Raw genomic sequence first — 72,089 nt, 5'->3', positions numbered from 1 at the left:
TCACTCAAAGAATAAAGTGAGAATGAGGAAAAAAGGTGGGGGCTTTCATCATTTGGAAAACAAAACTGCTCTGAACCAATGAAAAGTGTTATTTACAGGTCACATGAGCCGGGCTTTCATCATTTGGAAACCAAAACTGTTCTGAACCAATGAAAAGTGTTATTTTCAGGTCACATGACCCGACGCGCTTACGCTACGTGCCCCGGTGCGCGCCTGGGGGCGCGCCCGGCGGCGCTTACGTAGCGCGTTCGTCTGCGCGTGGATGCTTCTGGGTGCGCTTACACCGTGCGTATCACGTGGACGCGGCTACGCTCACCGGTACGCGCCCCGGGGTGCGCCGCTAGACTGTGCTTACTGGTGCGCTCACCGGGACACGCACCGGGAGCGCTCCAGGGCAAAAAAATAAATAAATAAAAATGAAGAATATACATGTAAAAAATTGTATTACATAAATATACAATATAGGATTCATTAAAAAAATATTATATTTCATAGCTATAGAAATTTGCTACTAAAAAAACCTATGAAATTCACTGAAAAGACCACATGTTTCACACCAGTTATAGTTAGGAATTAGCATTTAAAAAACCTATTAAATTCACACCAGTTATAGTTAGCTGGAAATTTTACTGACATAAAACCATTGAAATTCCCACATTATAGTTAGTTGGACTCACTATAACTTGCGCACCTGCAATGCACTGCTGATGACGTCACATATTACATCACTCATGACATGATCAGTGACATCACTCATATATGCTCCCAACTTCGTGTCACTGATACACAAAGAAAAGCACTCGTGGTGGCGAGTCCCAAGATTTTATTTTCGGGGCTCACGGTGTCCAGACGTGTTTCGGCTGATGCCTTTTTCGCCCATCGAAAAAGGCGTCAGCCAAAATGCGTCTGGACACCGTAAGCCCGAAAATAAAATCTTGGGACTCTCCACCACGAGTGCTTTTCTTTGTGTACCAGGGACACGAAGTTAGGAGCAGATATTTTTGCGGTAGCATCACCCGCTTGGAAGCACCCACACGTGAGTGCATGGAATTGGTGCAAATTCAGAGCAGATATATATATATATATATATTACCTACTGGCGGTCGCCAGTAGGTATATATAGTTAGGATTTTTTCTCTATGGGATTTTTGAAAATTCTATGTTTAATAACTTTGGCGTTTGTGGACGGAATTGGCTGAAATTTTCAGGAAAATGGAACATTTTGTTTCTGAGCAGCCCCTGACAATTTGGGGGGGTTTCATCAAGGGGGTGCCGAGAAAAAAGGGGGGTCCCAAAACGCGTTTTTCCCATGTTAATTTCCAAAGGGCGGTTGGCCTCACTTTTAGCTCGAACGGCTGAATGGATTTGCACGAAACTTGGCAAAATTGTAGGGACTGTTAGCCCGATGTGCCTTTGCTAGGTCTCAATATATGTGCTCCAGTGGATTTTGAGTAATTTAGGTTCAAAAAAAGATATATATCTGGGCGGAGCCTAACCACACATCTGATCTGATTGGCTGTCAGCACTTCATCCAAGAAGTGTTGGCAGCCATCTTGGGACCAATATACATGATAGCACCTCATTAAAAAGCATTGTAGTTAATAGAGGGTTTTAGGACTTTAGTTACATTATAAATCATTTGTTGATGGTACCATACTCGTTTTAGGAATTGTGGTGGGTTCTAAGGTGATTTTACCATGTGAAAAAACCTTCTGCTGTGATATCATGAATATTGTTTGAAAGAAAACTAATATCTCATGATTTTCCCACAGTGGTTTGGAAGGGGATCTATAAGCTAAACTGAAAGCATATTTTCTGTAAATTCACATTATCTTTCTCAGTCATGTGAAAATGAAGTCTGACATTCTCAGTAAAACATGTACATCCAACAAGGACAGAGACTGTCAGTTGATTCCTTTGTGTTCTACTGCAGCCTCCTAGAGTGTTCTAAAGAACAACTAGAGCGCTAACAGTCCTACTTATTACAAAGGTATGGCACACCTGAAGCCATCTTGATTGGAATAAAGTGGTAACTCTTAAAACATTTAATTTAAAAAGAAACAACATGAGGGGGTATATTTTGCCATAGAAAGTATGATTAGTGCTGCAGAATGAAAAATTAGGGCACATTTTGAGTGACTTCTCAAATCCTTTTCTATTTCATTAAAACATTCTGACATGCAGTCTCCCAAAATGGCCACCAGAGACAAAAGAGCCCAAATGTAGCCCAAATATCACCCAGATGTAGCCCAAGTATAGCCCAATGACAGAATGTCCCAGAGTGTTCTAAAGAACAACTAGAGCGCTAACAGTCCTACTTATTACAAAGGTATGGCACACCTGAAGCCATCTTGATTGGAATAAAGTGGTAACTCTTAAAACATTTAATTTAAAAAGAAACAACATGAGGGGGTATATTTTGCCATAGAAAGTATGATTAGTGCTGCAGAATGAAAAATTATGGCACATTTTGAGTGACTTCTCAAATCCTTTTCTATTTCATTAAAACATTCTGACATGCAGTCTCCCAAAATGGCCACCAGAGACAAAAGAGCCCAAATGTAGCCCAAATATCACCCAGATGTAGCCCAAGTATAGCCCAATGACAGAATGTCCCAGAGTGTTCTAAAGAACAACTAGAGCGCTAACAGTCCTACTTATTACAAAGGTATAGCACACCTGGAGCCATCGTGATGGGAATAAAGTGGTAACTCCTAAAACATTTAATTTAAAAAGGAACAAAATGAGGGGGTATATTATGCAATAGAAGGTATTATTAGTGCTGCAGAAAGAGAAATTAGGGCACATTTTGAGTGACTTTTCAAATCCTCTTCTATTTCATTAAAAAATTCTGACATGCAGTCTCCCAAAATGGCCACCAGAGACAAAAGAGCCCAAATGTAGCCCAAATATCACCCAGATGTAGCCCAAGTATAGCCCAATGACAGAATGTCCCAGAGTGTTCTAAAGAACAACTAGAGCGCCAACAGTCCTACTTATTACAAAGGTATGGCACACCTGAAGCCATCTTGATTGGAATAAAGTGGTAACTCTTAAAACATTTAATTTAAAAAGGAACAAAATGAGGGGGTATATTCTGCCATATGAATTATGATTAGTGCTGCAGAAAGAAAAATTAGGGCACATTTTGAGTGACTTCTCAAACCCACTTCAATTTCATTAAAAAAATCTGACATACAGGCTCCCAAGATGGCCACCAGAGACAAAAGAGCCTAAATGTAGCCCAAATATCACCCAGATGTACCCCAAGTATAGCCCAATGACAGAATGTCCCAGAGTGTTCTAAAGAACAACTAGAGCGCTAACAGTCTTACTTATGACAAAAGTATGGCACACCAGAAGCCATCTTGATTGGAATGAAGTGGTAAGTCTGAAAACACTCAATTTAAAAAGGAACAACATGAGGGGGTTAATTTTGCCATAGAAAGTATGATTATTGCTTCAGAAAGAAAAATTAGGGATCATTTTGAGTGACTTCTCAAATCCTCTTCTATTTCATGAAAAAAATTCTGACATGCAGACTGAAACATGCACTTTGAATACCAGCAGCAGACGTCCCTGGTGAGCAGTAGCTTTACTACAGTGATCTAATGTGCAACTAGAGTGCTAACATTCAGAATTTATGGCAAATGTGTGACACATCTGAATGCCTTCTTGATGGAACCAAAGTAAACAAGCATTGAAAATGCAATAGATCTCACCCTCGTTTAAGTTAAAGCCATTCTGTTTGTAATGAGGTGGCTTTTTAGCTTTGCTTTTATTAGTGTTTTTTCAACTTTCATGTAAATAACATGCATCTGTATGCATATAAGTATATGTATGCATGCATTTATGTTTGTATTTATATAGATATACAGATGATATATGTTTATATATGTATGTATATATATATATTCACTGAAAAAACCATAGGTTATAGACCATATATAGTTAGGAATTAGCATTTACAAAACCTTGAAAATTCACTGAAAAAACCATAGGTTATAGACCATACATAGTTAGGAATTAGCATTTACAAAACCTTGAAAATTCACTGAAAAAACCATAGGTTATAGACCATATATAGTTAGGAATTCGCATTTACAAAACCTTATTTTACTCACACAAAACCATTGAAATTCCATATATAGTTAGTTGCACTAACTATATATCGCGCACCCGCAATCCACTGCTGATGATGTCACATATTACATCATTCATGACATGGTCAGTGACATCACTGATGACATAACTGATGACATCTCAAATGACATCACTGATGACATCACTGATGACAACATCCAGTGACTGTATGTTTCTGTAAAGTTAAAATATGTCTTACATATTGAAGTATGAGTTGATGTATAAGTGTCTGGATGAAGGATTTAGTAGGTGCATGACTGACTGTATGAGTGAGTGATTAAATGTGTCTCACTGAGTGCATGGGTTAGTGACTAAACTATCTTAATTTGTGCATCATTATGTCTGTTGTTCTGTAAACTGTTGCATGTGTTGATAAGTAGCTATATGAGTAACTATATGGGTTATTGATTGGTTGCCCAAGTATTTGTATGGGAGACTGAGTGTGTGTGTGGGTGGCTGGGAGGTGTATGACTCTGTGCATAGATGTGTGAGCAGTTGATTCACTAGATGTATGGTTTCAAAAGTGCATGTGGAAACAGCTGTATGGGCGGTTGACTGTGTGCATGAGTGTATTGGTGAGTGAATGGATATCTCAGTGCTACATGTCAAAGTAAGTACATATGTAAAACGCAGTACATGCGAGAGTTGTGTTGTTTATAAAACATTCATTTTAGCGATATTGTAGGACATCTGCGGAACTGATAATCACTTGGATTTGGGGGCTGGAACGTGAAGGGGACTCGAGGGGGCACCTGGACATCACAACAACCGGGACTTGCAAATATTGGTAACTTCCCACTTGTCCTGCACAGCACTCATCCAACTTTGGAAATCAACATCTTGATTCCCCCCACGCAACACTTACCAGGCAAAGGTGAACTCTGGGAGGTGCAGTCCCTGCCGTGCTGTATCAGGTGTGCGAGCATGTGACCTGGGGTAAGGAGTTCCCCCACCAATGGGAGGTGTGCAGGAGAATTTTAAGGTGGGGCTGGGACCTCAACCTGGAAGCAGCGGCGTCTGAGGAAGGCATATTTTTTCCGAAATGCATAATGCCAAGCTGTCCAATTAAAGTGCCTCCTAACAGATTCCCCGAGTGGCCTCCTCTTCTTCCTGCATGGAGGTTTTTGGTGAATATATATATATATATATATTACCTACTGGCGGTCGCCAGTAGGTATATATAGTTAGGATTTTTTCTCTATGGGATTTTTGAAAATTCTATGTTTAATAACTTTGGCGTTTGTGGACGGAATTGGCTGAAATTTTCAGGAAAATGGAACATTTTGTTTCTGAGCAGCCCCTGACAATTTGGGGGGGTTTCATCAAGGGGGTGCCGAGAAAAAAGGGGGGTCCCAAAACGCGTTTTTCCCATGTTAATTTCCAAAGGGCGGTTGGCCTCACTTTTAGCTCGAACGGCTGAATGGATTTGCACGAAACTTGGCAAAATTGTAGGGACTGTTAGCCCGATGTGCCTTTGCTAGGTCTCAATATATGTGCTCCAGTGGATTTTGAGTAATTTAGGTTCAAAAAAAGATATATATCTGGGCGGAGCCTAACCACACATCTGATCTGATTGGCTGTCAGCACTTCATCCAAGAAGTGTTGGCAGCCATCTTGGGACCAATATACATGATAGCACCTCATTAAAAAGCATTGTAGTTAATAGAGGGTTTTAGGACTTTAGTTACATTATAAATCATTTGTTGATGGTACCATACTCGTTTTAGGAATTGTGGTGGGTTCTAAGGTGATTTTACCATGTGAAAAAACCTTCTGCTGTGATATCATGAATATTGTTTGAAAGAAAACTAATATCTCATGATTTTCCCACAGTGGTTTGGAAGGGGATCTATAAGCTAAACTGAAAGCATATTTTCTGTAAATTCACATTATCTTTCTCAGTCATGTGAAAATGAAGTCTGACATTCTCAGTAAAACATGTACATCCAACAAGGACAGAGACTGTCAGTTGATTCCTTTGTGTTCTACTGCAGCCTCCTAGAGTGTTCTAAAGAACAACTAGAGCGCTAACAGTCCTACTTATTACAAAGGTATGGCACACCTGAAGCCATCTTGATTGGAATAAAGTGGTAACTCTTAAAACATTTAATTTAAAAAGAAACAACATGAGGGGGTATATTTTGCCATAGAAAGTATGATTAGTGCTGCAGAATGAAAAATTAGGGCACATTTTGAGTGACTTCTCAAATCCTTTTCTATTTCATTAAAACATTCTGACATGCAGTCTCCCAAAATGGCCACCAGAGACAAAAGAGCCCAAATGTAGCCCAAATATCACCCAGATGTAGCCCAAGTATAGCCCAATGACAGAATGTCCCAGAGTGTTCTAAAGAACAACTAGAGCGCTAACAGTCCTACTTATTACAAAGGTATGGCACACCTGAAGCCATCTTGATTGGAATAAAGTGGTAACTCTTAAAACATTTAATTTAAAAAGAAACAACATGAGGGGGTATATTTTGCCATAGAAAGTATGATTAGTGCTGCAGAATGAAAAATTATGGCACATTTTGAGTGACTTCTCAAATCCTTTTCTATTTCATTAAAACATTCTGACATGCAGTCTCCCAAAATGGCCACCAGAGACAAAAGAGCCCAAATGTAGCCCAAATATCACCCAGATGTAGCCCAAGTATAGCCCAATGACAGAATGTCCCAGAGTGTTCTAAAGAACAACTAGAGCGCTAACAGTCCTACTTATTACAAAGGTATAGCACACCTGGAGCCATCGTGATGGGAATAAAGTGGTAACTCCTAAAACATTTAATTTAAAAAGGAACAAAATGAGGGGGTATATTATGCAATAGAAGGTATTATTAGTGCTGCAGAAAGAGAAATTAGGGCACATTTTGAGTGACTTTTCAAATCCTCTTCTATTTCATTAAAAAATTCTGACATGCAGTCTCCCAAAATGGCCACCAGAGACAAAAGAGCCCAAATGTAGCCCAAATATCACCCAGATGTAGCCCAAGTATAGCCCAATGACAGAATGTCCCAGAGTGTTCTAAAGAACAACTAGAGCGCCAACAGTCCTACTTATTACAAAGGTATGGCACACCTGAAGCCATCTTGATTGGAATAAAGTGGTAACTCTTAAAACATTTAATTTAAAAAGGAACAAAATGAGGGGGTATATTCTGCCATATGAATTATGATTAGTGCTGCAGAAAGAAAAATTAGGGCACATTTTGAGTGACTTCTCAAACCCACTTCAATTTCATTAAAAAAATCTGACATACAGGCTCCCAAGATGGCCACCAGAGACAAAAGAGCCTAAATGTAGCCCAAATATCACCCAGATGTACCCCAAGTATAGCCCAATGACAGAATGTCCCAGAGTGTTCTAAAGAACAACTAGAGTGCTAACAGTCTTACTTATGACAAAAGTATGGCACACCAGAAGCCATCTTGATTGGAATGAAGTGGTAAGTCTGAAAACACTCAATTTAAAAAGGAACAACATGAGGGGGTTAATTTTGCCATAGAAAGTATGATTATTGCTTCAGAAAGAAAAATTAGGGATCATTTTGAGTGACTTCTCAAATCCTCTTCTATTTCATGAAAAAAATTCTGACATGCAGACTGAAACATGCACTTTGAATACCAGCAGCAGACGTCCCTGGTGAGCAGTAGCTTTACTACAGTGATCTAATGTGCAACTAGAGTGCTAACATTCAGAATTTATGGCAAATGTGTGACACATCTGAATGCCTTCTTGATGGAACCAAAGTAAACAAGCATTGAAAATGCAATAGATCTCACCCTCGTTTAAGTTAAAGCCATTCTGTTTGTAATGAGGTGGCTTTTTAGCTTTGCTTTTATTAGTGTTTTTTCAACTTTCATGTAAATAACATGCATCTGTATGCATATAAGTATATGTATGCATGCATTTATGTTTGTATTTATATAGATATACAGATGATATATGTTTATATATGTATGTATATATATATATTCACTGAAAAAACCATAGGTTATAGACCATATATAGTTAGGAATTAGCATTTACAAAACCTTGAAAATTCACTGAAAAAACCATAGGTTATAGACCATACATAGTTAGGAATTAGCATTTACAAAACCTTGAAAATTCACTGAAAAAACCATAGGTTATAGACCATATATAGTTAGGAATTCGCATTTACAAAACCTTATTTTACTCACACAAAACCATTGAAATTCCATATATAGTTAGTTGCACTAACTATATATCGCGCACCCGCAATCCACTGCTGATGATGTCACATATTACATCATTCATGACATGGTCAGTGACATCACTGATGACATAACTGATGACATCTCAAATGACATCACTGATGACATCACTGATGACAACATCCAGTGACTGTATGTTTCTGTAAAGTTAAAATATGTCTTACATATTGAAGTATGAGTTGATGTATAAGTGTCTGGATGAAGGATTTAGTAGGTGCATGACTGACTGTATGAGTGAGTGATTAAATGTGTCTCACTGAGTGCATGGGTTAGTGACTAAACTATCTTAATTTGTGCATCATTATGTCTGTTGTTCTGTAAACTGTTGCATGTGTTGATAAGTAGCTATATGAGTAACTATATGGGTTATTGATTGGTTGCCCAAGTATTTGTATGGGAGACTGAGTGTGTGTGTGGGTGGCTGGGAGGTGTATGACTCTGTGCATAGATGTGTGAGCAGTTGATTCACTAGATGTATGGTTTCAAAAGTGCATGTGGAAACAGCTGTATGGGCGGTTGACTGTGTGCATGAGTGTATTGGTGAGTGAATGGATATCTCAGTGCTACATGTCAAAGTAAGTACATATGTAAAACGCAGTACATGCGAGAGTTGACATATATAAATAACTGTGCATAAGAGCCAGTGAATGTGTGAGTGGCTGTATGGATCATTGTGAACTTGTATCAGGGATTGTATAAGAGAGTAAATATGTGTTAGTATACGTTTGAATAAGTAAAGTTTGTATAACTGTATAGTTGAGGAAATGGAGGTGTGATTGATTCTTTGCATGACTGACTAGGTGTGTGAGTAACTCCATGGATGAGTGACAGTCTGTGAGTGTCTGTTTACACTGATTGTATCTAAGGTTATATTAGAGTCTGAAGAGGTTCATCGTATTATCACATGAATGATATCATCAGTGATGTGATCAGTAATGTCAAATAAGATGTCATCAGTGATGTCATCAGTGATGTCATTTGAGATGTCATCAGTGATGTCATTTGAGATGTCATCAGTGATGTCATCAGTGATGACACTGACCATGTCATGAATGATGTAATATGTGACATCATCAGCAGTGGATTGCGGGTGCGCGATATATAGTTAGTGCATCTAACTATATATGGAATTTCAATGGTTTTGTGTGAGTAAAATAAGGTTTTGTAAATGCGAATTCCTAACTATATATGGTCTATAACCTATGGTTTTTTCAGTGATATATATATATATATATATATATTCCAAACCACCTCCACTGGTCCTTGGGAAGGAAAAAACTTAACGGACCACGGTAATGTGTCTTTTGTTTCTTTATTTCATCAGGGTGCAGAGTCTCACCATTACGCGTTTCAGCCCACTACAGGCCTTGATCACATGACATAGAATACACGTAGTTGCCGTTATTTAAAGTGAAAGGTGCACATCAATTCGTGTCACATGTGCAAGAAATACCATATACATAGAAAACATATTTACCGCCATATACAAATATAGATATGAATATGACCTCATTTCTGTTGATAAGACAAAGGTATTTGTATAACTGTTTAAATACATAACCTCATGAATTCATATATTGAATTTCATGACTGTCATAGTTGAAATTCAAATTGTAAGTAATGCATTTTAAAACATCATGTGAAGCATACAATAGCAAATCTCCTCAGCCATCTAAATATTGACAAAATGTACCAAAAAGCTTCCACTGTCTTACCGATAACGTGTTTATACATTGATTTTATCGTATGGCGTTATTTGCATACTCTGTTTATCTAAAATTCCAAACATAACAAGGCCATGACATTCAACCCATGCTTATATCTTAATTCAAGAGGTATTTCAAAGTTTACATTCAGGTACAATCAATAAATTGTTATGTATTGCATGATTTTTGGCGGATATTAATTGCATGTCTATAGAAAAAGTACTAGTGCAAATCAGAAAAAGTGCAATGTGAATGTGCAAAATATTAAATTTGTGCAAAGTTCGCAGTCCACTATTCTATCTTTAAAATAAGTTTAAGATGAAATACATTGAAATTTCGGTAATATTTTGTAGCCGTTTTATTAAGGACTGATAGATTTAGTTGTCCTTAAGATCCTTGTAATGAAAATAATTATAAACTCTACATTTATATATATATATATATATCACACCAGCACTTCCTTCCTCGAGAAAGATCACCGCAGACACCTCACATGGATTGCAGAAAGTTTAATCATTCAACTGCACAGCAACGCGTTTCGACTTTACGTCTTGATCACGCTAAAGAAGCTACACAGTGACCATACTTAAATATACTGTTTGTGAATAAACATGAAAAAAGGACTTACACCATAGTGAAAAAAGTGAAAAAATCATACATAGTGGTTCCGCCATTTTAGCCTAGTCACAAATATATACAATTAACAACACAATTGAAGTTGTGCTACGCCTTCGAATGTCTGTTGGAATTGCAATTGCACAAATTATATAATATTTTCAATAGGTATTACTGCATGATGCCCCAATGGGTCAAAATTATAATAATGTCCAAGCATCGAACGGCACGGAGGGTTTTGCCCCAGTGGGCAAGTTATTGCACGTCTCAATCCTCAAAAATATCTTATTTAGGCAAAGTCCAAACCACTTTCAACAGAGAGTATGTGCCACCACCTAAAAAATGAGCAAACAAAAACATTGCTATAATCATCTAATATTATATGTACAATTAAAAATAAACATCATAACGGCAGCAGATAAAACAACAGAGTCTCAGAAACTCACATCCTAGTACATGTTAGTTACAGCACACTCAGGGGATAATTAATGTAGGTGGATAGCTAATTCTTCACTGGAATTAAGCCCCTGTGGTATCATGGTCTCAAGGTCTATGATATATTTAGATTCCAGTTTACGTAGTGCTAGCTTGCGATTGCCCCCCGGATGTTATTGGGGACATCATCAATCACGACCATCCTCAACAATTTCTCATTCTGGAAGTGCTGTTCAAAGAAATGTCTCGCAACTGGATATTGCTTGTTATTATGCCTAATTGCCCTGATATGTTCAAGGACACGTTTCTTGGCACAATGTATAGTGCTCCCTATGTACGCCTTGTCGCATGGACATAACAAGGCGTATACACAGTACATGGTGTTGCAATTTAGTTTCTTTTTGATGGTCAGTTCTTTCTTTGTGCCTGACATACGTAAGATGTTACAGTCTGTGCTGTTACTGCAAGCTTTGCATTTCCTGCATCTGGTATAACCACCTTTAGCTGATGTTTTCGATTTCCCCTTAGCTGTGATGAAGCTAGGACTGAGTTCATCCCTAAGAGAGTTACTTTCTGGAAAGTTATCTGAGGTGTCTGATTCAGATGTTTTTCAAGGATCGCATCAGTAAGCAAAACATGCCAGTGTTTTTGGAGTACCTTGCGAACTTGTGTGGCCTGTCCAGAAAATTTCGTAATAAAACGAAGGGTGTTTTTATCTTCTGGAGCCTCGATGCTAGGGTAGAGAAGTTTGTTCCTATCCACAGCATCTACTTTGGCACAGGCTTCACTGATGGTTTTGCTATTGTACCCTCTCTCTTTGAAGCGTTCAATCATGGTTTGCTTTTCCATTTGGTAATTCTCATTAGAGCTACAGTTGCGCCTGGCGCGAAGGAGCTCGCCATAGGGGATACTATATATCAGTTGTCTCGGATGGGAACTGGCTGCATTCAGAATACTGTTACCCGCAGTACTTTTGCGAAACAGTTTCGTTTTCATGGTGTTATCAACAATTTCCACCAAGACGTCCAAAAACTCGATCTTAGTTTGACTCATATGTTCAGTGAAACCTAGGTTATACTCATTGTTGTTGAGGAGTTTGACGAAATCTTTAGCAGGGTTAAGGTCCCCATCCCAAATCAAAAAGATGTCGTCTATGTACCTAAGCCACAGGACACAGCGATCATGATGTTCCAGCTGGGCGGCCACCTGCTCCTCCCACCAGCCCATTACCAAATTGGCATAGCTGGGGGCAAAGCAGGTGCCCATCGCTGTGCCCTGTAGCTGGTGGTAGACAACATCATCAAACAGAAAAAAATTATTTTCCAAACAAAATTTTATCATACTCAAAATCATATTGGAATGGGACAAAAAGGAAATGGAACGCCTCTTGAGGAAATGTTCTACTGCTCTGAGTCCCAGATCATGTTTTATAGACGTGTATAAGCTACACACGTCTAATGTAATCATGATGTAACTGGGTTCCCAGTGGATACCGTCTATGATGGTGAGAAAGTGTGTAGTATCCTTGAGGTAAGCAGGTAAGCTCATGACAAATGGTCTCAAGTAATGGTCAATAAAATTCGATGTTGTTTCTAGCAAGGACCCGATGGATGACACAATCGGTCTCCCTGGTGGATTAGTAGGAGATTTGTGTACTTTTGGTAGCAAGTACAGAACAGGGATACGTGGGTATGGGCACCTCAAATAGTTATACTCTTCCCACTCCAACAGTCCCTGTGCTTGCCATTCACTCAACATTTCACCATACTTTTTTTGTGATGCTAGAAAACATGATTTATCCGATTTAGCATAACAGTTCTCGTCCGACAACTGCCTTAACCCTTCTTTAAGGTATGCCTCTTTGTCAAGAACTACTACGTTCCCTCCCTTATCGGAGGGACGTATGACAATGGATGTGTCTGATTTTAAGTTCTCTAATGCTTCCCATTGTTCTCGTGTGAGATTTCTATTGCCTTTCAGTATCTGACAGTACCTCATCTTTTTTAGATCTTTCAATACACCCCTTTCGAAAACATCGATAGCATCACATTCCACCAATGGCAAAAATACTGATTTCGGTTTAAAACCACTCTGCGGGTTACTATTACCACTCAGATCGTACTGTGATAAATCAACATCATTATCAGGGTGCTCTTGTGATGTCAGAATATTAAGTAACTCTACATCATTCAAATTCAAATTACTTTGTGTCCTAGTGTCTTTGACCACATTCGATTGTTGTTTGGTATCAAACCACTTTTTAAGTTTCAATTTGCGGGAGAAATAAAACAAGTCAATACGAGTTTGGGCAAAATTAAAATTAGAGGTAGGGCAAAACGACAAACCTAGTCCCAGTAGTCCAACTTCTTCCTCCGATAGTATCCGTTTAGACAGGTTCATAACAGTCATGTTTGGGCTTTCTTGCCCCTTGTTACCATTCCCACTGGGGTTGCGTCTTTTCTTGCATCGTTTTTTGGCTTGCTTGTTCCTCTGTTTCTGCCTCTGCCTCCGCGTCCGCCCCCTCTCTGGGAGCTCTGGCCCTGTTGTTGGGAATATTGCTCTGTCCTTCCCTGATAGATCATTTGAAATTGATCTAAAAAATTAGGCATCTTCTTTTGTTTCGGATTTACAGGTGTTGATTTGACAGATCCATCCGACATGTTCCCATCCGATATATCACTTTCAGAGATAGTGATGCTGTTGTCCTTACAGATTAGTTTTTTCAGACCCCCTCCGTCTTTATCAAACAGGTGGTCGTACTTCTTGTGAAATGTTAATGTACGCCCCGACTCGTAGTCTCTGTAATCCCTCATGAACTTTCTTTGTTTTTTGGCCGTTATTTCCGCCTCAAGGATCTCCAATCGTTTGGTGAGTGTCGTCATAAAGCTTTCAATCGCTTCCTTGGTTGTGATTTTTTCTAATTCACTCATCACTTCATCAATTGTCGAGAGAAGTTTTTTACGGTCTTTCAGGGCGTATTTCACTAGTATCTTCATCATTGTCATGGAGCATGCATTAGAGTTTTTAGACCAATTATCCAACATTTCAGGATCAGGGTCCTCATAAGTGGGGATGGTAAATATTCTTAATCCCCGCGGTACCCGTGATGCCTCAATGTAACGTTGCAAAGATTCCGCTTCCCACCATTTAGCAAGTTCCTTACGGTGGAGCTTCTCTAGTTTCACGAATAGTTCTTGGATCTTAATTTCATCCGAGATATTTTTGTTAGTACTCTCTGCCGTGATGTTCTCAGCAGAAGTGCCTCCCTGCGCAAAAAACAGTTTATCTGCTGCCGTTTTTCTTTTAGCTTCCAAAGTTGCAGCCATGATTAGATTTGATCTCTGCAATCAACCATGTGATGCCACTGAAAGGACTACGTAGCCCAGAATGCACCAATGGCTCCCTTCGCGTTAGTAACAAGCCGGCACTGCAGTTCCGAAGGAAAAGTCTGAGAGCAACAATGGCACACCACGTACCTCCGACTCCCCAATGGCAGGCGTTAGCTCCGTTTCAGTCCAAAGTACTCACACAGACACCTCCCCACGGCTGCACACCGGCAACAGATATCAGTGTATGCCTGGTATTTCCGCCGACTTGCCGATAAGCAGACAGCGGTCCTGTCGCGGAGTCACGAACACTTCCCCTCCTGCGGATACCGGCGACCCAGGCACAACGCGGTCAGCTTCAATTCCAATTATTCCAAATAAGCAACCCAGCTCCGGTATGGAAGAAGCCGTCTGTCGGGCGGTCCGTGGTCAGGGCACCGGAAGCCCTGTAAACTATCACACCAGCACTTCCTTCCTCGAGAAAGATCACCGCGGACACCTCACATGGATTGCAGAAAGTTTAATCATTCAACTGCACAGCAACGCGTTTCGACTTTACGTCTTGATCACGCTAAAGAAGCTACACAGTGACCATACTTAAATATACTGTTTGTGAATAAAACAGAAACAAATTATTTTCCAAACAAAATTTTATCATACTCAAAATCATATTGGAATGGGACAAAAAGGAAATGGAACGCCTCTTGAGGAAATGTTCTACTGCTCTGAGTCCCAGATCATGTTTTATAGACGTGTATAAGCTACACACGTCTAATGTAATCATGATGTAACTGGGTTCCCAGTGGATACCGTCTATGATGGTGAGAAAGTGTGTAGTATCCTTGAGGTAAGCAGGTAAGCTCATGACAAATGGTCTCAAGTAATGGTCAATAAATTTCGATGTTGTTTCTAGCAAGGACCCGATGGATGACACAATCGGTCTCCCTGGTGGATTAGTGGCCGTTCGATGCTTGGACATTATTATAATTTTGACCCATTGGGGCATCATGCAGTAATACCTATTGAAAATATTATATAATTTGTGCAATTGCAATTCCAACAGACATTCGAAGGCGTAGCACAACTTCAATTGTGTTGTTAATTGTATATATTTGTGACTAGGCTAAAATGGCGGAACCACTATGTATGATTTTTTTACTTTTTTCACTATGGTGTAAGTCCTTTTTTCATTTTTATTCACAAACAGTATATTTAAGTATGGTCACTGTGTAGCTTCTTTTGCGTGATCAAGACGTAAAGTCGAAACGCGTTGCTGTGCAGTTGAATGATTAAACTTTCTGCAATCCATGTGAGGTGTCCGCGGTGATCTTTCTCGAGGAAGGAAGTGCTGGTGTGATAGTTTACAGGGCTTCCGGTGCCCTGACCACGGACCGCCCGAAAGACGGCTTCTTCCATACCGGAGCTGGGTTGCTTATATATATATAGCGTGATCAAGGGCTTTCCGCCCGAAACGCGTCGCTGGTTCTGTTTTAATCAATAAATCACCATCTTGCTGACTTGCTGGTCCGGTCCTCATTCTTTGCTGGCGTGGAGGCTGTCTGCGAGCGCAGAGCGAGCTGAGGAGGAACCTGTTTTTCATATATATATATATATATATATATATATATATATATATATATATATATATATATATATATATATTCACTGAAAAAACCATGGGTTATAGACCATATATAGTTAGGAATTAGCATTTACAAAACCTTATTTTACTCACACAAAACCATTGAAATTCCATATATAGTTAGTTGCACTAACTATATATCGCGCACCCGCAATCCACTGCTGATGATGTCACATATTACATCATTCATGACATGGTCAGTGACATCACTGATGACATCACGGATGACATCTCATTTGACATCACTGATGACATCACTGATGACATCATCCAGTGACTGTGTGTTTCTGTAAAGTTTAAATATGTTTTACATATTGAAGAATGAGTGGATGTATAAGTGTCTGGATTAAGGATTTAATAGGTGCATAACTAACTCTATGAGAGAGTGATTAAATGTGTCTCACTGAGTGCATAGGTTAGTGACTAAACTGTCTTAATTTGTGCATCATTATATCTGTTGTTCTGTAAACTGCTGCATGTGTTGATCAGTAGCTATATGAGTAACTATATGGGTTATTGATTGGTTGCCCAAGTATTTGTATGGGAGAGTGAGTGTGTGTGGGTGGCTGGGAGGTGTGTGACTCTGTGCATAGATGTGTGAACAGTTGATTCACTAGATGTATGGGTTCAAAAGTGCATGTGGAAACAGCTGCATGGGCGGTTGACTGTGTGCATGAGTGTATTGGTGAGTGAATGGATATCTCAGTGCAACATGTCAAAGTAAGTACATATGTAAAACAGAGTACATGTGCGAGTTGACATATATAACCGTGCATAAGAGCCAATGAATGTGTGAGTGGCTGTATGGATCATTGTGAACTTGTATCAGGGATCGTATAGGAGAGTAAATGTGTGTTAGAATATGTTTGAATTAGTAAGGTGTGTATAACTGTATAGTTGAGGAAATGGAGGTGTGATTGATTCTTTGCATGACTGACTAGATGTATGAGAAACTCCATGGATGAGTGACAATCTGTGAGTGTCTGTTTACACTGAATGTACCTAAGTTTATATTAGAGTCTGAAGAGGTTCATCGTATTATCACATGAATGATATTATCAGTGATGTTGTCAGTGATGTCATTTGAGTTGTCATCAGTGATGCCATCCGTGATGTCACTGACCATGTCATGAATGATGTAATATGTGACATCATCAGCAGTGGATTGCGGGTGCGCGATATATAGTTAGTGCAACTAACTATATATGGAATTTCAATGGTTTTGTGTGAGTAAAATAAGGTTTTGTAAATGCTAATTCCTAACTATATATGGTCTATAACCCATGGTTTTTTCAGTGAATATATATATATATATATATATATATATATATATATATATATATATATATTACCTACTGGCGGTCGCCAGTAGGTATATATAGTTAGGATTTTTTCCCTATGGGATTTCTGAAAATTCTATGCCTAATAACGTTTGCGTTTGTGGACGGAATTGGCTGAAATTTTCAGGAAAATGGCACATTTTGTTTCTGAGCAGCCCTTGAAAATTTGGGGGGGGTTTGTGGAGGGGGGGCCGAGAAAAAAGGGGGGTCCCAAAACGCCTTTTTCCCATGTTAATTTCCATAGGGCGGTTGGACTCACTTTTAGCCCGAACGGCTGAATGGATTTTCACGAAACTTGGCAAAATTGTAGGGACTGTTAGCCCGATGTGCCTTTGCTAGGTCTCAATATATGTGCTTCAGTGGATTTTGAGAAATTAACGTTTAAATCAAGATATATATCTGTAACAGCGCTCCGGGCAGCGATCCGGTTAGCGAACCTTTCGCGTATCGGAATTTTGCGATGCGAAGCTGATTGGCCCTCCGGTGTCTGTCAACATTCTAAACAGTCCGGAGCGGCCGCCATCTTGTCTCTCGGTAGGATCGAGAGACAAGAGGAGGCCAAAACAAAGGGGGAAATTACCATAAGGGGGCATAGTAGATCCTCGTTGACCCCCTAGGTTTTATGTGGAGGTTTTAAAAGGGCCTAGGAGGGTCCAAAAAAAAAAAATTAAAAATTTTTTTTTGCCGTGGTAAGCGCCAAGTTCGCGAACCGGAAAGCGTTCTGGGCAGCGAACTTTATGGATAAAAGAATGAAAGACTTTTCTAATACTGTATGTTAGTTATTTGTTGGTTTTGTTGATTTTTTTTTAATATTTTTATTTTTTCAGCAATTTTTTATTGTGATTGTGTTTCAAAATTTAATAACATTTCTTTCATTTAACTACTTTATGAATTACATATAAAAATGATTAAAGACTCAAACAATTTTTTAATATTACATATAATTTTATTTTTCGGATTGTTTTTCGAAATTTAATAGAACGTCTAGCATTTCACTGTCTGATATGTGTTCTTGTTCAGTGAACATAAGTTCAAACATTTGACCGTCATCATAATGAAGTAAATGATCCACTGATTCCACACATTGAACTAATTCATGGTCCCGTGATTGATCCATGAAATCAGAGTCTTCATTGTCCTCAATTTCTTTTTCTGTGTTGGTCTCCAGAACAATTTCGAAGGAAACATTCTGCTCACCTTCCATTTTATTGCTGTAATTTGCATAAAAAATAAATATATAAGTAGAGATAGGGCACTGTTGGGTTTAAGTTCAGACAGGCACTTGTGAGTTTATACCAGAGAAGTAATCTATGGGCACTGTATGGTTTCAGGCGTGAATTAGTACTATTAAAAAGTGCCTGTGAAGAAGCCTAAGTAAATTTATAATTATACCACAGAAACCTAAATCAGTCCATAATTATAATAAAGAAGCCTTTCTCAATGTCTAACTCTTACAGAGGGATAGTATATAACTATCTGAAAAAGTTTACCATATTTACTTATAGTGCACAATATACTTCAGTTTTAAAAATAACAACTTACCTTTAGAAACAAGTTGATGTTATTATTGATATTCTAAATGATATATACAACAACAAGTAGTAGTCAAAATGGCTGTGTTTCCTTCTCTCCCTTTATATATATACAGGTATATAACCAATCAAATGTCAGGTAATAAAAGTAGAAAATGAAAGTAACATTTTCATTGGTTGTCAATTCCAACACTTCAGATGTGTTTTGTGAAGTAATTTACCTCACGGTACTTGGAGAGGTCTACAGGCTAAATGGCTAAATGAAATTTCAATGAAATTTGTGAGAATGGAAGGGATTGTTATGTAGTATGAGCTAATGTATATTTGGTGAGAGTGTCTCTAGTCGTTTTTCTGTAAATTACTTTCCCACCTTTTTTTTGGACCGCTTTCCGGGAAGCGGCCCGGTTAGCGAACCTTAAGCGTCACGGGAGTCCACCATTTTGTGTTTCGGTCGCATTAAGATACAAGATGGAGGGCAAATAATGTTTAGAATGGGTAGAAGGGGTCATGGTAGACTTATCTTGACCCCCTAGGTTTTCTGAGCGTGGCTGAGGAGGCTTATAAGTGCGGAAAAAAAAACTTTTTTTTAAAAAATTCCGCGAGGTTAGCTTTCGGTTAGCGAACCGGGTAGCGCTCCGGGGAGCGAATTTTGTGGAAAATTAGTGAAAAAAGTTAGAGAAAAATAATAATTGTGAGTGATCAGATGTAGGGTAGCTCTGAGAAGAGCTTTTGGGTTTATGGTACATTTAGGTACTTATAAGTAGGTACCAATGCACAGTCTTAAATTCAGAATGAAAATTCTGTTGCCCTCATCTGAGAAGTGAACTCCATCTCCTCTGTAGATATCTTGCATGTAGTAACGCAAGTTATTGTTGTAAAGAGAGCCCATTCCATGGTCTCTCATGTAAGCTGAAACAGATTTGTTTACATGCTTCCTCGCTTTTTCAATTTGTGGACAAAATTGGTTGGACCACCTCCATTTCTGTCTTTGGCATATATTGGAATATACCAAGGCAGTTTGAGGAAAAAGTGCCATTAATTGCTCCAAGGTGTCCTTTAAAAGCATTTCCAGACCTACCCCTGTCAAAGTGCCCAAATCATTACCTCCACAGTGCACTATTAACAGGTCAGGTTTTGGCAAATGCATAAAGGTTTTCACCAATGGTATCAATTGGTGACATTTTAATCCTCTTTGGCCCAACCACTTAATTTCCACATCTTGTAAATTGAGGTTAGGTACATTTCTGCTCTCAGCATACCTTTGAGCCCAGTGGATGTAACTATGTCCAACAATCCAGACCTTAAACATGGTGGGAGAATGTTGTTCTGCAGTCAGATGAAATGTGGTAATGAAAGGGCAGTTGAAACAGTAGGAGTTTCAATAGAAAAAAAACTGTGGATTTACAATGCTAATGATTCATTAGCAGTGATTGGTGCATTTCCATTTCTGAAAACAGAAAGTTAGGGTGCATGGATGTGATCCTTGAAAGATGTAATTTGAATGGTCAAGGAAGAAACATTTAATGAAAGATTGCACTGGATACGCAGGTGCACTGAGAGTTCAGAGTTCAATTGAAACATTGTTGTGTGAATTTGCAAACATGAGAGGTCTTCCAGGAGGTGGTTGCTATGGAAACAAGGCAGACAGGGCAGAGGGGGGAAGGGTTTTGATTTGAAAAAAGTGAGGGAAGAGGAATGATTGGCTAATATGAGAGATATGTGAAATGAATATCTGTATTTCTGTGCTTTCAATAGCTGCAGCCTTTGGAGTGCATCCTTTTTCTTCTGCTGAAGACAATTTGGTGTATTTCTGAGACTGTTTTCAAAACTCAAAAAATATTTGCTAAGGTGAGAAAAGATTTATTTAATTTAGATAGAGAATAGTATGATTTAAGGAGAAAATGATGAAAAAAACTGTGTTTACAAAATGTGGTTTTGTCTCTAGTGATATACTAATAGAATTAGTTTCATAGAGGAATTGTAATTGCATATTTGGTGTAACATTCTGGCATGCAGTAACACAAGATATTGTGATACATGGAGCCCATTTCATGGTCTGTTATGTAAGCTGAAACAGATATGTTGCTTTTAAAAACGATTTAAGAAATCAATTACATTTCTGTATATGTACTGCTAGAGCTTCATAGGTTGTTTTGGGCCATATTTATAAGGTATTTGAGTGTCTAAGATGTTATGTTCGCCTTTTAAAATGTAAAGTGTTCCTCATGGGGCAAGTGTCTTGTAAATACGCTCCCACTTGTGCTTGGCAAATTTAGATTTTGATTATGGGAGTTACCTAGCCATATTAATAGTGTCCCAAAAATGGTGCTAGGGAATTGCAGAAAACACTTTCATGTGTCTCAAGGACATTTTTAGTCATTTCTTCATGAATGCAGGTATACAATTGATTTATATGCTGTGTTTAAAAACGAATTTTGAAATGAATTAAATTTCAGGATATGTACTGTTAGAGCTTCATAGGTTGTTTGGGGTCATATTTAGAAGGCATTTTAGTGTCTTTGATGTTATTTTTCCCTTTTTAAATGGAAAGCGTTCCTCATGGGGCCCTGAGCAGTTTTTAGCCATGTTATTTAATAGGAAGTGGATAACATGGCTAAGAGCATTTGCTGGAAAATGCATGAATATCGCTGACTTTTCTGCGATGTTATGTTTACCTTTCAAAATGTAAAGTGTTCCTCATGGGGCAAGTGTCTTGTAAATACGCTCCCACTTGTGCTTGGCAAATTTAGATTTTCATTATGGGAGTTACCTAGCCATGTTAATAGTGTCCCAAAAATGGTGCTTGGGCATTCCAGAAAACACTTTCATGTGTCTCAAGGACATTTTTAGTCATTTCTTCATGAATGCAGGTATACAATTGATTTATATGTTGTGTTTAAAAACGAATTTTGAAATCAATTAAATTTCAGGATATGTACTGTTAGAGCTTCATAGGTTGTTTGGGGTCATATTTAGAAGGCATTTTAGTGTCTTTGATGTTATTTTTCCCTTTTTAAATGGAAAGCGTTCCTCATGGGGCCCTGAGCAGTTCTTAGCCATGTTATTTAATAGGAAGTGGATAACATGGCTAAGAGCATTTGCTGGAAAATGCATGAATATCGCTGATTTTTCTGCTATATTCATGCATTGTGGCCGTTTTTTTTCACATTGCTTCATAGGTTGTTTGGGTTCATATTTAGAAGGCATTTTAGTGTCTTTGATGTTATTTTTCCCTTTTTAAATGGAAAGCGTTCCTCATGGGGCCCTGAGCAGTTCTTAGCCATGTTATTTAATAGGAAGTGGATAACATGGCTAAGAGCATTTGCTGGAAAATGCATGAATATCGCTGACTTTTCTGCTATATTCATGCATTGCGGCAGTTTTTTTTCACATTGCTTCATAGGTTGTTTGGGTTCATATTTAGAAGGCATTTTAGTGTCTTTGATGTTATTTTTCCCTTTTTAAATGGAAAGCGTTCCTCATGGGGCCCTGAGCAGTTCTTAGCCATGTTATTTAATAGGAAGTGGATAACATGGCTAAGAGCATTTGCTGGAAAATGCATGAATATCGCTGACTTTTCTGCTATATTCATGCATTGCGGCAGTTTTTTTTCACATTGCTTCATAGGTTGTTTGGGTTCATATTTAGAAGGCATTTTAGTGTCTTTGATGTTATTTTTCCCTTTTTAAATGGAAAGCGTTCCTCATGGGGCCCTGAGCAGTTCTTAGCCATGTTATTTAATAGGAAGTGGATAACATGGCTAAGAGCATTTGCTGGAAAATGCATGAATATCGCTGATTTTTCTGCGATATTCATGCATTGCGGCCTTTTTTTATCACATTTGCAAGCACTTCTTAGCCATGTTATCCAATGGGAGGTGGATAACATGGCTAAGAGCATTTGCTTCAAAGGTTGTTTGGGGTTATACACCATTTTTGGGAAATTATTAACATGCCTATCTAACTCCCATAATCAAAATCTAAATTTGCCAACCGCAGGTGGGAGCGTATTTACAATAAATTTGCACCATGAAGAACGTAAAATAGCATACTAGATACTCAAATAACTTATAAATATGACCCAAAACATCTTATGAAGCACTAGTAGTGCATATTTCCAGAAATGTATTGGTTTTCATTTAATGATTTACTTCATTGGTAGGCCTTCACATGTTTTTTTACCTTGGTTTTTTTCAGTGAAAATCTTATCTGCAACCATGTGTTGGCCTCACCTCAAATAAACAAAACAGGTGATGGACTGAATGTGGATCAATGACACACATTCACCCCAGTCTAAAGATCAGGGCCTAAACAAATCTTTAGATAGGCTACATCTTATCGTCATCCTGAATTAATGATTAAAAATATTAGGGAGTGATTTATGAGTGTTGTATGCCTGTTTTGTACCATTGAGTGTCATTTTTGTGATGCAGTGCTGGTGGAAAATATTTGCTATGTTAAATAATTAGTACGGCATTAAGTTTTAGATGACTGTTATTTATTTACTGTTTGGTAATAGTGGTTAATAACATTTTATATTATATTTTTCCACAGATTCAACTGCAGATTCTTTCATAGTTTGGAAAATGCCTTCCAGAAGTCGAATACGAAAGGCTAGAAAACGTCAAAGACAGCAGGATGATGTTTTATTGCAGCAGTCCTCTTCCCCAAATACTTGTCAAAACACCAAGAAAGGTCCGGGTAAGAGCACGAAATCATTCTTAAGAAATATTTGTAGTAAAAAAAGTTTTGCTCAAAAAAATGTTTCAGTTCACAAAAAGAAAAATAATTTAAATGGAAAGGAGAGACCCATCACAAATGTTACTGGTAGAGGAAGAGATAACTCTGTGCATGATAGTAGAAGGAAACAACAGTTTAGGGACATTCGAAATCGAATGTTCCGTAATAGGATATTAGTTAATTTATTGAAAAATATTAAAAAGAAAGGCCAACAGAAAGCGGCATTTTATAAGAAGAAGAAAAATGTAGAGAAAATTATTGATCATGCTTTTGAAATTAAGCGAAAGTTGTTTATTTTGGTAATCAATAGAATTAGGAAACTAAGCAAGGTAATTTCTGATTTCAAAACAAAAAGTAGATGGAAGAGAGTAGTAAATCGTACTAACTTTTGTGAAGTTTTTTCCGGAGAATGGATGCATAGTTCAAGTTCTGAGGCATTTTTTAATGAGGAGACTTATTTTCAGGATAATGATTTGGTGCATGCAGTTGACATCAGTGGTCGAGCTTATGAAGTGAAGGATGGTTGTCCAGTTGAAAAAGAACAACTTGTGACAACAGAGACAGAAGAGGCGCTAAGTGATGAGGTTTTAGGAAGACGTCCTAAGGGTCCTGTGTACATTTGGAAGTGTAGTTCTATTTGCAGTGTGCGACAGGTTTCCATCAATTTGCTTTGTGATTTTATACGGACATTTAATAAGAAAAGTTTGAAGCAGAAAATGAAGTTGTTGCAAGATTTAGATCCTTGCAGAGTGAGACAAATGACAGGTTTGCGTGGTCATTCACTGGCTTGTCTTTCCAGGAGAGTATGCCAGAGTGTTTTTCATCATTTCAGGATGCTAGCAGTGCATCATAATAAAGTGAGAAAATTAGTGAGAATGTTGTATTATGCTAAGAGTCCAGCAATTATGCTTAAACAATTATGTGCTGCTCTTTTGCATGGTTCTGAAATAGATGTGAAGAATATTTGTGAAGAAATTGAGTTTTGTTACTTTGGTAGTAAAGATGAGAATGTTCAAATTGACCCTGAAGTAGAGGGTAATGTGGAAGATAATGTACAGGTTTCCAGTACAGATAATTTTCAGAAGGAAATTGCCACGTTTCAGATGAAATCAAGTGAGAGGCCTAATTTCACTTGTGTATGTTGTCGACGCACTTATTATAAGAATCAGACTAAGGTAGTGGATTTATATGCAAAAAGTGAAAGGGAAAATAATAGTGAATGGAAGGATTTTGCCACATACTTGATGGTAGAAAATTATTTTGATTTGGGATCGGATCAACGTGTGTGTACTTATTGTTGTAATAAATTAAACCAAAACCAGATGCCTGCTAGGGCAGTTCATAATAATCTGGAATTGGTTGAGATTCCTTCTGAATTGAAGGATTTAAATACTTATGAATCTATTTTGATTCAAAGTATCCATCCCTTTCAGGCTATTGTAAGAATGGAGCCAAAGACAGGGAAGTTGCCTCCAGCAGATTTACAGAGAGGATTAAAGGGAAGAGTTGTTTATTTGCCTCTAGATTTGAAGAAAAACATTAACACAATTGGAATAGAAAAAGTGGAAGAGGAACCTCTGGTTATCTTGGTTAATGGGGTTCCGACAAAGAATAAGAAAATATGGCAAGATTTAGTGGATGTTAGGAAAGTCAAAAAGGCAACAGTGTATTTGAAGAAAAATAATAAGTACTATAAGAATGTATATGTTGCAGAAGAGGAAGTAAGTGATGAAGAGGATAGCGATTTGTGTGCAGGCCAAATTGAGAAAGTAGAGGCCTCTAAAAGTGAAGAAATATATGAACATTATAGTGTTCATCCTTTGCATTCCAAGGAAGTCATGGGGAATGCTATTGAGTTGTTTCAAATGAAACAAGCCAAAGGGAGTCCCATTAGTGTTTGGGAGGAAAGTTTGGAAGCTCGGTGTTTCCCACAGCTATTTCCCACAGGTCAAGGAGGAAGATATGATGAGCGACCTCATCAAATTCCTGCATCTGAATACCGGACTTTACGATTGTATGCAGAAGATCCTAGGTTTCGGCAATGCATTCCCTATTTGTTTCATCTCCTGTTTGAAAGCGATCTGTCTGGACTGTCATATGCAGTGAACCACATCTTAAAAAGTGGTATACAGATGCGAAACATCTCGGCAAGTGACTTTATGCATAAAGTCAATGTCCAAGACAGTATTTTGGATTCTCACTTAATTAATCTCATGGCGTGTCAGCGTGGTACTAATGAGTACTGGTACCGTCGTCATGGTGATTTAAAATGTATGCTGAGGAACTTAGGAACTCCAACATGGTTCCTCACTCTGAGCTGTGCCGAGTATGGCTGGGAAGACTTACTTGAATTTCTACGAGAGGCAAATGGAAATATTGAAAACATTGAATTCAAGACACCTGGAGAACTGTGTTCTTTGGATCCTGTGAATGTATGCAGGTACTTCAATCATAGATTTGAAGCTATGATGTCTTTCATCACAAATAAAAAGAATCCACCTCTTGGAGAGGTGTTGGATTTCTTCTGGAGAAAGGAGTACCAAGCAAGAGGTGCCCCTCATATACATATGTTGCTGTGGATCAAGGATGCACCTAAATTTGGAACAGATCCGGATGACTTAGTGATGAATTTCATCGAACAGTATTCTACGTGTGCTGTTCCAAACGCAACGGAGAAGAAAAGTCTAAGAGAACAAGTTCTACGTTTCCAAAGCCATCGTTGTGGAAAGTACTGTCGTCGTAAATTCAGAAACAAGGACAAGTTCTACACCAAATGTCGTTTCAACTTTCCACGACCGGTGATTTCTAAAGGAAGAGTGAACAGTTTGATGTCTTCGCTGCGACATAATGTGACGAGGAAATCACCCAAGAATACATACAATTTGAAAAGGAATGAAGAGTCCAAGTACATCAATGACTACAACCCAGTGATTTTGCCCATGTGGAATGCCAACATGGATATACAGTTTGTGGCTGACAACTGTATGGCTGTGGCTCGGTATGTGACATCTTACATCACCAAAAAAGAAAAGACCGAACTGAAGGATATGTGGGAGGACATTTCCCATGAAAAGAGCCTCAGCAAGAAGTTGTACAGTTTCAGTCTGAAGATGTTGTCGCATCGAGAAATCGGAGCTTACGAATGTTCTGATCGATTGTCTTCAGCAAGTCTCTATGCCAAATCCAGGAGTCTCGTTTGGGCGAGTCTTGGTCTTGCTGCAACGCGAAATCGAGTTCTAAAACCTGTTCGGGAAATTGAGTATTTGGCAGAAAAGGAACCAAACAGTACCGACATTTTGAAGACCAACATGTTGGATACATATTATCCAAATCGAAGCAGTCACCTTGAGAATGTTTGTCTATATGAGGTTCTCCAAAATTATATATTCAAGAGGAACATCAAAGAAGATATTGAGAAAGGAGTGTATGCTGTAATTGGAAGTGAGGGATGCCTGGTCAAGCAAAGAAAATGCCAATTAGTAAACCATCGAAAATTGAGTGGCGAATCTCCAGAAAAAAAGGAGTTTTTCTATTTAGCACTTTTGCAACTTTTCAAGCCTTGGCGTGCAGAAGAGGAACTGCTTGGAGATTTCCTCTGTTACGAAGACTCTTTCAATGCAGCCAAGGAGTCCATAGAATGTCCTGCTTTTTCTAAATATCAAGAAATGCTAACTTTGGAAATTGAGCAGGAAGCAACGATTGCAGCCGAGATTGCCAGAGACAGTTCTCAGGACAGTCAGAGTTCTGTTTCATTGAGTCAAGATCCACTTGGAGGACCTATTATCGAAAATGAAGCTGCCACTGCTATGAATGAAGTAGAAAGAGCCATGGCACATGCTCAGGAGGATTCAGTTAACTTACAAGACTTGGAAAAACAACTCAACGTTGAGCAGAGGAAAATATATGATGAAGTTACCAAGGAAATTGAGCACGGATTAAGTCATGAGAAGAAAGAGTGCTCATGTACGTCGTTGAAGCCTGTCCGACTGTACGTGAGTGGAGAAGCGGGAACTGGAAAAAGTTTCCTCATTAAAGCAATCTCTTGTTATTTGCAGGAAAGGACTGAGTCATCGCTGTCTTGTGTTGTCACCGCTCCTACTGGACTGGCAGCACATAATATTAAAGGTATTACTTTGCATCGTCTACTGATGCTGCCGGTGGAGCATGACAACAAATTACAATACAACAAGTTATCTGGAGATGCTTGCTGTGAAGTTTCAAGAGTTTTGAGGAAAATGAAACTACTTATCATTGACGAAGTAAGCATGGTTTCCAATGTCATGCTTGCCTTTGTGCATTTGAGAATGCAAGAAGTACTTAAAACTGAATATGATGTCTTATTTGGTGGGAAACACATCATTGTTTTCGGAGATCTTCTACAGCTGACACCAGTAAAAGGTCAACCTGTGTTCAAAATACTCACGCATGAAGATACCAGGAAGTGCCTAGGGAGCATTGGCAACGTCAATATATGGTTAAACTTCAATTATGCAGAACTGCATCAAAATATGCGTCAGGCAAAGGATGAAGATTACAAGAATATTCTACAAGATATTAGAATTGGAAAAGTGACCGAGCATGGGAAAGAAGCTTTAAATGCACGATTACTGTCAAATTTATATCTCAAACAAGAGATTGTGCCTGAGAATATTTTTCAGAAAATTACTGAGAAGAAATCCGGGATATGTCTCATGCCAACTCTTGCAGAATGTGCCATCTTCAACAACAAAATGTTGAATTTAGAAAAGCAAGAGATTGTGAAACTTGAAGCTATTGACAAATTAGAGCATATGGGATCAACAATTATTTTGTCAGACAATTTGAAATCAAAATTGGATTCATTAGAGAAGACTATATCTAAGACAGCGGGTTTTGAAAAGACTCTGAATGTGTGTTTAAATTGCCGAATCATTTTGAGACGGAATTTGCATGTAGAAAGAGGTCTGGTAAATGGATCAATGGGTAATGTTGTTGATTTTGAGAAATACAGAAATAGAGATGGAATAGAATTTTTAAGAATTAAATTTGATGGCATTGAGGAAGTACAGATAATTGCTCGTTGTTCTGCTAGGTTTTTGCTTGTTAAAGACTTATATGTTCGCCGTAAACAGTTTCCTGTTTGCTTGGCATATGCGGTGACAATCCATAAATCGCAAGGTTTAAGTGTAGACTGTGCATTGGTGAATATTGGCAGTTCAGTGTTCAAGGAGGGTATGGCATATGTGGCATTGTCACGAGTTAGAACTTTATCGGGATTGTACTTGATTGACTGTGATGTCACAAACATTTGTGCGGATCTAGATTGTGTTAAGGAATACAATAGGTTAAGAAGAGAGTATGCGCCACATTTGCCTCAATATCCTTTGTTTGAGAAACGTGTGGTAGGCCGGAAACGTAGAAATAGCAGTAATAGTAGGGAGGTTGTTGCAAAAAGACTAAAAGTCAATGAACCGAAAGTTGTTAGCAGAAAGAAAGTGGATACTGTTGAAGAGATTGTTGGTTTTCAATTTGAAAACAGTTCTGGTGTCAACTGCTATGCAAATGTCGTTGTTAATGTTCTCTTTTCACTAGAGAGTTTAAAAGAACAGATTGTGTTCAATTCAGAACAAAGTTTATGCTGCTTGTTGAATTCTGTGTTAGAGAAATGTAGCACTGATCGAACAAAAGTAGAAAGTGTGTCTGAAGTTCGTTATCTGTTAGATGAATGTTCAGGTCAAACAGACTTCTCTGAAAATAATCAGCAAGATTGTCAGGAGTTTTTAATGTATATGCTTGATATATTGCAAGATGAGGGTGTAGATGTAGATCACCTGTTTGGGCTTTCTTATCAATGGCAGCATGACTGCGAGAACTGTATGGTATCAAGTACTACTAGTGTAGACTCAGAAAGATTTATATATTTAACTTTGCCAGACAGTAAATCAGTGTCCTTTAATAAGCTAGTAAATGCAGCGGATCACAACATGGAGTGTAGCCAATGTAAATGTGATATGATGTCAACATTATTTATACGTAGATATGGCCAGTATGTCATTTTAATGATGCAACGATGTAGGCCTGATGGATCAAAATTGTCAACTTTAATAAAAAAAATTGTGGCTTCTCAGCTGTCAATATCAGGGAGGACTTTTGTTACTGTAGCAATTATCTATCACGATGGTCCATCAACAACATCAGGACATTATACAGCTTACTTAAAGTCTGGAAACGGCTGGTCATTCTGTAATGATTCTGTTGTAACTTTCAAAAAAAAATTGCCGTTTGACCTTAAAAATTCTTACCTGGTGTTTTTAAAACCAAAATTTTAAGTAGAGGGAATGTAAGTCTGCAATGCTGTCTTGATTAAAAATCCAACTATATAAACCTGATGCAAGTAAGTCTGCTTCATAGTAAGCAGTATCAGTGTCATAGGAAAAGGAGAACATGAGTGACAAAGAAGAGTAAGATATTAGTAGTCCAGGATTGTGAAAATAATCTCAAATATTTTATTTTTGAAAGTTGCGAAAATAGAAAATGTCGGGATTTGATTGGAAGAATTACAAGACTTGCGAATCGCGGCAACATGATTTGGCCTAGTGGAAACATGTGATATAATGAGAGAAGTTTTTTTTCTATGTAACATATTTCACGTATCGATGGAGGTTTTCTTTCAGAAAGTGGCGGGCAGAAAATATTTAAAGCACAACAGAGTGGATGCTGTTTATAGGAGATCGTTTGACGTCATTGAAAGTAAGTTAATTTTAAGAAGTTTTGAAATCAGATTTCTTAGGTTGTATGGGTTTTTTAAACACAGTCATTTTGATTGTGTTTTTTTTTCCCCGCTGTTACATGATGAATACCTTCAAGTCACTGATTTAAGTGAAATTTGATACATTCTGAGAACAGCAAAAATAAACCATTTAACATGTATAATTAATGTTATGCTTTTTGTCCTTATGATATACATTTAGAAATGTGTGGTACATATGGGTAAGCTGAGTTCTGTAAATATCAATTTTAATGCTTACAGTGCTGTACTTCTGGGTAGTGTTTTTTTTTTTAAAAAAAAGAGGCCTCACCTCAAAGAAAGCTCTTGAAAGCACACATCTTATTTGCATCCTAAAACAATCATTTACAATGTTAGACACAATTTTATGATGGCTTTACATCTTTTTTGCGCTGCTATTGCATCACTATTGTGAGACATTAGCAGTGCAAGAAAAACATCATGTTTCAAAATAGGCCTCAGTTCAGCAACATCAAGATACAGTTTCTTTCGAATATATATCTTTAGGATTGTGTAGGGGACGTAGAGAAGCAGAGACTTCTGTAAATGTCAAAGTTGTTGAAAAACTGTTTGTTTTTGAACCTTTTCCCTTGTCTTTTCTAATTTTTAAATACATGTTTTAATATTTTTTGAAATGTTTGTTCTTTGTTTTACAGATTGAAAGTATGAAAAAATATTTAAAAAAGGTAACAAGAATTATAAGGTAAATGTTTTCCTCTCTTTTTACCCGCAATGCACTGCTGATGATGTCATTGACACTATCTCTCATTTACTCTCTCTAGCTGTCTTTCTTTTTACATTATTCTCTGTTTACTTCCCTTATACTAACTCTTCTTTTTTTTAAAAAAATATTATTTTAGTTCGCTTAAAGTTCGCGAACCGGTCAGCGAACTTGAAGCGAACCAAAAGAAATAGAGCTTGCCAGAGTGATAAACATTCTAGCAATTTTGTTTGAAAGGGGAGGTAGTTCTGAAAAGAACTGTTTTTTTTTGTTTTTGTTGTTTTATATATTTTTTTTTATTTTTTGAACATTTTTTGATTTTTTTGTATTTTTAGAACTGTTTTATGTTTTTTTTGTGTTTTTTATGGAGGGGAGACAACAAAAAACAGGCTTTCAAAACGGCTCAACTTGAGCAAAAAAAAAAAATTACTTTTTGGGTGCATTAGGGCATTTATGATTTTCAAATGCAATGTTCATCAGGTTCACACTCATGTTGCCATATGACAACATAGCACCACAGTAAATACAAGATAACTTCATATGCTGGAAGTTGGGTTGGATGTTTGGCACAGTCTCTTGTGCCTCTCTTCCCGTCAAAGACAATGTGGATGTAGATCTTGCCACAGGAGTTGCCGTCGGATTGTCTTCAAGATCCCTTAACTCAGCCCGGCTGTAGTTCAAGGGATGCCACCTGCTCATGTGACGATGCATTGTATAGTTCCCCATACTGTACTTCTTTTCTGTGCCTCTCGACAATCTGTGATCACAGATGAGGCAGGTGGCATATTTTGCATTCACTTTCTTTGATCCAGGAGGGATGGTGAAAAACTGCCAGATGAAACTGGTTTTTCGTTTAGAAACCCGGGGCAACTCTTCGACAAATTGTTGTTCCTCTCTGTCCTCTTCTTCTTCTTGCTCATCTTCCTCCTCTCTGTTAGTCATAATTTGACTAGGTGGTCCTCTCTTCTTATGAGGAGGTGGAGGTGGTGGTGGGGGTGCACCAGCTGCAGCAAGAATGGAAGCCATTGTGGAACTTCAGATAAATGGTCTTTCTCTCACCAAGATGAAAGTCAGAGTGAGGAAATAAGGAGGGGTTTACATGATTTGGGGAAAACAAAAGTTCTGAGCCAATGAAAAGTGTTATTTTTAGGTCACATGACCTAGTCATACATCATTTGGAAACCAAAAGTGAAATGAACCAATGAGAAGTTTGATAAACAAGTCACATGACCTGTTCCGCTTACGTTACGCGGCGCGCGCCGCGTCCCAGATCGCTTCCGGTTCGCGGTCCGGAGCACTTCCGGGAGCGCTAACGCGACGCGTCATTAGACGCATTACGCGATAACGTGATACGTCGCGCTTCCGCGACGCGTCACTGTTCCGCTAACGTAACGTTGACCGGTTCGCGGACTAGATCGCGGCATCAAGATGAGCTAACGGAAAACTTCCCGGTTCGCGAACTAGAAGCGAAGAAAAAAATATTAAAAAAAAAATTATCAATAAATATCTAAATATATTTTGGGATTTAAAGAATAATACATTTTACAGCTACAGATGTTAGCTTTTAAAAAACCAATGAAATTCACCGAAAAAACCATAGGTTATAGACCATATATAGTTAGAAATTTGCATTTAAAAAACCATTGAAATTCAATGAAAAAACCATAGGTTATAGACCATATATAGTTAGGGATTTGCATTTACAAAACCTTATTTTACTCACACAAAACCATTGAAATTCCATATATAGTTAGTTGCACTAACTATATATCGCGCACCCGCAATCCACTGCTGATGATGTCACATATTACATCATTCATGACATGGTCAGTGACATCACTGATGACATCACTGATGACATCTCAAATGACATCACTGATGACATCACTGATGATATCTCAAATGACATCACTGATGACATCTCAAATGACATCACTGATGACATCTCAAATGACATCACTGATGACATCATGACACACCAATACCAGTTACTACATACGCACTCACTGATTCCTACGTCTACACACACATTCACTCATTCACCCATACAATCACTCATACATACAGTCACTCATTATTACAACACTATCATATGCACTCATACACCTATGCAGACACTCACACACTGCCACTCATCCATGGAGTTACTCACACACCTAGTCAGTCCTGTAAAGAATCAATCACACTTCCATTTCCTCATCTATACAGTTAAACACAGAACACCATACTTCAGTGACATCACTGATGACATCACTGATGACATCACTGATGACATCTCAAATGACATCACTGATGACATCTCAAATGACATCACTGATGACATCATGACACACCAATACCAGTTAATACATACGCACTCACTGATTACTACGTCTACACACACATTCACTCATTCACCCATACAATCACTCATACATACAGTCACTCATTATTACAACACTATCATATGCACTCATACACCTAGTCAGTCCTGTGAAGAATCAATCACACTTCGATTTCCTCATCTATACAGTTAAACACAGAACACCATACTTTTCACACATATACTAACACATACTTACTCTCTTATACAATCACTGATACAAGTACACATTGATATGCACAGAGTCACACACCTCCCAGCCAGCCACACACACACTCAGTCTTCCATACATCCACTCATTCTTCAATATGTAAAACATATTTAAACTTTACAAAAACACACAGACACTAGATGATGTCATCAGTGATGTCATTTGAGATGTCATCAGTGATGTCATCAGTGATGTCACTGACCATGTCATGAATGATGTAATATGTGACATCATCAGCAGTGGATTGCGGGTGCGCGATATATAGTTAGTGCAACTAACTATATATGGAATTTCAATGGTTTTGTGTGAGTAAAATAAGGTTTTGTAAATGCAAATCCCTAACTATATATGGTCTATAACCTATGGTTTTTTCATTGAATATATATATATTCACTGAAAAAACCATAGGTTTCACACCAGTTATAGTTAGGAATTAGCATTTAAAAAACCTATGAAATTCACTGAAAAAACCATAGGTTTCACACCAGTTATAGTTAGGAATTAGCATTTTAAAAACCTATTAAATTCACTGAAAAAACCATAGGTTTCACACCAGTTATAGTTAGCTGGAAATTTTACTGATATAAAACCATTGAAATTTCCACGTTATAGTTAGTCGGACTCACTATAACTTGCGCGTACAATGCACTGCTGATGACATCACTCATGACATCACTGATGACACCATCCAGTGAATGTGTGTCTTTCTGAAAAATAAATTTGTTTTATATATGTATTTGTAAAGGTCGATGGAAGAATAAATGTTTAAATAAGTGTGTAAATGGATGTTTTTTTTAAAAAAATTGGTTGGGTAACTGGCATATTATGTGTATCTTAGTGAATACATATATTAGCGAGTATTGTTTAAATATTTAAATGTTTGTATCAGTGTTTCTCTTTGTGTATAAGTGGCTGCATGGGGATGGTGACTGACTCACTGTTTGTATGTGTTTTGAAGACAGCATATGTGCAGGACTGTATGGGTGGATGAGTGTATATATGTGTGTGTTAGTGAGTGAATGACTATCTCACTAGTGTCTTCATTAGTAACGACATATGTTTTAATCTAGTATATGTGAGTATTGATGTATATAAGTGAGTATAGTATATATAGTGAGAGATTGTAGGAGTTCCTGTGTAAATAAGTATGTGTTTCTATAAGTGATTGTTTAAGAGAGTAAGTATGGGTAAGTTTCCTTAGAAGTAAGTTGGCAGTGTGTGTATAAATGTATATGCAAATAAATGGATGTTCAATAGTTTATTTGCATGTGTGAGTATGTGTGTGAGTAACTTTTGGATGATTGCTGATGTGTAACAGGATGTGTAGGTGTATCACTACATATGATGAGTGAGTATATATGAGTGACTATATAGAACTGTTGGTGAATGAGTGGATGTGTATATAGATGGTGGAATTACTGAATTGGTTGTTGTTACTGATTTGGGTATCTCCATTTTTTTGAAAATGTTTGTTTCTATTTTTGAATATGTGTTTCAAGCGTTACATTACACTGAAATTAGGTCTGTCACTCTGTCACAAGGATGGTGTCATCAGTGATGTCATGAGTGATGTCATCAGCAGTGCATTGTACGCGCAAGTTATAGTGAGTCCGACTAACTATAACGTGGAAATTTCAATGGTTTTATATCAGTAAAATTTCGAGCTAACTATAACTGGTGTGAAACCTATGGTTTTTTCAGTGAATTTAATAGGTTTTTAAAATGCTAATTCCTAACTATAACTGGTGTGAAACCTATGGTTTTTTCAGTGAATTTCATAGGTTTTTTAAATGCTAATTCCTAACTATAACTGGTGTGAAACCTATGGTTTTTTCAGTGAATTTCATAGGTTTTTTTAATGCTAATTCCTAACTTTCTATACAGACTCATACCTATGTGTTTTTTAGTGAATTGCTAAAGTATGTTTTTGTAAAAATGAACACTATAATGTATATTGAGATAATATTTTTAATTTAAAATATTTTTTTTTTATATTTCACTTTGGTGCGCTTCCGGTGCGCGCACCGGTGCGCGTACCGTCAGCGCACTAACAAAAAATAAGAAAAAAAAAATGAAAGAGTGACTGTGTAATAGATAGTAAGACAGATAAAAAGTTTAAAAGGAAGTAACTGAGAAAAGAAAAATGAATAAGGGAGCAAAAGAAAGAAGAAATAGGAAGAACACTAAAGTAGAGGTTAAGGGAGAATATAAATGGATATTGAAAGTAAAAAGAAGGACAGATAAGTATGAGAATGACAGGTAGTGACGGAATCAGAGGAAAAGAATAGCAGTGATTGAGGGAAAGTAAATATCAGTGAATATAAGTAAAGAGGGATGAAACAGGGTACATATAAGTGAATAAGGGCAACACATGGGGAGTAATAGAGAGAAAGAAGAGAGAGAGTAAAAGAAAGACAAAAGGAAGAACTAACTGAACTACAGTACAATGAGTGTGAAAGAAAAAAAAATGGAGAAAGAGAAAGAGGGTTAGGAAACTAAAGCAGTGGTACTAAGAGAATATAAAAAAGATAAAAAGTGGTGGAAGGAACTGAGGAAATGCAGATAGTTCTTATTACATTAAGAAGTTGTGAATAAAGTACAGTAAAGAAACAGCAATGAAAAAAGAGTGTAAATTAGTAAAGAGAGGTAAATAAGGGTGAAGAAGAAAATGAGTGCATAATAATGTGAACACAATATAAATTACATAATGCAAACTACACAATAACTTCTACAATATGTTACATTATTTATTTTTGCTGTTCTCAGAATATATTGAATTCCACTTAAATTAGTGAGTTCAAAGTCTTCATCATATAACAGCGGGAAAAAAAAAACACAATCTAAAAGATTGTGTTTAAAAAAACCCATTCAAACATACATCTCATATATGTACACTAATCTTTGATTCACTTACTTTTCCATGAGGCCAAGTAGAAGATAGTGAAGGTCCTTTTGGTAGAAAAAAAGTCTGCTGTTCCTTATAAGTTCCATTTCATCGACTTCCTATGAAAAAAGATCTAAAAACATCATACCATACACAATCCTCACGGCCAATTTGTGTCAGATATATCGGTATTTTTTACTTTGAGATCCACTTAAAGTATCTACATGAGATTGCAGATAGTGAAGGTCCTTTTGGTGAAAAAAGTCTCCTGTGCTCTATAACTTCGATTTCATCAACTTCCTATGAAAAAAGATCTAACAACATCATATCTTACATTTTCCTCACGGCCAATTTGTGTCAGATATATCAGTATTTTTTACTTTGAGATCCACTTAAAGTATCTACATGAGATAAATAATTTCAAATATTAGATTAACTAACTAACTAACTAACTTTTATTAACTATTCCCGTCTTCAAAGGCCAATTCCCTTTACTAAAACTTTGGTTTTAAAAACACTAGATAAGAATTTGTAGAGTCATAAGGCAAACGTTGTTTATAAGTTAAATGAGAATCATTGCAGTAACTCCATCCATTTTCAGATTTTAAGTAGCATGTATAATGTCCTGAGGTGGTCGAAGGTCCATCATGATAAATAATAGCTTCAGTTGTAAAGGTCCTTCCAGAAATTGATAACTGAGAAGCCACAAAATTTTTGATAGAAGTTGTCAATTTAGTTCCATCAGGTCTACATCGTTGGAAAACTAAAATGATATACTGCCCATACCTTTGTATAAATAATGTGGACAGCATTGTACAGTTACATTGGGTACACACCATATTATGATCTGCTGCTTTAACTAGATTTTTAAAAGACACTGATTTACAGTCTGGTAAAGTCAAATATATAAATCTTTCAGTGTCTATTGTAGTAGTACTTGTTAAACTACAATTGTGGCAGTCATGCTGCCATTGATAAGAAAGACTGAAAAGATTATCTACATCTACACCTTCATCTTCCAAAACACCAAACATATACATTAAAAATTCCTGACAATCCTGCTGAATGTTCTGTGAAAATGTATCTTGACCAGAACACAAATCTAAAATATTTCGAATTTCTGTTACACTTTCTATTTGTGCTGTAACACTGCTACATTTCTGAAACACAGAATTCAATAAACCACACAATCTTTGATCCCGATTTTCAACAATCTGTTCTTGTAAACTTTTAAGAAAAAAAACAACATTAACCACTACATTAGCATAGCAGTTGACACCAGAACTGTTTTCAAACTGAAATCCAACAACATTTTCTCCACAATTCTTTTTCTTCCTGTTTTCAATTACAGTTTTCTCTACTTTTTGTCTTTTTGCAACTACCTCACTACAATTATCCTCATTTCTTCTTTTTCGGCCTACCACACGTTTTTCAAACAGAGGATATTGAGGCAAATGTGGAGCATACTCTCTTCTTAACCTATTGTATTCTTTAACACAATCTAGATCTGCAGAAATCTTTGTCTCATCACACGCAATCAAATACAATCCTGATAAAGTTCTGACTCGAGATAATGCCACATATGCCATACCCTCTTTAAACACAGATCTTCCAATGTTCACCAATGCACTATCTACACTTAAACCTTGAGATTTATGAATTGTCACTGCATACGCCAAACAAACAGGAAACTGTTTTCGGCGAACATATAAGTCTTTTACAAGTAAAAATCTAGCAGAACAACGACTTATTTGTTGTACTTGTTCAATGCCATCAAATTTTATTTTTAAAAATTCAATTCCATCTCTATTTCTGTAATTCACAAAATCAACAACATAACCCATTGCTCCATTTACCAGACCGCTTTCAACATTTAAATTCCTTCTCAAAATGATACGACAATTTAAACACACATTCAGAGTCTTTTCAAAACCAGCTGTTTTTGAAATACTTTTCTCCAATGAATGCAATTTAATTTTCAAATTTTCTGACAAAACAATTGTTGCACCCATATGCTCTATTTTATCTATTGCTTCTAGTTTCACAATCTCTTCATTTTCTAAGTCTAACATTTTTTGGTTGAAGATGGAACATTCTTGCAGAGTTGGCATCAAACATATCCCAGATTTCTTCTCAGTCATTTTTTTAAAAATATTCTCTGGAAGAATGTTGTCATTTGGATACAAATTTGAAATTAATCGACTATGCAAAGCTTTTTTCCCTTTCTCAGTCATTTTTCCAATTCTTACATCTTGTAGAATATTTTTATAATCTTCATCCTTGGCCTGTCGCATATTTTGAAGCAGTTCAGCATATTTAAAATTTAGCCATATATTAACATTTCCAATGCTTCCAAGGGACTTCCTGGTATCTTCATGCGTGAGCATTTTAAACACTGGTTGTCCTTTTACTGGAGTCAACTGCAATAGATCTCCAAAAACAATAATGTGTTTTCCTCCAAATAACACATCATAGTCTGTTTTAAGAATTTCTTGCATTCTCAAATGCACAAAAGCAAGCATTAGATTTGAGACCATGCTTACTTCATCTATGATAAGAAGTTTCATTTTCTTCAAGACTCTTGAAACTTCAGAACACGCATCTCCAGATAGCTTGTTGTAATGCAATTTATTATCATGTTCAACTGGCAGCATCAATAAACGATGTAGAGTAATCCCTTTAATGTTATGTGCTGCCAGACCAGTTGGAGCAGTTACAACACAAGACAGTGGTGAATCAGTCCTTTTCTGCAGATAACTTGCAACGGCTTTAATTAGAAAACTTTTTCCTGTCCCCGCTTCTCCACTTACATACAGTCGGACAGGGTCAAATAATATACATGAGCACTCTTTTTTCTCATGTCTGAATCCATGTTCAATCTGCTCTGTGACTTCATCATATATCTTTTTCTGCTCAATGTTTAGTTGCGTTACCAAATCTTCTAAGTTAACTCCATCCTCTTGAGCTTGTTCCATAGCTCTTTCCACCTCATCCATGGCAGTGGCAGCTTCATTTTGGATAATTGGTCCTCCTAGTGGATCCTGGCTCAATGAAGTAGAACTCTGACTATCTTGAGAACTGTTTCTAGCTATCTCTTCAGCAATTGTGGTTTCTTGCTCCATTTCTTCATTCAACATTTGCAGATAATTTAGAAAAATAGGACATTCTATGGTATCCTTAGTTGCATTAAAAGAGTCTTCATAACAGAGAAAATCTCCAAGTAGTTCCTCTTCTGTACGCCATGGCTTAAAGAGTTGCAAAAGAGCTAAGTAGTAAAATTCTCTTTTGTCTGGAACTTCACAACTCAATTTTCGATGATTAATCAAATGGCCTTTTTTCTGCTTCACTAGACATCCTTCATAGCCAATGAGTGCATATTTTCCATTATTGATATCTTCTGTGATGTTCCTCTTATAACTGTAGTTTTGAAGAACTTCATACAAACATGTGTTCTCAAGGTGAGTACTTCTATTTGGATAGTATGTATCCAACATATTTGTCTTCAAAATATCTGTACTGTTTGGTTCTTTTTCCGCCAAATATTCAATTTCTTGTACAGATTTCAAAACTCGGTTTCGTGTGGCAGCAAGACCAAGACTCACCCAAATGATTGTTCTTGATTTGGCATAGAGACTTGCTGATGATAACCGATCAGAACATTCATATGCTCCAATTTCTCGATGCGACAACATCTTCAGACTGAAACTGTATAATTTCTTGCTTAGACTCTTTTCATGTGAAATGTCCTCCCACATTTCCTTCAGTTCTGTCTTTTCTTTTTTGGTGATGTAAGATGTCACATATCGAGCCACAGCAATAGAGTTGTCAGCAACGAACTGAATATCCATGTTAGCATTCCACATGGACAAAATCACTGGGTTGTAATCGTTAATGTACTTAGATTCTTCATTTCTTTTCAAATTATATGTGTTTTTGGGAGATTTTCTCGTCACAGTATGTCGTAGAGATGACATCAAATTATTTACTCTTCCCTTAGAAATCACTGGTCGAGGAAATGCAAAACGACATTTCGTGTAGTACTTTTCCTTGTTTTTAAATTTTCGACGACAGTACTTTCCACAACGATGAGATTGAAAACGTAAAACTTGTTGCCTTAAATTGTTTTCTTCAGTAGATTTTGGAACAGCACATGTTGAATACTCTTCAATGAAACTCATCACTGTTTCATCTGAATCTGTTCCAAATTTGGGTGCATCTTTAATCCACAACAACATATGTATATGAGGAGCACCTCTCGCTTGATATTCCTTCCTCCAAAAGAAATCCAAAACCTCTCCAAGGGGAGGATTTTTTTTGTTGGTAATAAAAGACATCATAGCTTCAAATCTATGATTAAAATATCTGCAAACATTCACTGGATCTAAAGAACACAGTTCTCCTGGTGTTTTCAATTCTATATTTGGTATGTTTTCATTTGCCTCTCGTAGAAATTGAAGTAAATCGTCCCATGCATACTCAGCACAGCTAAGAGTGAGGAACCATGTAGGAGTTCCTAAGTTTCTTAGCATACATTTCAATTCTCCATGACGACGAAACCAATACTCATTGGTTCCACGTTGACATGCCATGAGATTGATTAGCTGAGATTCCAAAATACTGTCTTGCAGATTAACTTTCTCCATAAAGTCCCTTGCACATACATTTTGCAAATGAGGTCCACTTTTTAATATATGATTAACTGCATAAGAAAGCCCAGACAAATCACTTTCAAACAGTAGATGAAATAAATATGGAATGCATTGACGAAACCTTGGATCTTCTGCATATAATCTTAGAGTCCGGTATTCAGCTGCAGGAATTTGAACTGGTCGATCATCATATCGTCCACCACAACCTGTTGGAAATAATTGTGGAAAACAACGAGCTTCCAAACTTTCTTCCCATACACTAATGGGACTTCCTTTTGCTGCCTTCATTTGAAACAAGTCAATTGCATTTCCCATTACTTCTTTGGAATGCAAAGGATGAACAGTATAATGTTCATATATTTCTTCAGTTCTAGACACATCAACTTTTTCAATTTGACCAACTGAAGAATCACTATCTTCTTCTGTAGCTGTTTCCTCAACTCCAACACTTACATGTTTGTAGTACTCATTGTTTTTAACTAAATACAACGTTGCCTTCTTGACTTTTTTAACATCCACTAAATCTTGCCAAATTTTCTTACTCTTTGTTGGAACCCCATTAACTAGAATAACTAAAGGATCTTCTTCTACTCTTTCTACACCAATTGTATTAATATTTTTCTTTACATCTAGAGGCAAATAAACAACTCTTCCCTTTAATCCTCTCAGTAAATCTGATGGAGGCAATTTCCCTGTCTTAGGCTCCATGCGTACAATAGCCTGAAAAGGATGGACACATTGAATCAAAATAGATTCATAAGTATTTAGATCCATCAATTCAGAAGGAATATCTATCAACTGAAGATTATTATAAACTGCTCTTGCAGGCATTCTATTTTCATTTAATTTTTTCAAACAATAAGTGCAAATACGCTGATCCAAACTCAAATCAAAAGAATTCTCCACCAACAAATAACTTACAAAATCCTCCCATTCACTATTATTTTCCAATTCACTTTTTGCATATAAATCAACTAACCTAGTCTGAATTTTATAATGAGTCCGTCGACAACACACACAAGTTACATTAGGCCTCTCACTTGATTTCACCTTAAACTTGATAATTTCCTCATCAAACTTTTCAATACTTGAAATTTGTCCATTATCTTCTGCATTACCATCCATTACTATATCTATTTCTACACTGTCCTCTTTGTTCCCAAAATAACAAAACTCAATTTCTTCACAAATAGTCTTCACATCCACTTCAGATCCATGCAAAAGAGCACTATTTAACTGTTTAAGCTTAAGTGCAGGACTTTTTGCATAATACAACTTCCTCACTAATTTCCTTACGTTATTATGATGCACTGCTAACATCCTAAAATGATGAAAAACACTCCGACAAACTTTTCTAGAAAGACATGCTAGTGAATGCCCTTGCAAACCTGTGCTTTCTCTCACTCTGCAAGGATCTAACTCTTGCAGGATCTTCATTTTTTGTTTGAGACTTTTTTTACTATATGTACGTAAGAAATTTCGAAGCAAATCAATTGATTCCTGTCGCACACTACAAATACTACTGCATTTCCATGTGTACACTGGACCCTTAGTACGTCTCCCTAAAACTTCATCAGCTAACACCTCTTCTGCATCTCTAGGTACAAGTTTCTCTTTTTCCATCACACAACTATCTTTCACCTCATAGGCACGACCACTGGTGTCAACCGCATGCACCAAATCATTTTCCTGAAAGTAACTCTCCTCATTAAAAAAAGGCTCAGAACTTGAACTATGCATCCATTCACCAGAAAATACTTCACAAAAATTACTCCGATTAATAATTCTTTTCCATCTACTGTTCGATTTGAAAACATCCATTGCCTTATTAAGTATCCTAATTCTATTGATTATTAAAATAAATAATTTTTTCTTAACTTCAAAAGCCTGATCAACAATCTTTTCTACACTTTTCTTTTTCTTGTAAAAAGCAGCTTTTAGTTTACTTTTCTTTTCATTTTTTAGCAAATTTAAAACTACCCTATTGCGAAACATTCGCCTACGAATGTCCCTAAAAACATTTACTCTTCTATTGCTAACCATTCTCTTCTCTCCTGGTCCAATGGAAACATTTTTTGTGGGCTTCTCTTTCCTTTTTAGATTTGTTGACTTTTTCTGTATATTCACATTAGCAATTTCATTTTTTTTCCTACGACATATGTTACGAAGAAAAGACTTAATTGGCTTACCAGAAGCTTTTCTGGTGTTTTTTGAAGTAGTTGTTGAAGAGGATTCCATAAACTCTGTTGTTGATGTTCTCCTTTTCCGTATGGTATTTTTGATATTTCTTTGCCTTGAAGGCATTTTTGCTTGCTTTTCAGAAGTTGATTTGAATCTGTTGTTCTGTTAAAAAAACACATGAAAGACCACTATTAGCAAACAACAAAGTAATGTTAAAAAGCAAACAATATAAACAATAAATTGCAACATATTTAAGTTTATACAATAGCAACTCATGGCTTTATTTTTAAAGGCCTTGCGCCACCAGTGCGTCACTTATTACCCATGTTTAAAGTCAAGCATCAGCTGCACATGGCATTCATAAATAAGTGCCAAATGCAAATACCAATCAATTGCACCCAAAAATCGATTTTTCAATAACATGTAAGAAACACTGCGCAAAACCTAAGTACAACCACTCAATATCATCAAACAAAGTCAGGGTCTGATTTATAAAGGCCTTGCGCCACCAGTGCGTCACTTATTACCCATGTTTAAAGTCTTGCATCGGCTGCACATGGCAATCATAAATAAGGGCCAAATACATATACCAATCAATTGCACCCAAAAATCGATTTTTGAATAACATGTAAGAAACACTGTGCAGAACCTATGTACAACCAATCAATATCATCAAACAAAGTCAGGGCCTTATTTATGAAAGCCTTGCGCCACCAGTGTGTCACTTATTACCCATGTTTAAAGTCATGCATCAGTTGCACATGGCAATCATAAATAAGGGCCAAATACATATACCAATCAATTGCACCCCAAAATCGATTTTTCAATAACATGTAAGAAACACTGCGCAAAACCTAAGTACAACCACTCAATATCATCAAACAAAGTCAGGGCCTTATTTATGAAAGCCTTGCGCCACCAGTGCGTCACGTATTACCCATGTTGAAAGTCATGCATCGGCTGCACATGGCAATCATAAATAAGGGCCAAATACATATACCAATCAATTGCACCCAAAAATCGATTTTTGTTTAACATGTAAGAAGCACTGTGCAGAACCTATGTACAACCAATCAATATCATCAAACAAAGTCAGAGCCTTATTTATGAAAGCCTTGCACCACCAGTGCGTCACTTATTACCCATGTTTAAAGTCATGCATCAGCTGCACATGGCAATCATAAATAAGGGCCAAATACATATACCAATCAATTGCACCCAAAAATCAATTTTTGAATAACATGTAAGGAACACTGCACAGAACCTAAGTACAACCACTCAATATCATCAAACAAAGTCAGGCCTTATTTATGAAAGCCTTGCGCCACCAGTGCGTCACTTATTACCCATGTTTAAAGTCATGCATCAGTTGCACATGGCAATCATAAATTAGGGCAAAATACATATACTAATCAATTGCACCCAAAAATCGATTTCTCAATAACATGTAAGGAACACGGCGCAGAACCTATGTACAACCAATCAATATCATCAAACAAAGTCAGGGCCTTATTTATGAAAGCCTTGCGCCACCAGTGCGTCACTTATTACCCATGTTTAAAGTCATGCATCAGCTATACATGGCATTCATAAATAAGGGCCAAATACATATACCAATCAATTGCACCCAAAAATCGATTTTTGAATAACATGTAAGGAACACTGCACAGAACCTAAGTACAACCACTCAATATCATCAAACAAAGTCAGGCCTTATTTATGAAAGCCTTGCGCCACCAGTGCGTCACTTATTACCCATGTTTAAAGTCATGCATCAGCTGCACATGGCAATCATAAATAAGGGCCAAATACATATACCAATCAATTGCACCCAAAAATCGATTTTTGAATAACATGTAAGGAACACTGCACAGAACCTAAGTACAACCACTCAATATCATCAAACAAAGTCAGGCCTTATTTATGAAAGCCTTGCGCCACCAGTGCGTCACTTATTACCCATGTTTAAAGTCATGCATCAGTTGCACATGGCAATCATAAATTAGGGCAAAATACATATACTAATCAATTGCACCCAAAAATCGATTTTTCAATAACATGTAAGGAACACGGCGCAGAACCTATGTACAACCAATCAATATCATCAAACAAAGTCAGGGCCTTATTTATGAAAGCCTTGCGCCACCAGTGCGTCACTTATTACCCATGTTTAAAGTCATGCATCAGTTGCACATGGCAATCATAAATTAGGGCAAAATACATATACTAATCAATTGCACCCAAAAATCGATTTTTGAATAACATGTAAGGAACACTGCACAGAACCTAAGTACAACCACTCAATATCATCAAACAAAGTCAGGCCTTATTTATGAAAGCCTTGCGCCACCAGTGCGTCACTTATTACCCATGTTTAAAGTCATGCATCAGTTGCACATGGCAATCATAAATTAGGGCAAAATACATATACTAATCAATTGCACCCAAAAATCGATTTTTCAATAACATGTAAGAAACACGGCGCAGAACCTAAGTACAACCAATCAATATCATCAAACAAAGTCAGGGCCTTATTTATGAAAGCCTTGCGCCACCAGTGCGTCACTTATTACCCATGTTTAAAGTCATGCATCAGCTGCACATGGCATTCATAAATAAGGGCCAAATACATATACCAATCAATTGCACCCAAAAATCGATTTTTGTTTAACATGTAAGAAGCACTGTGCAGAACCTATGTACAACCAATCAATATCATCAAACAAAGTCAGAGCCTTATTTATGAAAGCCTTGCACCACCAGTGCGTCACTTATTACCCATGTTTAAAGTCATGCATCAGCTGCACATGGCAATCATAAATAAGGGCCAAATACATATACCAATCAATTGCACCCAAAAATCGATTTTTGAATAACATGTAAGGAACACTGCACAGAACCTAAGTACAACCACTCAATATCATCAAACAAAGTCAGGCCTTATTTATGAAAGCCTTGCGCCACCAGTGCGTCACTTATTACCCATGTTTAAAGTCATGCATCAGTTGCACATGGCAATCATAAATTAGGGCAAAATACATATACTAATCAATTGCACCCAAAAATCGATTTTTCAATAACATGTAAGGAACACGGCGCAGAACCTAAGTACAACCAATCAATATCATCAAACAAAGTCAGGGCCTTATTTATGAAAGCCTTGCGCCACCAGTGCGTCACTTATTACCCATGTTTAAAGTCATGCATCAGCTGCACATGGCAATCATAAATAAGGGCCAAATACATATACCAATCAATTGCACCCAAAAATCGATTTTTGAATAACATGTAAGGAACACTGCACAGAACCTAAGTACAACCACTCAATATCATCAAACAAAGTCAGGCCTTATTTATGAAAGCCTTGCGCCACCAGTGCGTCACTTATTACCCATGTTTAAAGTCATGCATCAGTTGCACATGGCAATCATAAATTAGGGCAAAATACATATACTAATCAATTGCACCCAAAAATCGATTTTTCAATAACATGTAAGGAACACGGCGCAGAACCTATGTACAACCAATCAATATCATCAAACAAAGTCAGGGCCTTATTTATGGAAGCCTTGCGCCACCAGTGCGTCACTTATTACCCATGTTTAAAGTCATGCATCAGCTGCACATGGCATTCATAAATAAGGGCCAAATACATATACCAATCAATTGCACCCAAAAATCGATTTTTGAATAACATGTAAGGAACACTGCACAGAACCTAAGTACAACCACTCAATATCATCAAACAAAGTCAGGGCCTTATTTATGAAAGCCTTGCGCCACCAGTGCGTCACTTATTACCCATGTTTAAAGTCATGCATCAGCTGCACATGGCATTCATAAATAAGGGCCAAATACATATACCAATCAATTGCAGCCAAAAATCGATTTTTCAATAACATGTAAGAAACACTGCACAGAACCTAACTACAACCACTCAATATCATCAAACAAAATCAGGGCCTCATTTATAAAAGCCTGGCGCCACCAGTGCATCACTTATTACCCATGTTTAAAGTCATGCATCAACTGCACATGGCAATCATAAAAAAGGCCAAATAAAAATACCATTCATTTGCACCCAAAATCGATTTTTAAATAACATGTAAAAAACACTGCGCAGGACTTATATACTAACATACAATTTCACTTCTAAAACATAACTATCTGCTTCCAAATATTCTCCATAGAGAAAATAAATCTCTATCTAAATTAAATGAATCATTACTTACCTTTAGAAATGCTTTTGGAGATTGAAAACAGTGTCAGACACACACACCAATTTTTCTTTAGCAGAGGAAAAGGTGTGCTCTCAATACACTGAAACCAAGACTGGCATAGAAAATCTCTATCTTTGTACACATATGCCTTAATTCAACCAATGAAAACTCTTCCCTCACTATTTTCAAACCAACACCCATCCCCCTCTCAAACCTTTCTATCTGTTACCATAGCAACTCCCTCCTAACTGAACTCTAAGGTTCAAAAGTTTATCTTACAATGTTGCAAATTAACTCAGCAAGGATGTTTGACCTGTCAATACAGCAGCCTATACAGGGTATTTTTGCTTTTGGTGACTTTTTTTAAACCATTCAAATTGCTTCTTTCACACAACATAACCATACACCCTAACTTTCAGTTTTCAACTATCAGAATCCACCAATCATTGCTAGTGATTCAAGAGCACAGAAACTCCACAATTATTTTTTTGTGAACTCCTACTGTTCCAACTGCCATTTCATTCCCACACTTCATCTGACTGGACCAGAACCTTCTCACATCATGTACTCTGTTTGGGTTATTGGACATAGCTACATCCACTGGGCTCAAAGGTATGCAGCTAGCAGAAATTTTCATAACCTTGATTTATCAAATGTGGAAATCAAGTGGATTGGCCACAGAGGATTAAAATGTCACCAATTGATACCATTGGTGAAAACCTTTTTGCATCTGCCAGAACCTGACCTTATAATTGTGCACTGTGGTGGAAACGATCTAGGCACATTAACTGGAGTAGGTCTGGAAATGCTATTAAAGGACACCTTTCATCAATTGATGATACTTTTTCCCCACACTGCCTTGGTATATTCCAATATATGCCAAAGACAGAAATGGAACTGGTCCAACCAATTTTGTCCACAATTTGAGAAAGCACGGAAACATGTAAATAAATCTGTTTCTGCTTACATGAGAGACTATGGAATGGGTTCATTATACAATAATAACTTGCGTTACAACATGCAAGACATCTACAGAGGAGATGGAGTGCACTTCTCAGATGAGGGGAATAGAATATTCCTCCTGAATTTAAGAATGTGTATTGGAACCTACTTGTAGGTACCTAAATCAACCACAGAACCCAAAAGCTCTTTTCAGAGCTACCCTAACTCTGATCATTCAAAGCGTTTATTTTTTTCTAACTTTTTTCACTATTTTTCACCAAAGTACGCGTACGAGTACGCTTAAAGGTGCGCGCACCAGGCGCTACCCCCGCGAAAAATTTAAGAATTTTTTTTTTTTTTTACGTTTATGAGCCTCCTAAGCCCCCCTCAGAAAACCTAGAGGGTCAAGAAGTCTCTACAGTTCCCCCTTCTATCCATTCGGAACATTGTTTACCCTCCATCTTGTGTCTCGATTGTTCCGAAACACAAAATGGATGACTCCCGTTACGCTGCCCGTGCGCGTACTCGAGCGCGCACTAGTAAGCGCAAAATAAAAAAAGGTGGGAAAGTAATTTACGGAAAACCCAATGGAGACACTTTCATCAAATATAGAATACGCCCTACTACATAGCAGTCCCTACCATTTGCCCAAATTTGGTGAAATTCCAATGAGACATTTAGGCTACAGGCCTGTCTAAATATCCTGAGGTAAATTACATGACAAAAACACACTTGTAATGTTAGAATTTACAACCAATTAAAAAGTATCTCTCATTTTCTACGATTTTTTCCTGTCGTTTGATTGGTTAAGTACAACAATATATATAAAAGAAGAGAGGGAAACACAGCCATTTTGACTACTGCTTCCTGAAGTACACTTGAAAACAAATTTCACTGTCAACTTCAACTAATTTCTCTAAGGTAACTTCTAATTATGGAAGTATATTGTACACGTTAAGTTTATTTCTTAAAAAATATTCTGTTAGTGATATGCTATCCCTCTTTAATAGTTAGAGATAGACATAGACTTCTCTGTAATAGTTATGGATTGAGTTAGGCTTCTCTGGTATACTAGATCTACTAATATAGTTAATTTATATGCAATTTTCAGAAAGAAAATGGAAGGAGAAAATAAGGCAAATGATACTTCTATCAAAGTAAAGGTGGAAAAACCAGAAGATGAAAAAAAAGAAGTTGATTTCATGGATGACTCTTTGGATGAACAGTTTATAGAATGTTTGGAAGAAATTGATTCATGTACATATAATTATGAGGAAATTCCGGACAATATTATGTTAGAAATTTTATTAAATTATGAAAAAGAATCAGAGGAATAAATTTATCTTTAATAATATCAATTGTATCAGACAATATTCTTTTTTATATGTAATTCATGAAGTATTACCAAAAATGTTTAAAATATAAAGTGAGACTTATAGTATACTGTTCAACTATTTTTCTGTTACATAGTAAGTTTACTCATAGTTACTACCTTTCTCCCACTATATTATCTCATATGAATATTTTACACCTCATTTTCATAAGTGAACAGGACAGACTACTCATGATCCCCTAGAAATTCTCAGGGAGTGCTTAAAAGATCTGTTTCTCCTTTCCAGACAGACTATATTATGAATTCCTTATACCACAAAAAATACAATAACAACATGCAAGATGTCTACAAAGAAGATGGTGAACATTAAATTTAAGTCTCTTCATTAGTACCTACATGTAGGTACTTACATAAAATAAACAAATAAAAAAAAAAACAATTCATAAACATACAATTTTTGAAGTGATTATTTTTCCATAGTACGCTCCCCCGTGCGCGCACCAGGCGCTTCCCCCGCGAAAATCGAAAAAAAAAAAAAAAATTTTGAGGCCCCGCGGGGCCCTTTAATGGCCCCCATATCAAACCTAGGGGGTCAGGGGGGGTCTACCCTGCCCCCTTATGGTCAATTCCACCCTTTGTTTTTGCCACCTCTTATGACTAGATTTTACCGATAGACAAGATGGCGGCCGCTCCGGACTGTTTAGAATGTTTACAGACAACTGAGAGCCAACCAGCTTTCTGCGCGCAAGTCGCGTGTCGCGCCGGGAGCGCTCACGGGTGCGCGCACGGGAGAGCGCCTATAGATATATATATTTTTTTGAACGTTAATTTCTCAAAATCCACTGAAGCACATATCTTGAGACATAGCAAAGGCACATCGGGCTACCAGTCCCTACAATTTTGCCAAGTTTGGTGGAAATCCATTCAGCCGTTCGGGCTAAAAGTGAAATCGACCGCCCTATGGAAATTAACATGGGGAAAACGCGTTTTGGGACCCCCCTTTTATCTCGGCCCCCGCTTGACGAATCCCCCCCAAACTTTCAGGGAAGGACCGGACCGCCATGAGACCATTTTCCTGAAAATTTCAGGCAGATTCGACAACCGGCGCCAAAGTTATTCAAAATAGAATGTTGAGATTTAACATTGAAAATTATCCTAACTATAACTACCTACTGGCGACCGCCAGTAGGTAATATATATATATATATATATATATATATATATATATATATATATATATATATATATATATATATATATATATATATATATATTTACTGAAAAAAACATAGGTTTCACACCAGTTATAGTTAGGAATTAGCATTTAAAAAACCTATGATGTCACTGACGATGTCATGAGTGATGTAATATGTGACGTCATCAGCAGTGCATTGCAGGCACGCAAGTTATAGTGAGTCTAACTAACTATAACGTTGGAAGTTCTATGGTTTTATGTCAGTAAAATTTCCAGCTAACTATAACTGGTGTGAAACCTATGGTTTTTTCTGTGAATTTCATAGGTTTTTTAAATGCTAATTCCTAACTATATATAGGGCCTCAAACCTATGAAATGTAATATTTTTTATAATGAATCCTATATTGTATATTTATATACTACTATTTTTTTTTTTTTTTTGCCCTGGTGCGCTCCCGGTGCGTGCCCCGGTGTGCGCACTGGAAAGCGCAGTTTTCCGGAGCGCCCCGGGTCGCGCACCAGTGAGCGTCCCGTTAGCGCTATTGCCGCGAACGAAAACATCATGACGTATCGCGTAGCCGCGTCGTCGTGATACGCACGGCGTAAGCGCACCCGGAAGTACTCGAGTGAATACGATCGCGCAACGTAAGCATCTGACGCGCTTACGCAACGTGCCCAGTGGCGCGCCCCGTGGCGCGCCCCCGGTCATGTGACCTGAAAATAACACTTTTTATTGGTGCAGAACAGTTTTGGTTTCTAAATGATGAAAGCCCGGGTCATGTGACCTGAAAATAACACTTTTCATTGGTTCAGGACAGTTTTTTTTCTAAATGATGAAAGCCCCCACGTTTTTTCCTTATTCTGACTTTGTCCTTTGACTGAGGAAGACCTGTTTGGAGATCTAAGATAAATATTTTGTACTTTAAAATGGCTACAGTAGCAGCAGCAGCTGGAGCATCTGCACCACCACCACCACCACCACCACCACCAAGAGGACCACCACAACATCACAATGGTGGTCAAGATGAAGAGGAGGAGGAGGAGGAGGATGGGAGGAGGTGGCTGCCAGAAGACAATACCCCATACAGGCCAAGGCAGCACATTGTATGGGAGTTTTTTTCTATCCCAGAGGGCAAGAAGAAAGTCAATGCGCCAAAGGTGCCTTGCCAAATCTGTGGCATTGAACTTTCAAGGGGGAACCCTAACAAAAAATATTCATTTGGCAATAACACCATGATTCTACACATGCTGCGCAAGCATCCCAACAACTATGCTGCGGCAGAGGTGAGAGAACTGGCCAGCAACCCTCCCCAATCTACACCCAGTACCTCCAAATGAAAATAACCCACTCCATCGGGACCAGAAACAAAGGAGATGGTCCCAAACATTCAATCAAAGTTTGGGCAATACAAAATCTCTTGTATTTTTTGTGGTAAGAACATCACCTATGGTGAGCAAAGCATAACGCTCATCAACTGTGCTGGTGACAACCACAAATGCCCCAAAAATCCTTAATTTTTTCCTGATTTTTTTTGCTCCAGTTGAGCCGTTTTTAATTCCCTGTTTTTTGTTTCTCCCCCATAAAAATAACAAAAAAATATAAAATAGTTCATAAAAGCCAAAAAAAGTACAAAATGTTCAAAAAACATTAAAAAAAATATAAAACAACAAAAAGAAGAAAAAAAACAGTTCTTTTTAGAACTACCTCCAAATTATAAAAAAGGCTACTTTTTTTTTTAAAACTCTATCATTCTTTTTTCCCCATGGAACGCTTCCCGGTACGCTTCGCGGTACAAATCAAAAAAAAAAAATTATCCTTTGCCCCGCGGGGCCCTTTTATAGCCCCCACATCAAACCTAGGGGGTCAAGGGGGGTCTACTCTGCCCCCTTATGGTCATTTCCCCCTTTGTTTTTTCCACCTCTTGTGTCTCGATCCTATCGAGACACAAGATGGCGGCCACGCCGGACTGTTTGGAATGTTGACAGACACCCAAGAGCCAATCAGCTTTCCGCGCGCGAACTCGCGTGTCGCATTGGTTAGCGCCCCGGTGCGCGTACCGGAGCGCGCTTATAGATATATATATCTTTTTGAACCTAAATTACTCAAAATCCACTGGAGCACTTATCTTGAGACATAGCAAAGGCACATCGGGCTACCAGTCCCTACAATTTTGCCAAGTTTGCTGGAAATCCATTCAGCCGTTCGGGCTAAAAGTGAGGTCGACCACCCTATGGAAATTAACATGGGGAAAACACGTTTTGGGACCCCCCTTTTTTCTCGGCCCCCGCTTGACAAATCCCCCCCAATCTTACAGGTAAGGACCAGAGCGCCGCGAGGCAAATTTGAGGAAATTTTCAGGCAGATTCCTCATCCGGCGCCAAAGGTATTCACAATAGAATGTTGAGATTTTGTATTGAAAATAATCCTAACTATAACTACCTACTGGCGACCACCAGTAGGTAATATATATATATATATATTACGCCGAAGGAGTTTCTGATGATTCAGAAATACAACGAGCCCACACACCGATCTAAGCAGGTAAGGTTTATTTTCTTGGCAGCTATATATATATATATAAATATATATATATATTCAATGAAAAAGCCATAGGTTTCACACCAGTTATAGTTAGGAAATAGCATATAAAAAACCTATTAAATTCACAGAAAAAACCATAGGTTTCACACCAGTTATAGTTAGCTGCAAATTTTACTGACATAAAACCATTGCAATTCCACGTTATAGTTAGTTGGACTCATTATAACTTGCGCGTGTAATACACTGCTGATGACGTCACATATTACATCACTCATGACATGGTCAGTGACATCACTCATGACATCACTGATGACACCATCTTTGTGACAGAGTGACAGACCTTTGGTGGTCAAGAAGAGGAGGAGGAGGAAGAGGAAGAGGACGATGGGAGAAGATGGCTGCCTGAACAAAATACCCCATACAAGCCCAAGTCACACATTGTATGGGAGTTTTTTTCACTCCCAGAGGGAAAGAAAAAAGTGAATGCGGACAAGGTAACTTGCCTAATCTGTAAGGAACAACTCTCAAGGGGCAACCCAAACAAAAAGTATTCCTTTGGTAACAATACCATGATTCGACATATGATCCGTAAGCACCCTAACAACTATTCTCGTGCAGAACTCAGGGAACTGGCCAGTAACCCCCCCCCCAGTCATCAAGGACCACCTCCCAAAGAAACGAACCCACTTCATCGGGACCAGAAACATCAGAGATGATGCCTTGTATTCAGCAACAATTTGCTGATTTTCAAATCACTTGTACTGCATGTGGCAAGCTTATCGCCTATGGTGAAAAGAGCGTAAAGCTCATCATCTTTGCAGGTGACAATCACAAGTGCCCCAAAAATAAGTAATTTTTTTCTTTTTTTGTTTTTTGCTCCAGTTGAGCCAGTTTCAATTCCCTTTTTTTGTTTCTCCCCTAAAAAAATACAAAAAAATATAAAACTGTTTTGAAAAGCCAAAAAAAGTACAAAATGTTCAAAAAATATATAAAACAACAAAAAGAAGAAAAAAAACAGTTCTTTTCAGAACTACCTCCAATTTATTAAAAAAAGGCTTCATTTTTAAAAAAACTCTGTCATTCTTTTTTCCTCATGGTACGCTCCCTGGTCCGCTCCCCGGTGCGCGCACCAGGCGCTCCCCCCGCGGGGCCCTTTTATAACCCCCACATCAAACCTAGGGGGTCAGGGGGGTCTACCCTGCCCCCTTATGGTCATTTCCCCCTTTCTTTTGGCCACCTCTTGTGTCCTACCGAGACACAAGATGGCGGCCGCTCCGGACTGTTTCGAATGTTTACAGACACCCGAAAGCCAATCAGCTTTCCGTGCGCAAGTCGCGGGTCGTGCCCGGGGTGCACCCTGGTGCGCGTACCGGGGCGCTGCCATAGATATATATATTTTTTTTAACCTAAATTACTCAAAATCCACTGGAGCACATATCTTGAGACATAGCAAAGGCACATCGGGCTGCCAGTCCCTACAATTTTGCCAAGTTTGGTGCAAATCCATTCAGCCGTTCGGGCTAAAAGTGAGTTTGACCGCCCTATGGAAATTAACATGGGGAAAACATGTTTTGGGACCCCCCTTTTATCTCAGCCCCCACTTGACGAATCCCCCGAAACTTTCAAGGAAGGACCGGAGCTCCGCGAGGCAAATTTGAGGAAGTTTTCAGGCAGATTCGTCAACCGGCGCCAAAGTTATTCCAAATAGAATTTTGAGATATGCATTGAAAAAAATCCTAACTATAACTACCTACTGGCGACCGCCAGTAGGTAATATATATATATATATATATATATATATCTCACTGGCAACATATAGATTAGATTGCCCACCCATGCTCAGTATTCGCTATTCTATTTTTTATTTGCAAAGGAACATTATTCATAATAATTAATTGCGGCATCGATTTATCATCCTTCCTGTATTAAAGTTTAGGCTTGTCCACTTCATAGGTCGTGCCTGCTACATTTTGTAACTTGTACTAGGCTATCCCTGCCACCATTATGTTTTATTTTACTTTTGCATTGCTTATCATCATCATGGTTTCTTGTTTGCCAGTCTACTTCTTATGTACTGTACTTCTACTACTCATTCTCTAGTCTCCCTCAGGTGACTGACTGTCTCATTTTCTTTTTTAGCAAATGCAACTGTCTACTACTTCTGCTACCACCACCCACCATGGCACCTTGGCAAACAAACCATCACCATGCAACCATCGCTTTGCCCAAACATCAATCACAGGTTAGAGAAGAATTTTGGGGGAGGCAATAATGTATATACTATGGAAATTAATTAATTCACACATCCACATCCTTCTGAGTACAAACTACATAGGGGTTTTAGTTGCAGACTGCATAGACTAGGAGGAGACACTGACAGTAGTGGGACAAGTGTAGGTACCTCATCTATCTGTTGGTGTGTGTTACACTATTGGCAGATCTAAAAAATTTGCTGCAGCCCTGCAGCAAAGGAGAAAACAATGTGATGTAAAAGTGTAACCCCCCTAATGTATTGTAAAACTTTAAATAATGTATTGCCCTAACAAATAAACTAGAAGAAACCCACAACACCTCCTCCACCCTTCTCCCTAACATCAACCAATGTCCAGTAAATTCCATGATTGTGTACTCCAAAATGTCACTCCAAGAAGTCCAAATGTCCAAGAACAACACCCAAATTTTTCCCAACTCCCAACATCCCACCTAAAAAAGATTAAAAAAGGGGCAAGGGTCAAGAAGACTGAGGTCTAGCGGCGGGTGTGCCGGCTAGTGCACCACACGACCTTCTCCAGCCTGGCCCCTAGGCGCGCCATCCGGAGGAGCATGGAGCGCTAAAAGTTCTTGCAGGAACAACAGAGTTGGGCAGCAGTGGTTGATGATGAGTTGTGGCGGGTGACTGCCAGAACACGGCGCTGTACCACCAGAGGCACAGGGCCTAGCTGCGGCCTAGGGCATTGGAAGAAGCTGCCGCTTCCTCCTCCTCCTCCGCCAGGACAACCAGCCGGCGGTATTCGGCCCAAATGTCCTCCAGCTTCCGTTGCCATGTCCTTTCTGCTAACTTCTGCCTGTTGGGTTGGGAAGGAGTAGCTATATCAAGAAAGAAAAAAGACAATTGTAACCAATACTCTTCACAAAACAGTAAAACAAAATTATAACCATAAAATTATAGTGGCACAGTAGCACTAGCAGTACAAGACATTTGTGGCATCCTCACTTCCTCGGCCCCTAAGATTTGGATGTGATGATTGATTATTAGACTTTCAGGAATTAGGCACTATGGAGAATACAAGTATTCTTCTTCTCTCTCTTATTTAGCATAATTAATTCTTGTAGGCATGACAGCTCAGTCAGCTTGTGCCCTAGACAGACATACTGATGTCACAGACTCATGTTACTTTACTAGTGTCTGCAGGTGGGGCAGCTGTATTACACAATTATCTATTTTTCCATTACGGCCATACTCTGTTAAATCAATGGCTAATGCTAAATTTCACTTTCACCCTGACTAAAACAACAAGGCACATGATATATGCTTAATATGAATGATGATGATATACGGTGCGACGTCACGTCACTCACGTGATGACTACATACTATTGTTGTTTGATTATAAGTAGTTAACCATGCAGCCGATAGGCCACCCATGGCTGACCAGTCAAAATGACATGGGTAGGAAGCATAAGTGAGCCTCGGAGGGAGACGATTGATGATGGGTGGGTAGGGTACATATACAGAGTCATGCACAATATATATGTTGCGCTTGAAAACTACTGTGTGTCAAGGGAGTATTCCATTCTGAAATACAACCTCAAAATTTGAATCAAAAACCTTGGAAAAAAACAGTCCTTTTTTATTCTTCCCAGGGTGTTTTTCATTTATCATTGCATTGCTCTTCTAGCATTATTTTATTCTTCACCCTTGGCTTTTGGTACTCTGGCACGGTTTAATTTTCTTTTACATTCTATTCATTCAGTCTGACTCTTCACCTTCTATGATACAATCCAGGCATCCATCCATCCAAACATGGCTATCAAAAATCTTTCACCGAGAACATATTTGTCATTTAATCACCAACCAGGCGTCCTTGCTTGCCTTTGAGTTTGATCCATCAAATCCCCCGGAGAATTTCTTTCCCCACACAGTTTCACCCACCCAGGCAGGCATCCTTTCTGCTTTCTTTCACCCATCCTTCAACCACCCATGCATCCTATCAGCCAGCTATATGCATCCAGGGGCCCTTTCCTTCACCCACGCATCTTTCTCTGCCAGTCATATATTACATGTCGTCTGACTCTTTATCTTCATTATAAAACTTTCTCTGCTGAGTTGAAGATAGAATAGTGTAGGCCATTAGTTACTCAACCCTCGCTAATGCTAATGTTAAGTAAAGGGTGTTGTTGGACTAGAAAATATTTCGAATCGACTCCTCCTATTAGCATTATGCTTAAGTTCGCATTTGCGGCACCATTTTGAATTTAGCCACCATTTTGTATGATAATCGAAACTATCTTCTGTCTCATTTAATCTGCCTCAGCAGAAAGCAGCTTTGATATTTTTATTATTATTATGTCATCAAGGCTGAGCTTTGTTGTCTCACTGAATACAGAATTGTTCCTTCTCAAGCCTTCTGTGTTAGATATGCCTGTTCTCATGCTCACAGTGGACAGGGTAACCTTGAGGCTGAGATAACATGTACCCGATCCCAGGAGTGTAGCTCATCTTCTGTGTCTGCTTTGTTAACCTGCTACAACTGGAAATTTCCAGTTCTTGGCGGGTCCCACTGGACATTGGAAATGTATAACATCCAATGTAATGTTGGTGAGGGTCAGTCCCATCGGTAGCATCTTAGGAGGCTAGTCAGACTGGACTCTGCTTGAGTGCAACACTAACAAATAACTTGGTTTGTAATCTCTACTGTCTGACTGACTCTTCATTTGTATGGAAGGCTGAAAGGTGGTGGTGAGTGACCCGAGTGACCGTTATTGTGTCACTTACTTTATTTGGTGCCCCAACAGGGACCCCATCGGACGAGTGACCCTTCTTTACCTGCGGGCGGGTGAGGAGGACGGGGCCGCATCGGGTTGGATGAATGGATCGAGGATGCTTGCACGATAGAGCCTAGTAATCGCAGCTGCCATACCTGTCTGATCGGGCAGTGCCGCGCCCAGTGGTCACCCCGACTGAGGTCCTGCAAGGCGAAACACTTGGATCTGACCGTTTGGTCCAAAGACTCGGCAGTAGAGCATAAACTACTTTGACCTGTGCGCACCAGATTAGGTTGCTTTTGTTCTTTGTGATTGTGGCGCCACATCGGCTTAAATTGGATACGGTCTGCGGATCGTTTTGGACAAGCGCTTGATTTGTTTGGGCTCCTATATATATATATATATATATATTTAAGTCCACAGTCCTGCAGCACAGGGATTCCAGCGAATACCAGCAGAAAAACAGGTACAGACCACAACGAAGGGTGAAGAAGTGCTTTTTATTCCAAAATGGGCAGCAGCATGACGCGTTTCGTCCGGGAAACCCGGACTTGATCACATGACATACCCAGAGACACAAGTGATTTAAATACTATATGCATCACAGATGGCTCCACCTATCAACTATCATAGACATTAAAAACATACTTATGATATATTATAACCACAGTCTGTTTCCGTGAATGTCTGCCTTAAAAAATACTTTGTATAAGACAATATAAATTCAGCAATAAATATCGCTAATAATGACATTACAACATTTATCTTCATTAAAGTTATATATATATATATATTGTGCGTCTGTGGAAGAGAATGCCTTGTCTGAGCAAGTTGTGTTGTGTGGGATGTCGTTGTTGTTCTACTGATGCTCGATTGGAATAGAGTCAGCCTACATCTCTAGACCAGCTCCTTTGATGAACGAAAATAGAATTTCTTGCAGGATAAGTTATTCGCAAAAAGCAGTAGGCAGTCGATGTTTGATTCACTCCAAACCTGGCAGAAATAGGCCAAAGGGGAATGGATGAAGGCAGAAAAAGAGGCTCGGAAAGGGAGGACGCTAACAGTAACTCAGAAAGCTGTAGCATATGATAGGCATAAAATAGAGAAAGGGATAAAGTGTGTGGATAGGAAGCTCCTCCTGTCTCTGTGGCTCCTGCTTCTTCTGCTAGTGACCGGGCCGCTTTGGTCATTGCCTCTCTGATAATTCTTTCAGCTTCTCTCCCTGCGGCTATTACGACTGCCAGTCTTCCTGCTACGCCTGTTCCTTCGGCATCTGGTTCCTCAGCTCTCACACCCACTTCACAGCCTCTGATAACATTAGTACCAGATGTTTTCGTTGCTACTGCCTCCCCTCTCTCCCATAACCCAACACCCTTGAGTTTTAGAACGCCAGCATGTGAATTTGGAAGTGGGGACTAGGCGGCTGCTAAGGAACGATTGGGACGGGTACTGATATGATCGTATGTGGGGGAGGAGGAGAAGAAAATGGTAGCTAATCACTCTGCCTAGTGGGCTCATAGCCCCATTTATAGCCTAAAGGATGTGCGGAGTGTGGTAAAGGACTACGAGCCGTTCGTGCAGCAACATGCCCTCAAATACATGTTGGCTACCCTGATTGGGTTATGGGAGCAGTGTTTTGGTGGAGTGGCCCCTCAAGTCATTTATGATATTAGGGACCATGTATATGTGGCTGACATGGCACCTGATCAGGTTTTTGGTAATGTCGCAGTGTTACTCAGTTATAGAGGTAGGTTAACTCAGAAAAGTCTTTCAGTTTCCGATGAGGTAAGTCCACCTTTGCATCACCCCGAAATACCGGGGGTAAGGAATGCACAAAATGTTGTTGTACAGCAGCGAGTGGAAGGCCATTTTCAGGAGCAATGGATTTATACCCCGTGAAAGAGAAGTGAGGTTCTGTCCCTCAAGAGTCAGTCACTGATCCTAGGAAAATTCCTACTGCATAATATAATTAATTGACAGAGGCTGCATTGTCAACAGTGATGACGTTGGCAGGCATTGAGATGTTTTTTGGTTTGTTGGTACCAGTTGATATTTGGCGGCAGATGCACACACAGGACCACGCTATGGAATGGGGTGGCACTTGTGATGAGATCAGAGTCTGGGATAAGGAGAGGAAGCCTGGTGAGAAGCCTAAGGCTGAGATACTAGCTGTACCAGGTTGAATTATTACTTAAATGCACTCTCTTATTCCACCTAGGAGAGTAGATTGGGACAAGCTAACTGCATGTCGTCATAAGGAAGATGAAAGTGTATCTGATTTTTTTACTTGGTTTGAAGGTGTGTTCTTGGATTTCAGTGGACAGGATTTGTCAATGGAAGGAGGGGTCTGATTGTTCGTTAACAGATTTGTTACGAAGCTGCTTCCCGAGATAGCGACTCGGTTACAGGCTTCGGAGAGCACTTGGATGACCTCCTTCCCATCAGTGATATTGAGTATGGCACAGTATTATGAGCATAGAGAGAAGAAAGAGAAGGAGAAAAATAAGGAGTTAAAGATGAAGGTGTTGATGCAGCAGGCATTCAGGGGGAATGGAAGAGGACGTGGCACTGGTCCAGCCCGACACCTGCCCCACACTAGCAGAAATGCTGCACCTTTGGGGCCAAATCAGTGCGCATATTGTGATGAGGAGGGACACTGGAGAAGCGAGTGCCTGGCGCTGTTGCAGAAAGTTGCGGCCCCTAGAGGACGGGGTTCTCATCGGCGGGAACGTGGAACAGGGGGGCGTGGCGGGGGTCAGGAAGATGAGTCATCACAGGGTAGCTCTGCTCAGAACTATTTTTATGATCCTCAAGGTTGACAGTACTATCATGATGACTATGATTTGGACGAAGTGACGGGGTTGTCCCATGGTTGGGACAGCCAAGGACTTGGCGAGGGACCAGTTCAGATACCTGTAGATCAGCTCGGACCTTATGTTACTGCTGATTTGCAGGGCTCAGATAAGCAATTCTTGGTGGATACAGGCACAATGATTAATTCGGTTTCTCATTCACTGGTCCCCTGGGCAGCCCTGTCTGGCCATAATAATGTCTTGGTAGGCTTTTCTGGTGTGCCGGTTGTGAGCCCCATATCCAAACCTCTTGCCCTGACTGTCGGTCCCTTTACTGTTGATTCGCCATTTTTGTTGACGTCCAATTGCGTAGAGAATTTGATGTGATGGGATTTATTGAAGAAGTTGCATGCTGCACTTAATTGTTCCTCGGTAGGTGTCTATATGACAATGGCTCCCAATGTTATTAGTACCAATCAGTGTTTGTCCAAAGACGCGCCCCTCCCTGCTGAATTTAGGGATGTGCCGCACACTTTGTTGGCTACGGTTGATACGGACGTAGTGCTGTTGCAGATACCTCCAGTTTCTACTAAGATCAAAGATAATGCTGTTTTGCCTCATATTCCTCAGTACAAAATACCGCAAGCAGGTAAACGAGCTCTAGTGCACATTATACAGGACTTGATTAAGTCAGGGGTTGTTGAAGAGACGACTGCAAATGTGTGTAATATTCTGATCCTTCCCATTCTTAAGAGGGCACCCTCGGGTGCCTCTGATGACCATCCTGATGTCTATAGTTTTGTGATTGATTTGCGTGAGGTTAATAAGATTGAGGTCCCTCAGTTTTCAGTGGTCCCCGACATCACTGCCCTTCTGACAATTAGTTCTTCCTCAGCCAAATTCTTTTCTGTTATCGATTTGAAAAATGCATTCTTCAGCATTCCAATCCATCTAGATAGTAGACACCTATTTGGATTTGCCCTAACCGGCAGGAGCTTTGGATTCTGTTGGGCTCCTCAGGGCTATACTGAAAGTCCTAGCATATATAGTCAAACTTTAAAAGGCCAAATGGATTCGCTCATACTGCCCCCAGGTAATGTATTACTGCAGCACGTGGATGATCTATTGATTGCTTCCGACACTGAAGAAGGTTGCAAAGATGTAACAGTCAAATTATTGCTACATTTGGAACAGCAGGGACATAAAGTGTCCCATTAAAAATTCCAATATTGTCGATAGGAGGTCACCTACCTAGGTCACCTACTGTCGAAGGATGGAAGGAGACTAACACCCTGAACGCATCAGTGCTATTGTTAAAATGCCCATGCCTAAGACTCAGAGGGATGTGCGAGCTTTCATTGGCATTACTTCATATTGTCTGCACTGGATTCCTAACTTTTCCTTACTAACAAAGCCGCTCCTGCAGCTAACCACTAAAGATGTGCATGAGCCCTTGCCCTGGACGCCTGAATGTCAACAAGCTTTTGAGCAATTAAAGGTTGCGCTGTGCTCTGCACCTGTGCTTGACACGCCAGACTATGCTAATCCGTTATTGTTGTATGTACACAAGATGGCTGGTTGTGTGCTTTCTGTCTTAACACAAGCCTTTGGAGGTAATCAGAGGCTGTGTGCTTATTTTTCTGCTTGCTTGACAACGTCGCAAGAGCCCTGCCGATCTGTCTGAGAGCGAGCGCGGACGTGGCAGTCTGACAATCGGCAGGGCTCGTCCTTGATACCGATCTCACACTCATGCTGTGGATACACTTTTGAACAAAACGAAGACTCAGGGGCCTCACCAGTGCACGTCTGACTGGTTATGAGCTGATCCTCTTTGCACCACACATCATAATCAAAAGATGCTTTACCGTCATATCTTTTGTCAACAAGAACTACGGCTCTTACTAGGACAGGATTATCACCATATGAGGTTGTGTTTGGCCCCCAAGCAAATGTTTGGGGCGTCTCACGACGAAACGCTTTTCTGAAATTGAGTATCCTCTGTTAGTGTATTGCCTCTATGAGTTGACTAAAAATTTGTGTTCTATTTATCAACAGATCCAGGACATGTTGCCACCGCAAACAGAGGTGCCTTGGAATGATATCTGATCTGGTGATTTTATCCTGGTGCAGTATTTCCAGAGGAAAGGAAGTTTGGAGCCCTGTTGGAAGATGCCACTGCAAGTGCCTCTCAGCACCAGAAGGCTGTGAAGGTGACCTGTCGGGAGAACTGGATACACACAAATCACTGCCGCAAGGTACCGTTGCCTCTTCCCTGTGATAAGTGGGTGATCATTGGCATTGCTGGCCATGAAACGGAGCATGTGCCATGCTTCATCCCTGTTTTGGATGCCCGACTGACGTGGGTGCAAACAAAGGAGGAGAACAATGCGGTGTTAAATGAGGAAGTGCCCCCAGAAATAAAGGCCATTCAGGATTCTCCTTTAACTGGCCCCAAGTGTTTGAGCTGTAGTCCCTTTCCCCCTCTAAATTTGAGCCCCTGTTTACTGATCACTCTGTGCCTGGAGTGATTAGGTACAATTTGCACCCCCGCCGGATGGACAGTGAACCAAAGGAGAAGTCACATTAGTAGGGATGGACTGCGAGGATGAATAATAGAGTGCATGTACCATGTCTGCGGTACCAACAATAGCTTAGGGAAAGGGAGATTTGGTGCATTCTCCAAGACACTGAATGGGATAAGCGGAGGGTGTCTTCTCGGAAGGGAGGGTGCCCTATCCTGAAGGACGTGGGATTTCTTCAAAGGGCCGGGACTGCGCTGCCCCACCAAAGTGCTTAATAGCACCACCGTAAATGTAAATGTAAATGTGTTTGTATTTTATATAGCGCACTTCTACCCTGGGTCTCGTAGCGCTGTATTCATACCGCTGTGGAACCCTTCCTGGCTTTCCTGTGAAATGTCCACTCCTGGACACCCCCCAAGGTGAAGCCAGGCATCCAGGTGCTGCTGGGGCCGTTGTGGAGATTAATCAAGCTATTGCCCAGAGTCACAGAGTGGGACCCATGATTAGACTAGGCACCGAGGTGAGAATTATCAGGCCCGGGGAGATTGAGTTCAAGAGCCGCCGAGGTGGGAATCGAACCCTGGTCCCAGGCCCGACCTCTGCATCAGGGTCTGCCGCTCTAACCATTGAGCCACGCTTCTGCCAGTTTGCCAGCGAGGCTCTGAAGAACGGTGGAAAGATTTTGCCCATCTTCTTGGATCCTTGTTGCCAGCCCCATTGCATTGCATCTCTTCACCTCTAATTCGAGCAGTAGCGGCACCCCCCCCCCCCCCCCAGCGCCTTGAGACCCTACGGGTATGTAGCGCGCTTTACAAGTGTCAATGATTGATTGATTGATAATCACCATGTATCCTTTTGGTCACCCCATTTTTGAGGAGGAACAGCCTTTTGCAGCACCACTTTTGGAGAGGGATGGGGTTGGTTGGTCCAGTTTGTCGAAAAGGGGTAAAATAGTTTTTATAGTGATTGTCCTGATTATTCCTAATAGGAATACTAGGAATAATGTGGTTGCGGGGAACAGAAATACCCTGTGCACTCTTTGATTGGAACAACACCTGTTCCCCCCTGAATACATGTTTGTCACCCTGGCTCCCCACAAAGGTGAACAAAGAAAGACATTTGTAGATAATGTGTTCCTCCAAATGTTACATCACGCCCATGGAACGTTCAATGTCACAAATTGCTGGATCTGCGGATTGCTCCCTTCTGTAACACATAAGAATGACATGTTGCTGTCCATGCCCTTTTCTTACCTTGGGAGCTGTGAAGGCTGGTTTCAGCTCTTCACTATGGTATACACTCATTATCACTCTGAAACTATGAATATGACGTTAGCTGACTATGATACAGTCTTGGAGTATATACGTGTACATCAAGGATTTATCCAAGGGGAACAAGGGACCCTGGATACATTGTCCCCGACAGCCTGCATGAATGTGTACGAAAGAGAGCAAAACATAATATGGCTTTAAAATGAAATGTCAGATTTTTGGGATTTCAATGTCACTGAATATTTCAAGTCCTCTCAACTGCTTAATATTACTCATGACGTGGCAATGCCAGTGCCAGTGGTTAACACAACAGCAAGTTTCTGTGTTAAAGGGAAAGGAAAATTCGGGTGGGGTTGAGTCATTGTAATTACACCTACATACTGAGCCCTGCAAATAGCCCAATGTTTACATTGTTTGCGGGTCCCAGACATATGTTTGGCTTCCTCTGAGATGGATTGGAATATGTTTTATCTCCTTTCTCCTTCCCCTAGTGTATATAGCGCCATCCAATTATCGCAGGGTTCACTGACTACAGTGCAGGAGTCCTCATTTGTTCTGCGTTAGACGAGTTTTTGACACTGCAGACATACATCAGACAGACACCACATTGCAGCAGTTCACTGATCTTATGAAAAGTATTGTTCCCTTTTGGGGCCCCATGTCCAATAGTCTCAATATTCGTAGACTCACCAGGGGGGTAGCAGGAGTAATAAATGCAACTGCTGGTATTCTGACTAAATATTACAGCTGAGCTGCAGGCTACAAGACTTGTTGCCCTTCAAAACCGGATGGTGTTAGACGCTATCCTTGCTGATCAGGGTGGGGCCTGTCAAGTCTTCGGCAGTATCTGCTGTGTACACATACCGGACAATGCTCCGAATGTGTATGCTTCTACACAGAAGCTCCATAGGCTTGCCTCTGACATACACCAAAAGAATGCTACATGGTCTCTCACTGAGTGGTTTTGGGCCTATTTACGTTCTGGGGTTGGAAGGTTCTCATCTTCCTGGTCATCATAGCAGGTATCATTTTAACATGTGGTCTGTGCATCAACTGCCTTCCTGCCTGTTGTGCTTGCTGTGTACAAAAATTGATACCCCACCTAAACACCTAGAGCATGACCCTAAGAATAAGGCCATGATGATGCAGAGTATCCAGGACCTGATGTGCATTGACAAGGGCATTTTTGAGTATTGATGTATGTCTAGATTTGTAATATGCTCATCATGTAATGCAGAATGTTTTAGCTTTTAAAAGTAGCAAAATTAGTTAGCAAATGCTAAAAGGGGGGTCTTTTGGACTAGAAAATATTTCTAATTGACTCCTCCTATTAGCATTATACTTAATTTGGCATTTGCAGCACCATTTTGAATTTAGCCGCCATTTTGTGTGATGATCGAAACTAACTTCTGTCTCTGTTAGTCTGCGTCAGCAGAAAGCAGCTTCGATATTTTTTATTATTATTTCTCCAAGGCTGAGCTTCACTGTGCCTTCACATACCTTCTTTGTTAGATAGGCCTGTCCTCATGCTCACAGTTGCGGGCACGGACAGGGTAACCTTGAGACTGAGATAACATGTACCCAATCCCAGGAGTGTAGCTCATCTTCTGTGTTTTCTTTGTTATTCTGCTTCAACTGGATATTTCCAGTTTTGGGCGGGTCCCACTGGGCATTGGAAATGTATAACATCTGATGTAATGTTGGTGAAGGTCAGTCACCTCAGTAGCATCCTAGGAGGCTAGTCAGACTGGACTCCGCTAGAGCGTAATACTAATAAATAACTTGGTTTGTGTTCTCTACAGTCCGTCCAACTCTTCATTTGTATGGAAGGCTGAGAGGTGGTCGCGAGTGACCTGTGTGACCCTAATCAGGTCACTTCGTTGAGTGTCTTCTTCAACTGTTCAGTGTTCACAACAACTTATTCCCAGCAGCAGTACTGTGTACTGAGTATACACCCTTGCAGCGAGTGTATTCATCATTCTCAATAAGTAAGGAATATGACTTACCACCTCCCACCACTGCTGCAGGCTCACCCCCTGCACCTGCGGCATCCGCTCCATTGGGACTGTCGCGACCCTCGCTGCTGGCGCCAGCACTAGTGGTCAGTACGCCTGGAAAACACATTTCACAGTTTTAGATACCATATACGCCTCCCCTATTTATTTTTTTCATTAGCAAGATTGGAAATACATAGTAATACATACACCACACACATCACTATCTACAATTCGGAGAGTAGAGTAGAGAGTATGTTCTATCAAAAATAACAAAATATCTTTTTGGGCATTTTGTTGGTGGCAATTTTTGAAAAGCCTCTCAAGAGGAGGACAACCCAAAGGACTGGACTCCGTGGCTAGAGCTATTGGTGCATCTCATTTTTTTAAAAGAAGAAAGAGTGTCCAATTGTGCGGACATGAGTTCTCTCTTAGTTGTAAAATAATGGTGCATTCCTCCTCCTCATACTTCTTTCCAGCCATGGTGCATGGTAATCAGTTGTTCAGTGTTCACCATCAACTGCTGCTAATAAAAAAAAGTACCAGGCCTGGATTAGAAAAAGTAAAATACACCACTTTGGGGTGTCCAACGTGAGTGACCACCATTTACTGATTAGGCATGAGACAGTAAAAGAAAGACTTCTCATCTCAACAAACCTGTGTGAATACCTTACTTGGCTATGCAATCTGCAGAGCAGATTAGTGCTACTAGTACTAGTAGTAATAAAGAGTCCTTACTACTACTAGTACTAGTAGTGGGACCAATGGGTTCTCTGAGTCTTACAGTACCACCACTAGGCAATCCACAAAATATATAAGGGGAGAGGGAAAGCTGAGTGGAAATCCATCCTATCGTTATTATTCCACAGTTCCATTCCGATTCCTGAATCCTAAGTCTACCTAGTCTGCCTATTTCAAAGACTCTAGAATGAATTGCAAAAGAAATCATATTTGCTTTTAAGTTCCGATCTCATTCACAATCATCTCTCAGTCGCAACTACAACCCCTTTTGACGGGCCAATTCACTAAGTCTGTATTTATTCTTCTTAAATGCATAGATGGACGCATACATATTGCATACACCAAATTGGTTGGTTACTATTCACTCACTATACGTGAGAGGAGGCGTCACACAGGCCGCAAAATTACCAAATAATACTAACTAACTGCTACCACTATCTAAGTGACAGGACAGCCGGACATGACAAAGTAAAGGACTGGAGTCTTTCCTATCTGCATTACCTAACTTAAATTCTCTAACCTCTCTTACAAAACCAGCCCAAGCGAGCTCAAAGTTGCAAATAAGTATGATTAGTAGCGCCGAGCACCTGTCTGGAAGAATAACAATCACATAATATAAGATTTTTAAACGTAAGTTATCTGCCTGTAAGAAGCAGCAGCACTCTTGCTATTTGGGAAAAAAATGATATTTGCAATAACACAGAACAGAAGAACACAATAGTAATATAATTAGCTACTCACCAAGCCCCGGGACCTCAACAACTAGCAGGTCCAGTCGGTCCTGCTCCTGCTCCAGGATGCTGGACCACCGGTGTGTCATTTGGTTATGGGTGCGCCGGACCCCAGAGCAGCAAAACACTTCCCGGTGCCGGTGACGCTCTTGGAGGCCGTACCTGGACTCAAGCCTGCCGCCTGCTGCCAGGGTAAAGGGGAGGTGGCGCTTGACAAACAAAACCAGTGCGGCCATCTCCACCTCAGAAAACATGGCCCGGTCCAGCACCCCTTCTGGGCTGTGGCTCTTGCTCCTTCTCTTCCCCTGCTTGCTACAATATTTCCCCCCGAGCATGCAATACGCGTTCCCAAAAGTGTTTCCGAATTTCAAAAATGCATCGTGAATGGGCGGAACAAGCCACTCCGATCTCGGAACTCCGCGTTGCTCGCAGAGTTTGTTTACAACTTCATGCAATTCTGCATATTGCAGGTATGCGATCTCTGCCCAGGCTTAGGCAGGACCAGTGATTCATTTGTAACTAAATAAGTGTCAGGGCTCTTGTCAGGTGGCCACGGCAGCTTGCATTACAGATTGCCCCTGCCAGCGCTGCCAATGATGGTAGCAACACAATTATGAATCATCACACCCCCACAAGTTTGACAATTCAGACTATTTCAGGCCCCTAAAGCTATAATAATGCCTTGGGCAGCAGGTAATAGTCATTTTTAATATATATTGAATTAATAATTGACTGTTGTGGTGGTCATCTCTAATTAGGCAGACTGCGCCACCTTGTGGCAGGCTGTCAGAAGCAATGGTGTTGATAATTAAGTGCTGGTGCTGAGCACTGAAAACCACTGGCACAAAGTAAGCACTGGGCAGGGCAGGGTGTATGTGTGTGTGGATGGAGTGGGGAATGCTGATGACGGACTATGCTGGATGGTTTAACCCTAGGACACATGATTTACCTTGGTATGGATAACAATACCTGAAGGGTTGATACACAGCACTGGCCATTAAAACCAGAAACACTTAGAGACCGATATTTTCAGCTTCTGCAAATATGTTTTCAGACACCCAAATAATTAGAAACAGTGCTTATTTTTTCTCCATTTAAGAAAGTGCAACATTCCATGAACCAGTGTAAGACACATAGATCTGAGGTAGATTTGCTCATGGAGAATATTTAATTAGGTTCTGTGCTTGGCCTACTTTGGAGTCGCATGCACAAGCCTATACATCTTCATAGTTACTGTTTAGTGTAATAGAGAAGATTGCAAGAGGCAGTATTTTTTAAGTTTATAGTTGAAGTAGGGGACAGGAGATAGGTGGCTGAGGCACAGTGAGTGTAGACATGTTTGGCATCAGCAGATCAAATTCTGAAGGTCAATTCTTACTTTTATTTTTAAAATATGTCCCCATTGTCATTATGCCACTTTCTGTGATGTCATGGGGCTTCATGATCATATGATAATGACAGCAAAACACAGCTTTATCAAGAGTGATGTGTGTCTGTGTGTGAGAGAAAGACAGAGCAAGAAACAGCAAGCATTGGAAACGCCTTTTTGTGTGTTAGTCAGAGACAGAAATTGTGTTGTGATGTAAGAAAGTGTGTGACTTCTGAACAATTGTGTTTGTGTGAGTAAGCCTTGTATGAGAACAGTGAGAATTTCAGAGATTATATGTGTAAGAAATTGGATTATTAGTTGTGAAAAATGTGAATCCTTCACAAGTGATAGGTTCTCAATTGTCTCATTACTGGAAACCAAGTACCCCATGGCAGACCTTGACTCTTCACTCTCTCAGGTTAGTGGAGCAGAACAGTTCCAGGCCTACTCATGGGAGGGGCATGGGCCAGCAATCCCAATTTCTTTCACGCAACACTCAATAAATCATTGTCCAGCAGTGGTTTTCCTTTTAAAAACTAAAGGTACTTTTATTTCACACACTACTAAATACAATGAATTAAATTACAAATATGTAAATCAGATAGATGGAAATACCTTTGTTGACACCCTCGTATCACATTACACCCCTATGGGGTCCTGATCCACATAATCTCAATACTCCCCTCCTATACCAAGTGCAATATCACAATATAAGAGAGTGTACTTTAAAAAAAGGCAGGCCTACTGGCTTTGTAAAGGTGGCACCACCTTACTAAAACAGCCCGATGTTGTGATTTACCATGATATCGCCATTAAAACCCATGGGGGCAATAAACATCCAAATGCATTCATTATGTGCATAAGCACTGCTGTGGTTATCAGCAAGACTGTCAACCTAGCATTTCAATTTAAAGCAGCCATAAATGTATGTCTGAGTCTTTGCATTCCAGAGGCAAAGAGGAAAGCCACATGGCCCAGTTTGGGCCCAGGTGACTGAAACATGTAGACCACGATTACCTAGATGATGTCAGGGATCATTGCCAACCCTGGCTACATCTCTTCATTTTGTAACCTTACTCTGATTCCCAGAAACAGCATAAAATCAGATTGGAATATCTGAGGTCATTTAAACACGCACTTCACAGATCCCACTGACAATTTAATGTAGAAGTGCTCATATCTGTGGCTGGGGGTGAATGTTTGACAATTTTCAACATTCTATCCATCATTTTTTGTTAAGCAGGCCTCAGCCCTAACCCTAGCTTCCACCACTGCCTGATCCCCCAACCAAAGGTTCAAAGGTGAGCCACTCCTGTTTTGGCTCCAGAGGTCTGAGCTCCCTCCTCTGCTCTAGTGGTACTGGGCTGTTCTAACACAAGTGCAGTGTTACAAACCAATTTTCAGATATAGATTTCCTCTCAACCCCATTCTTTCCCAGAAACTGAGTCAATCACTGTTGATTGCCCTTGTCTGTCGGAAGGGCTGTGGTCCCTCTGCTGGTGAGCAGAATAATTACATTGGCCCAGTAGGGAAGACAAGGGCCTGATTCTGATTTTGAGCTACGCTAGAGAAATATGATCAATTCGGAAGTCCCATAGAGACGTGGATATAGTGTGGTAGGGACTGTAAAGTCAAACTAGATGTGCATGTTGTGTCCCAGTTTGATAACTTACTGGACCCTGTAGGCCTACATGGTGTGAAGCTGTACTTTACGGCAGATTTTGCCTATATGTACAATACAGTGAAAAACACCATAGAAGACATGACAGACCTACACTATTTACACCCACTCAAAATATAAGGCATAATCCAGGTCAATATCAATCCTTGCAGAGTCCCTTCTGCAAAAGGATTCCTGTGCACAGATACTAGGCTGTGCACAATGATAGTTTCACACATGCAGCCAGCACATGCATGTACACACATTTTTATGAGTAACCAGCCCAATGCCTCCTACCCAA

At 39.2% G+C, this 72,089-nt stretch overlaps 1 protein-coding gene across 1 annotated transcript; it reads right to left on the bottom strand.

Annotated features, from left to right (window-relative positions):
- Positions 1 to 15,030: 15,030 nt before the first annotated feature.
- Positions 15,031 to 47,828, bottom strand: LOC147661149 (uncharacterized). The gene is made up of 3 exons (XM_086951281.1): positions 47,724 to 47,828; positions 40,559 to 43,653; positions 15,031 to 15,070 (listed from the first exon to the last, which is right to left on the bottom strand). The coding sequence occupies exons 2-3, from the start codon at positions 43,612 to 43,614 to the stop codon at positions 15,031 to 15,033; spliced, it is 3,096 nt and encodes a 1,031-aa protein (XP_086807407.1). The 5' UTR covers positions 43,615 to 43,653; positions 47,724 to 47,828.
- Positions 47,829 to 72,089: the final 24,261 nt, after the last annotated feature.

Source organism: Lissotriton vulgaris, unplaced genomic scaffold, assembly GCF_964263255.1.
Source record: "Lissotriton vulgaris unplaced genomic scaffold, aLisVul1.2 SCAFFOLD_345, whole genome shotgun sequence".
NCBI classification, from domain to species: domain Eukaryota; kingdom Metazoa; phylum Chordata; class Amphibia; order Caudata; family Salamandridae; genus Lissotriton; species Lissotriton vulgaris.
The sequence above is the reverse complement of the archived record's forward strand: the minus strand, read 5'-3'. Positions and strand labels throughout refer to the sequence as shown.

Excerpts from the sequence above, each read along its gene's own strand:
- LOC147661149 (XM_086951281.1), bottom strand. The coding sequence starts at position 43,614 with ATGCCTTCAAGGCAAAGAAATATCAAAAATACCATACGGAAAAGGAGA. Across the intron at positions 15,071-40,558 it reads AAAAGAAATGAAGAATCTAA|TATATTTAAGTATGGTCACT; the intron begins GTACATTAACGA and ends ATTCACAAACAG.